Genomic DNA, 72,089 nt, shown 5'->3' on the forward strand with positions numbered 1-72,089 from the left:
CACTTAACTCCTTGCTAAGAACAGTCGGCCCAGGAATAGTCAGGGTTTTGTGCTTGGCTGAGAATGTGTACAAGTTTAGGGTCAGAACTGACGGTGCAGGACAAGGCAGAGAGTCTGAGCACGGCTGCCTGCTGCCAGGGTCCTGTTCTGACCTTCCCCCAGGAAGATCTCAACCTCTCCTCCAAATAACGTGAACAAATGATCCAAGGATACGAGTTTGAAGGGGCGAGTGTATTAGCAGGCTCGGCGTGTTAAATTATTAGCCTGCACCAGGAGCCTATACATCTTTGTCAGCGGCTGCTCAGATTGAGTGCATTTTAATAGCACTGGGTCCCCAACGTAATTCAAAAAGAGAAAGAAAAGAAAGACGGGCAGGAGGCTCAGAGCAAAAGTGATGCAGCCTGGTGTTCTGTGATATGATGGGACCCATCTCCCAGCGCTGCTGTTGTATTGTCTTACGCCACCAGGGTTGTTGCTGGTACCATGGAATCTTTTTCCTCTTCAGTAAAATATCAGTTCTTCCCGTCAAGATTCTCACAGAAGTTTGGATACTTGTAGCTAAGCCATCATTAGGCAAGAGAACACAGACATGGAATTTTCTATTAGGAAGAAAGCCTGCCTTGCCTGTACCGAGGAACTTGACTCATGGAGAGTCTATCAACAGAATTTTATAGATGCACCAATAGAAATGTGCTATATTAGGTTGTCTGCCATCAACAACTGCTCTTTCCAATCTATCCTGCTTTTTGCATAAAGAACTGTTTCTTAAAGCTCTGTTTCTGTTTCGGAAATGATCACGAATACCAGTTGACTCCTTACTATATTCTATGGTACATATTTCCAAGCTTCCATCAAATGCACTACACTTTTCCCTTCATTCCCAACAAGCTTAACTTTGAACCCTAACCAGACAAATGTTTCTTGATCCTACTGGGGCCAACTTATTCATAGACGAGGTTATCAATTAGGTAGCATGACTACAAGTAGGTCAGGTGAGGGGTATATTCCCCAGATATTTCTCTCATCCACTTGGATGCAGCCTGCTACTTCATTATTAGCATTTCTTCCTTCAGTTTCACATTTGGTGATTGTTAAAGGGTTGCCCCCTTCCTAAGAGATGTGCATTTCAAACGGTTACCAATTGACAATCCAGTGTTTCAGTGTGAAGGATTTTTCCAAGAGCAGGTGTTATAGATCAAGATCTAGAGAACATGAGGGGCTTGAAGTCAATGAAGAAGCCACCACAACATGCAGGGTGGGGGCTGTGTGTGTGTGTGTGTGTATTCAGATATATTAAAAAAAAAAAAAACTAACAAAAAACCCAACCTATTTTCCAATTTACACAAAAATTCAAGGGTAATTTCAGTAACACATTCAGGTAAACCAAGGATCCAGGGGACAGTCTATAAACCAGACAGCTCTCTTATTTATGTTTATTTGGCCAAGAACTGTGACCTTTTATCTGCATGGGTCTAGTAATCAGACAGCCTGGATTTCCAAGGATTATACTGAATTTCAAATTTTCTGCCACATCTTAGTGCATCAATAGATGCACTCCTATCTGTAGAACTACATGTCTAGATCATTGGTCTAGACTGTCTGGAAAATGCCAACCCTATATTTAGGACAATGTTTTTGGTAAGGTTATCTACTCAGGAAGGCACCCCATCTACTGAGGTTTGTTTGGTGATCCTGGAGTCAGAGTGAGAGAGACAGCATCTGCTATAGGATATGGTCCAACTGACCCCTCCATCATTTGTTTCTTCTATTCTTTCCCTCCTAGAGAAGAGTACTATGAACCTTGTATCATGCTGTTTCTTAAAATAAAATTCCTTTGACCTGGACCTTTATCTGGGATCATGATTCAGAAAGCTCTGAGAGTCACTCCTATGCTATGATTAACCTTATTTCGATCAAAAACAGTCTCTCTTTCCTGATAGTTTCTCTCTACCTGTAATTTGCAGTGGCTATAACATTTCACATTCACATATGCGAGATGTGATTTAAAAAAAAAAAAAAAAACGAACTTAATGTAGCTTGGAAGTACCCGTTTCCACCAGGCAGGCAAAAACTTAATCATGTCAATTCAATCATTAATTTTCTTCTGGATAAAAACTGTATCTTTCTGTGTCTACTGAATCAATCCAGAAGTTTCTCTACTTCGCTGCCTTTCTTCCTGGAGGTTATATACATTCCAAGGCAGCTGAGTTACTGTGAATTATGGTTCTGGGATCGATGAGGGCTGTCTGGCCCACCTGCTACACTGTGTTCTCTTTGACTATCACTTATCTCACCTGGTCTTGGGTGTCTGGCCCTGCTGAATCTACTGTGGTTGTCAAGACCCCTGCCTGGACCCCAGACTACATTCTGCTAAACAGGAAAGTAGTCCTCCTTGGGGGCTGGGGAATCCTCACCTGCATTTTCCACACCACATTGGGGCGCTCACATCCATGCCGTGCCTCTCAGATACCTGCCTCAGCTTCCGTTGACTTGGCACTCTTCTGTGATGCCTGGACTTCCCCAGGCTACATCCTGGCAGTCCAGGAAATGTGCTTTCTCTTCCAGGACCCAGAGTTTCTATCAATGCTTATGTAATCCATCCTCAACTGTGGATTCATTCTAAGGTATCAACCTGGGGATTGAATCAATCAGAGGATTATTCCTGATCCCCTGATTCTTCTTACTTTGGATGAACCTTTGTGTCTTAGGGCAGGAAACTGCTCTTGGATCATTACTTATGATTTCCTACTCTGTGTTTCACAACATAAAGGCTCTGCTATGAGTCCTCCATGGCTACCAGCCCTTTGGAGCTTAGTAAATACTTCCTCAGTGAAAAATTCCAGCTCATACTGTGGAAGAACCTGCATTAAAGGCTATTATTTCAGATATTTTAAAAATGTCTCATTAGGTGTTGGAACTTCAGTAGTAATTTCTTTGTTTCTGGCTCTTTTTGACCTTCCCTAGGAGCGGTCCATATGGAAGATAATCTTGGCTTTCTCGGGGGCTACCAGTGGGCTAAGCTTCCTCACCTTCTTGTCTTTTTCTGAGGTTCATTTTTATAGTCACCACAAAATATACCATTTTGTCATCTTTTTTTACATGCATTGCTTGCTACATTTATTAATTTGTCGTGGTCACTTAATTTAAGGTTTGTAACCCTGGATGATTCAGATGATTTTATTCACATTACTGCAAAAGGGGGACCATTCATTAATAAAGGTTCTCAAAGAAGAGGGAGAAAACCTGGGATTTACAGAGGCAGGTAAACAAGAGTCATGAGGAACGATGGGCAGTGAGTTTTATGGGATTGGAGAAGAGGCTGGAGGCCTTTCTGTTTTTGGAATATAAGTGGGCAGGGTGGTCCTTTGTGCTTAGCCATTCCCTAGAACATAAAGGGGTGTAGGATTAAAGTTCAATATTATCAGCCCCTTTTTTGTGTTCAAGAAGAATATCATTCTTCTTCATTCTATCAGATTACCCAGAATGGTAAAGAAAAAAAGAAATATTTTACAATCTCTTGATAAAACAAATGTAAACACAAGCTCTTTTTGATATAAATAAACCATCAAACCTTAGCTTTATTACCCATGGTAAATAAAATTCCTTTTCTATGAACTTTCTACAGCCATTCAGATTTTGTCCTGCAAGACTTCCCCTACTAGTCATTTTACTTTAGGACAAAACCACTCTCTTCTTCTTTAACAGAAACACATCCTGCACACCTTAAACACAAAGTGGTACCTCCTACCACTATTGCTCCTGGTAGAGTCTCACACACACATATTATTTAACTACAGTGACTTCTGTTTCACAGAGAAAACTAGGAGGCAGATAACCATGAACTGCTTGTCACACACCAATACTTTTCAGCAGACAAGCTGAGCTCATGGATACACATCTATAGTCTTACATACACCCATTAGCACAACTTCTCAAAGTGGTAAAAACGAACATATTCACTGACAGACTCAAATATATAGTTTCGCTATAACATATAAAACAAGAGGAGAAAAGTATATAAACTTAAAATTATGCTTATATATTAATGTTTCAGTATTCCATCTTACTTTGAAATGATCTAGGTATTCAATTAATATGTATCCACTCAATTGAGTGTAAATCTAAAGTTTCAAGTTTCCTAAAGATCTTGGAAATTATCTTCCTGTCCACATATTATAAAACATAATTACTGTTGAAATACAGCTTGTCATTATAATGACTTTATTTGGTTAAACACAAATTTATGTTTTTCATAATTATAAACATTCACAATCTTAAGCATTAGTAATGCTAGTTTAATCAATCAGTAAATCTGTATAAGTTTGCACAGAACATTCCCAAGTAGAATAAAAATCTATGTATATATTACGATTAACCCTAATAAATCAGAGAAGATGGGGCTGTTTTTACTAAACCTAAAATATTAAATTAGTCTTGTTTGCCAAAACTGTATCCAAATTATGTAAACTTGAATTCCTAAAACATATCCAAGTTGGTTTCTGTAAAGATATTTTTAAGTCAAGTACATTGAAAGTATTTGAGATTCAATTTCCTTAACTTCTGGGAATTTTAGGAATATTCAGTTTATATAATGCTGATTTATCATTAAGCCATCAGAATAGAGCTCCTTTAAGAAATCTTATAGCCTAATTTAGTAATACCATCTTTTTTTTTTTTTTTTTTTAGTAATACCATCTTGAGGTAGAGAAATATTACACACACAATGAGAGGTAAAAGACTTTCTGAATTACAAATGCATAATTGTACGGGCATAAAGATACCTAATAGCTTCAATTCTCAAATTTCAGCCATGAGACTTCCCTGGTGGCGCAGTGGTTAAGAATCCGCCTGCCAATGCAGGGGACACGGGTTCGAGCCCTGGTCCAGGAAGACCCCACATGCCGCAGAGCAACTAAGCCCATGCGCCACAACTACTGAGCCTGAGCTCTAGAGCCCACGAGCCACAACTACTGAGCCCACGTGCCACAACTACTGAAGCCCGCATGCCTAGAGCCTGTGCTCCGCAACAAGAGAAGCCCCCCACTCGCCGCACCTAGAGAAAGCCCGTGCACAGCAACGAAGACCCAATGCAGCCATAAATCAATAAATTTATAAAACAAATAATAATAAAATAAAAAAATAAAAAGTAAAATTTCACCCATGAGTCAAGCGTAAACACATAATTTCAAAACTCACTGGTCCATATCAAAGAGCTGTTCTCTTCACAGTGGATATGAATTTTTAATTTATTTGAGCTCAATATGGACAGGGACACAAACAGAAAAGACTAACAAACCGGATTATCTGTTGTCTCTTACCCAAGAGAAAGGTCTCTATAAATCATTCATTCATATACAGAGATCACCAGATGGTCAGACCACGAAACCCAAAGAAGCCAGGACCGGAAATCAAGTGACTACTCAGAAGGAAGCAAAGTCAAATTCTTGCCGTGCTAACACTGGACAAGCATGTGGCATGAGGAGCCAGACACTGCTGGGGGCACCAGTCAGGAATGGAGCCCAAAGGTCTCCAAGAAGCCTCTTGGCCTGGGTGGAATAAATGGGCATCTGAAAGCAGGGTGCAAGCCTGTTCAAGTTAGGGCGCCACAACTGTGAAAGACAAATGTACTGTAAAATGAAGGAGATGATTTTACTCAGGCTGTTGTAATAGGGTGAATTTTCATGAAAGAGGAACATTTCAAAGAAGATGGAGGAAACCTGAAGTTTTATAGAGACAAGTAAAGGAGGGAGTCGTGAGGAAGGAAGGAGAGTAAGTCTCATGGGATTCACGAGGGAGGACACTCTTATCTTGCCTATGTGAGGGCACTGTCCTTCACGGTTAGCCATTCCCCAAAATATAAAGGACTGGGCAGACTTCTTGACTGTCAAACCCCAGGGCTCAGATAAAGTTCAGCAATGTCATCCCCTATCTTCTAGCAGATCTCACCTGGTGTGAGGGCTTAGGCTTTGGGGTAGGTATGAAAAAGCAGAGCTGTTTAATTTGGAAAAGTTATTCAAGTGATTCTGATTGTACTACCTCTCAAATGAAAATCTCTTATTCTGTAAGTTCCTTAAAGTCAGCAATAATATAGTCATGTCCCTTTTTGATAGATGACATTTGGTATTTACTTTCTCTCAGCATCTCTCTCCTAGCCAGCAAAAGTAAGAGGTTGTAGACAGGTACAACGACGTTCATTGCATGTCTATCCATAAAAGGCAAAAGATTGGAAACAACCTAAATGCATATCAGTGGGGGAATGAATATATCAAATTCTTTATATTCACACAATAAGATACAATATGGCAGTTTAAATATATCGATCTGACTTATACACATGATCACAAATAGATCTTAAAGTAAAGTAGAAAATAATACCAACAGTGTATCACCACTTATGTAAATTTAACTCACAATACAGAAACAGTACTGTATATAGTAAATGCATATATATGTGTATGTGTATATATATATGTGCATATATATATATATATACATATATATATGTATATATATATATATATGAAGCCACTTTAAAAATGGATGAGAGCTGGGCTAGTCAATTCCTATCCACTAGCCACATGTGGCTATTGAGCAGCTAATTCTAACGAGGATTTGCTGTAAGTGTAAACTACACACTGGTTTTGAAGACTTAGTATAAAAAATGAAGAAAAATAGTTCATTAATACTTTTTTAATGTCGATTACCTGCTGAATGATAGCTTGAGTATATTGGGTAATTTAAAATATATTACTAAAATTAATTCCACTGTTTCTTTTTACTTTTTAAAATGTGGCTACTAAACATTTAAAATTACATATATGGCTCCTATTATACTTCTCATGCACAGTGCTGGGCTAGAGGTTTACCTCTTAAACCCAGCCCACTGGTTTATCCTTAGGGAAAGAGGGAGGAAGTAGCACTTGGAATGGTATTTAACAAATTCTTTATTTTAGTAAGGTTTAGTTGTATTAAAGAAAATAGACTAGAAGCAAATACAAAGAAAAATGTTGACAGTTGCCAATTCTGAAGTATGAGAGTAGCGATGATTGTTATATTATGTCATATCTCTTTAATTTCTCAAAAGAGCAAAAATAAGTTTTTGGAGTAAACTGTCTCAAAAACTTATATAGCTCCCACTCCCATATTTGAGTAGATAAAATGAACAGTGCCCTGGAGTTGTTTGTTAAAAACTAGCTATACAGCCTTAGAAAAGTTGCCTAATTTTTCTGGACCTCATTTTTTTTCTATAAAATGAGTGGCTGAGGAGAATCTTCAAGATCTCTCCAGCTCTCAAAGAAACCTGAATTATTTCCTTTTGTATCATTTCAGGGGTCTAGTATGGCATATGTGTAATAAATTATTGTGAAAAGCTTGTATTTATCAAAACAATTGCTTCTAGCCATGGCCATGACATTGATGTACCAAACTGCAGGTAAGTAGACTGATGTGTTTGTTTTAGAAATTTGCTATAACTTTAAGTCACCATGAAAATACTGAGTTCTTTTAAATTTATTTTTCTTTTTCTATAAAGAAATCTGCCTTTAACTTGCATCAGGAAAACTCAGCAAAACAACAGACTGTTATGTGAATTTGATGCTCTACATTGTTGCTCTATATAATGTTGGTGATAGGACTTGGGAGTAATTATGTGTGCTGTCCCCCAGAACACTGCCAAGGGCCTTCTCTTGGCTCTTCATAAAGTATTACTGCATAGATAAATGTTTGAAATAAATGTTCCACTCACATGCATACTGACTAGGAAATAAACAACTAAATAGTATTATTGTCTACTATTGTTTTTAAATTCTCTTTCAAAATGCAAGTAGGCTCTCTTCATACGTAATAATTATTTTTCTTTACTATATGTCTTTCCCGAAGCTACCAGTTATAGCTTCATACCTAAATGGGAGCGAGAAGAAATGACTCCTCCTATTTCTGTTGCTTTTTTGGCCTTATATTTCCTAATTCATCATTTTCTCTTGTTTTTATTTCTTCCTTTTTATTTAATGAGTGTTTGGATTAGTGGTACTGGGTCACTATTCAAAGACAGGCAAATATAAAAGCTTAACAAGAGTAGAAAACTTAGATAAAGCTCATCTTCTAATAATGTTTTTATCACAATATGTTCAAAGGAGATTATACAATAAGTTATGGAATCTATACTGTCTGGCCAGATCACACAGAAAGTAAAGAATAACCTCTTGTTAAGAGCTCTAAAACTAATTTATCATTGTAACAGGCAGAAAATCAGGTTCTAGTTTTTCATAAACATAACATTTGGCAGCAAAGAATACACAGAAAATTTTTCTTACGGATAAACCCATTAAAACTGAGCCAGCTTTGATAAAAATTTTAGCACATTTTATTGCTTCTTTTCAGACTCAAGCACAATATTATAAACTAAGGGAAATAAAGGTATCTTTCCTTTCTGCAAACCTTCTACACCTTTCTGTATCCATGCAGGGTTTGCCTTTCACTATCCTCCTCAGGTTTTGCATTCTAGAACAACCAGACATTTTAAGATGAAACTCTTTTAATATTGGCAAACAAAAACACATCCCATTACTTTGCCTACGTATTCATCCCTCTCTGCCACCGCTGTTTTCAGTATAGCCTCAAAACTCATAGCAATGATGACTTCATCAAAGTAACTAACTTCTATTTCACAGAGAAAAGTGGGAGGCAGATAATTGAGAACTATCTGCTCTATACAAGCATTTTAGCAGACTAGCAAAGCTCGTGAAAACACACAACATAACTTTCTACAGTCACATTCTTACAATGGAAAAACTAGCCACATTTGTTAATGTGACACGAAGATACAGATATTCCACAGCATTGTAAGTAGAGAAGTAAAGGTATATGCATTTGAAATTATGCTTAGTCATCTATGTTTTAAAAGGTAGTTATACTTAAAAATTATCTGGGTGTCCAATGATTATTCATTATTAACTCAATTTCATATAAGTCTAAAGTTTTAAGTCACCTAAGTGTCTTGGAAATTATGTTCAAGCTGATACACTATAAAATATGATTACTGATGATATTAAAAGTTTTCCAGAATGAAGACTCAAAGTAATTAAACACAAATTAACATTTTCACAGGGAACTATATTCAATATCCGGTAATAAACTATAATGGAAAAGAATCTGAATCATTTTGTTGTACACCAGAAATTAACACAACATTGTAAATCAATTATACTTCAATAAAAACAAAACAAGAAAATAAATTAGCATTTTCACAGTCTTAAGTATTATGCAGGAGTAACATTTTTTGATAAATAATCCAATGTAAAATATTTAGAAAGTTCAGATTAATTAGTTTTTTCATGAGAAAATAAACTAATTTTATAATAGCAGTGTACTCTTGTATTCCATGTTGATAAAACTTGGGAAAAGAAACACAGCTGATTTCTTTTTCTTTCTTAAACCCGAATTATTAAACCAAGGGTTCGAGCTTCCCTGGTGGTACAGTGGTTGAGAGTCTGCCTGCCAATGCAGGGGACACGGGTTCGAGCCCTGGTCTGGGAAGATCCCACATGCCGCGGAGCAGCTGGGCCCGTGAGCCACAACTACTGAGCCTGCGCGTCTGGAGCCTGTGCTCCGCAACAAGAGAGGCCGCGACAGTGAGAGGCCCGCGCAGCGCGATGAAGAGTGGCCCCCGCTCGCCGCAACTAGAGAAAGCCCTCGCACAGAAACGAAGATCCAACACAGCCATAAATAAATAAATAAATAAATTTATATATATTTTTAAAAAACCAAGGATTCATCTTAATTGTGTGAACTTGTATTCTTACATAAAAATATTGTTGAGCTGGTGGTGTCCGTAAGAATTTTTTTTTTCTTAAAGATCCAGCACATTCAAAATTTTACAAGTTCAATTTCCTCATTTTTTGTGTATTTTGGAAATACTATCTCTACGAATCAATACAAACGGAACTCCTTTAACTTAAGATACATTATAATCATTTATTAAACCCTTTGGAGGTAGGAAAACGTTTCATAATCAACAATAAGCATTAAGGATCTTCCTGAATTACAGACATACACACATACAGAGAGCTTATCATTTTAGCCATAGGTCAAAGTAAACACAGAAACACAAAAATCAATGTCCAGATCTCAGAGTTGTTCTCTTCCTCAGTGGACCTAAAATTCTTCATTGATTTGAGCTCACAGATAGATAAACAAAAAAACAACTAACAGATCGAACTCTCTGTTGTTTCTCATCTAACAGCGACAAAATCTATGTCATCCTTCCAACAGACATCACCAAATGGCCAGACCATAAAACCAAATTCTCAGTCATTGCTGCCACCAAATAGTGAATAACTTATGAGTTGTGTGATCGAGAAAAAAAGACCCAAATTAATAGAAAGTCAGCAAATTTAAAAATCTATTGCCACCTGGAAGGAGAATTAAAAAAAAAAAAAAAAATCCAGTTCCTGCACTTAAACAGCCCACTTCTCAAGCAATGCATTTTATTGGGCTCTGTGCAGTGGTTATCTTGGTATGACAAAATCTGTGTGCTAAATTTCTTTGTCAATAGACTTTTTAAAAAGCTTTTTATTGTGGAATATTTCGAACATATATAATTTAGAAAAGATAGTGTCATGAAATCCATGCACCCATCACTGAGCTTTAACAATTGTTGCTCATGCCAATTTTCTTTCATCTAAATCCACATCCACTTCCCTTTTCCCTTGATTATTTTGAAGCAAATTTGTATATAATATTTCATTTTTCTTAATATGTCATACCTCAGTGTGTATCTGTGAAAAGTAAGAATTCTTTCCCAGAAAGCTATAATAATGTCACTGAATCCTGCCTCTGCCCCTGTAATTTACCAGAATCCCTTCATGTCATCAAGTATCATCCAGGTGGGCTTTAAATATCACTAACTGGCCCGTAACTATATTCTATCGATAGTTTTTTTGCATCAGAATTTATGCTGGATCCACACATTGCATTTGGTTGATACATCTTGGAAGTCTCATTGAATCTATGAATTCATCTTCTATTTCTTATTCTTTTCACTTGCCTGTTATTTGTTGAAGAAACTGGGTCCTCGACTGCTTAAATTTTTCCATGTTCTGGATTTTACTGATTCCACCACCAGGGTTTAGTTTAACACAGTTCTCTGTCCCTATATTTTCTGTAAACTAGTAGTTATATCTAGGTATTTGATTAGATTCAGTTTTGATTCATTGGCAAGAATTCTTCATAAGTGAAATTGTATACTTTTGTCAGTATGTACTGTTTGTCTCTCTTTTTACTGATGTTAAAATTGGTCAGTGGGTTCCAATGTTGTCAGCCTGAAACTTTCATTATTAAGCTCCCTTCCAGCTCTCCATCTAATGATTTTAGGTTGATGATCAATGCCTAGAGACATTACTTCATTAAGGATTGCAAAGTGGTAATACTCTATTATATCTTCATGATTCATTAGCCAGAATGCTTCTTTTAAGAAAAGTGTTTTTTGAACAAGAAGGTGACATAATCAAAGTTGTACTTTAGGAGAATAAATCTGATAGTGATATGAAAAATGGGTAGGAAGGTGAGATACTGGGGACAAAGACAGAATTCGGGATTCCTATTAGCTGTCTCTGTGAGAGGGAATGGGCGACCTGAAAAAAGGTAATGATGGAAAGAAGGAAACTGAACAAAAAATGCGGTATGCAAACTGGAGCTGGCAGCTGGCTGACCTGAGGCAAGGACATAAAAGTACCTGGTGTCTGGGGAAATGTTGGTGGCACTAACAGTAACAGAGAAGACCAGGGGTTTTGAGGAGGGGAGAGGTGATGGATATTATTGTGTCTGTTTCATCTCTGTGTTAATACAGTCATTCTCTCCCTGCTGGATTTTCTATTGCTTTGGGGAGCCCAAATTTTAAGAGCTTCACAGTGATGTCTGTCAATTCCCTCAGGGACCACCTTCATGATCTAATATTTCTTGCCATCTGGAAGTGGAAAGATTTTCCCGACGTCTAACCAGAATTTTTCTTCTCTACATTTTTTCCTCTCTGAGCAGCAAACACAATCATTTCAAGGGTTTATGGTTAGGTATTCTGATCTTTTGAAGTTTGAGGGACCACTGTGATGACTCAGCTAATTTGGAATTCAGAAGGTTGTCTCTGAGGGTCTTTTAAATACATAAACAAGGGCATTTTATTCCATTCCATTGCCCCTACTTAACCTTTTTTTCCTACCTCCTTCAAAGATTCTTCTCCCTCCTGCATTCTTCAATTACTGAGCTGTCACTTCTACGCCTGGCCTCCTGCTTGAGTAACCTATATGGACAGTATTTAGTTCTGTGGGTCTTTGCCCATAAGTCACTCTCCCACTTTCTAATCATATATGTTCCTGTTTTTTTAACTCCCTTGAGTTAATCTATATTGTTCCGGCATCAGTATACCCAGACTTGTTTTAGGATTCCAGAGTAAACTTATCAATGACAATTAAAAAGAGATTTGTCTCTTTTTGCTTCATTTGGTCACCATTCCATTGGCCTCTGTTGCATTGCCTGCCAATCCATTAATTTCTTAATGTTTATCAATGTTCTTCCCTGATACTGGGAAAATCACACTTAACCTAAGAGCATAGAATTCAGAAATGAGGAAATACATTACTTCTGCTTTATTCTGGTTGTACTATTGCTTGATTGAGCCACTGAGTTCAAATTCTGGTTAGATCACAACATAAATAATAGACGTTCTTAAACACTTTATAGAAATTGAATTTTTAAAGTGGAATTTAAAAAAATTAAACCAAAGTTGCTGGATACATAAAATAATCTTATTAGAGACTTTCTTGAAAAGTAAAGAAACCCTTTTTAACAATGATGTAACAACTCCCAAACTAACCCATTGAATTTTTGCATATTGAATTTTCTTTAAATGGAAGTCTAGGGGACACCCCAACTATCATATCTAATATAAGTTAAAAAAAAAAAAAAAGAAAGTCCAAACACAGAGTAGAGTATCAAGTTATCCCAACCAGTGGGATTTTTAAGAATACAGGATGGAGCGTAAGATGAATTGGTCACTTACCTTCCATGGGGCATGCCTGCTTCTGAGAAGAAAAAGTATCCATAGAATGGTAGATGTGGCTTAAGTTTTAGTACAGTTAGTGCAGGCACCCTAGCTGCAGAAAAAGACAGTCACTGAGAAAGAAAGCTTTTTTGTGTGTGTTTCAAGTTTTCAAATTTTTAAATATTTTTGTGTTGGTTTCCTTTTTTTAAATTGAAGTATACTTGATCTACAATGTTGTGTTAGTTTCAGGTGTACAGCAAAGTAATTCAATTTTACATACATATGTGTGTGTGTGTATGCATATATATATTCTTTTTCAGATTCTTTTCCATTATAGGTTATTACAAGATACTGAATATAGTTCTGTGTGCTATACAGTTGGTCCTTGTTGATTATCTAGTTTACATATAGTAGTGTTTATCTGTTGATCCCAGACTTCTAATTTATCCCTCCCCTCCTTTCCCCTTTGGTAACCGTAAGTTTGTTTTCTATGTCTGTGAGTCTATTTCTGTTTTGTAAATAAGTTCATCTGTATCTTTTTTTTAGTCTCCACATATAAGTAATATCATATAATATTTGTCTTTCTCTATCTGACTTATTTCACTTAGTATGATAATCTCTGGGTCCATCCATGTTGCTGCAAATGGCATTATTTCATTCTTTTTTGTGGCTGAGTAACATTCCATTGCATATATACATATATCTATCTACCTACCTGTCTATCTATCTATCTATCTATCTATCTATCTATATATATATATACAGCATAACTTGAAAGAAGGTTTTTACATTTGGTACAGGGTTCAAACATGGCTGGGGCTTAGGTCACATATTTCATGGTTCTTCAAACTATGGGGAACCAATTGATATATTATAATATCCATCTTTTGGGGAGCCTGTAACACAGTCTGAGAGACCTTTGAAAAAACTGTGGTGAACCCCTTCCATCCCAGGCTCTCTAAAAGAAGCTAGAGCATCCACAGCAGTTTGCAGATAAAAGTTCAGCCCATGGAGCATCTAACATGGGAATTAGCCCCACCTGGCCTCTGGGATAGAGGTGGGATACTGTGTTCTCTAGGTTCTGTATGGGACAATATATATGTTAGAATGAGTCAGCCCATGGAATTAAAACTGAGTCAGGTATTTTGCATCCCAGGTCTCAGAAGGCCACCACAGAGGAGACAGGGCTGATTCGCAGGCCAACATGTTGTGCTGCATGCTGTGTGTTGTGCTGCAAAGCTGGCAGCCTTGCTGATGTGTGGCTAAGTCCATTATAATCGGTGAGTCATTAAAATTTCAGACATCATGCCTGAGAAAGTACTCCTTGCCAAATTCAAAAAGGAATGCATTCTTGAAGTTAGAATACACCCTGAACTATTCAGTTTCCACTCATTCAAAAAGATACTCGAGAATTTGGTAAAGTAGCAGGATACAAAATTAATGCACAGAAATCTCTTGCATTCCAATACACTAATGATGAAAAATCTGAAAGTGAAATTTAGAAAACACTCTCATTTACCATTGCAACAAAAAGAATAAAATATCTAGGAATAAACCTACCTAAGGAGACAAAAGACCTGTATGCAGAAAATTATAAGACACTGATGAAAGAAATTAAAGATGATACAAATAGATGGAGAGATATACCATGTTCTTGGACTGGAAGAATCAACATTGTGAAAATGACTCTACTACCCAAAGCAATCTACGGATTCAATGCAATCCCTATCAAACTACCACTGGCATTTTTCACAGAACTAGAACAAAAAATTTCACAATTTGTATGGAAACACAAAAGACCCTGAATTGCCAAAGCAATCTTGAGAAAGAAAAACGGAGCTGGAGGAATCAGGCTCCCAGACTTCAGACTATACTACAAAGCTACAGTAATCAAGACAATATGGTACTGGCACAAAAACAGAAATATAGATCAATGGAACAGGATAGGAAGCCCAGAGATAAACCAACGCACATATGGTCACCTTATCTTTGATAAAGGAGGCAAGAATATACAGTGGAGAAAACACAGCCTCTTCAATAAGTGGTGCTGGGAAAACTGGACAGCTACATGTAAAAGAATGAAACTAGAACACCCCCTAACACCATACACAAAAATAAACTCAAAATGGATTTAAGACCTAAATGTAAGGCCAGACACTCTAAAACTCTTAGAGGAAAACATAGGCAGAGCACTCTATGACACAAATCACAGCAAGATCCTTTTTGACTCACCTCCTAGAGAAATGGAAATAAAAACAAAAATAAACAAATGGGACCTAATGAAACTTCAAAGCTTTTGCACAGCAAAGGAAACCACAAACAAGACCAAAAGACAACCCTCAGAATGGGAGAAAATATTTGCAAATGAAGCAACTGACAAAGGATTAATCTCCAAAATTTACAAGCAGCTCATGCAGCTCAATATCAAAAAAACAAACAACCCAATCCAAAAATGGGCAGAAGACCTAAATAGACATTTCTCCAAAGAAGATATACAGATTGCCAACAAACACATGAAAGAATGTTCAACATCATTAATCATTAGAGAAATGCAAATCAAAACTACAATGAGATATCATCTCACACCGGTCAGAATGGCCATCATCAAAGAATCTACAAACAATAAATGCTGGAGAGGGTGTGGAGAAAAGGGAACCCTCTTGCACTGTTGCTGGGAATGTAAATTGATACAGTCACTATGCAGAACAGTATGGAGGTTCCTTAAAAAACTAAAAATAGAGCTACCATACGACCCAGCAATCCCACTACTGGGCATATACCCTGAGAAAACCATAATTCAAAAAGAGTCATGTACAATGAACATGTACAATGTTCATTGCAGCTCTATTTACAATAGTCAGGACATGGAAGCAACCTAAGTGTCCATCAACAGATGAATGGATAAAGAAGATGTGGCACATATATACAATGGAATATTACTCAGCCATAAAAAGAAATGAAATTGAGTTATTTGTAGCGAGGTGAATGGACCTAGAGTCTGTCATACAGAGTGAAGTAAGTCAGAAAGAGAAAAACAAATACCGTATGCTAACACATATATATGGAATCTAAAAAACAAAAACAAAAAAAGGTCATGAAGAACCTAGGGGCAAGATGGGAATAAAGACGCAGACCTACTAGAGAATGGACTTGAGGATACGGGGAGGGGGAAGGGTAAGCTGGGACAAAGTCAGAGAGTGGCATGGACATATATACACTACCAAATGTAAAATAGATAGCTAGTGGGAAGCAGCCGCATAGCACAGGGAGATCAGCTCGGTGCTTTGTGACCACCTAGAGGTGTGGGATAGGGAGGGTGGGAGGGAGGGAGACACAAGAGGGAAGAAATATGGGGATATATGTATATGTATAGCTGATTCACTTTGTTATAAAGCAGAAACTAACACACCATTGTAAAGCAATTATACTCCAATAAAGATGTTAAAAAAATAAAAAGATACTTGAGTGTTATTAAATTAGATCTCAGAACTTCCACCTGATTGCGTATATTATTTGTAGTGTCCAGTTAGCTAAGCCCACCAGAGTTAAGGAGTGACCCAGTTAATGAAAAGCAGTTACTTGGTTGGTAGAGGATTCATTTTTCTGCCTGGCATGTGTTAGTGAGTTATGAACATAAAGAACAAGGTCATCTTTCTGCAATGTGTGCTGGGTGGCTCATTTTTTCCTCACCAAATCCAAAGTCAAACAGGGTCATATCTGGTATGAGGCGCTCCAAGCAAATCACATGGAGTAATACGTCCCACCACGTATTAAAAACCCAGTAAAATCTGGTTAAAATGAGCATCCCAGGCAGCTGACAATGGGAAATACATGTCTTGAGGGATGTAAATGGAAGAGGAGGTAGTATGTTGTGAACAGGCAGCAATGGATAGTCCTCGTTCCATCTTGATGCTGGGCATTGGAGAGGTAGGGAAACAGAGTATGTGGTGGGGCCGTTTTCCTCCCATCTTCTGCCATGCACGCCACTTCAAATCTCCACCTGATAATCCCACAGAATCCAGGGTTATTTCCCCAATTTGCCACCGAAAACCCATACTAAAAGTGTAGCTAAACCCCAGTTCTATGGGTGAGAAAGCTCGAATAGCCCCAAATTTCTCTATCAGCTCAATCACTGACTGAGAATTCTTGATTTCACCTTTTATCCTACTTGCTTTTCCTGAGATGATAAGCCCTGGGAGGCTGAGTATGAAACTCTCCCAGAATCCTCTCTTTCTTACTCTTCAAAAGCCTAAGTTAATTAGAGAAATGAGACTGATCAGGTGCGTAGAGCAGACTATGATTTTGTGATGAAGCTGGAACAGTGGTGTGGGATATATTTCCCAACCCTAAAAAGAAGATTGGATTAGTGACTCAGCCGGTAACTTTGCTTTTCAGAGTGTAGCTGGACAAAAAGCCCCATGATGAGATGGGAGGCCACCTACGACTTGTCATGACCTGCTTGGCAAAAGAGTCTGAAAATATAGTCTAGCCCCAGCAGGTACCTGTTAAAAAGATACCCTTGAGTCTGAAAATGCCAGAAAGATGCTAAAATTTGTGACTCATCAGTAATGAACTGTACAGACAATTAGCTAAACTCATCTAATTTGTTGAAATTCACAGCTAGGATTTCAATTTGCAAGTAGAGTGGCTGTAGCCGTTCTGCCTTTCAGCATGTACCAAACCTGTAGCATGATATCTTCTCTGTAATAATTTTAATAGCCTTGAGTTGAAGCAAAATTCCTGCAATTTCAGTGGGGCTAAGTGTTCCATGTTCTACACCATACTGGTAGAATAGTGAGAGATCCAGGCAAACAAAAGGACCCTCTGGATCACGGGAAATAGCTTCAATCCATCTAGAGTGATCAAGTCAAGCCATGTTGGATTAGAATGTAATAAGTGATGCTATTGCATTAGAAAATAAATTGCCCAGGGTATAAAGTGACAATTTCTCCAAGGTTCAGCCAATGAAATCTAATAAGAAGCATTCTTTTTTGAAAATTCATTCACTTCTTTTGGTGCTTGTTTTTGCCTTTCTCTGTAATTCCTGTGGAAGTTACAGAAATCAAGCAGATAATCACTGTTTAAGGAAAGGAGCAAAGCAAATTGTATCTTTTCATTACATTAAATAGAAGAAGGAGATCCTTTGTGTTATGAGAAATCAAGTTGTAATCATCGCTATTTATTTTGAGTCATTTTGAACAACTTTCAAAACCTTGTTTGGATGGATCTGTGAAGTTTTCCTTCCTTTGCAAATTTCTATAATATAAAGAGTTAAGGTTTTGATAGTTGTAACCACAAAATCATAAGATAATGTATGGTAGGGTAAGTGTTTGTGAGTCATCTGCTTATACTCTTTATTTATGGAGGATTTTCTTGCATTTGTCTTTGTTGGTGTTTGTGTTTGAGTGTGCAGGTTTGTATTCGTATAATTGTATAGGTACACAAATATCCAGGGCAGTATGACATTAAAACATGTGTTTCCCACCCCTCTCCACGTGTTGTACAGGGACCTCAATCAATTTGGCCAAAAAACCATCAGGTTTTTAAAAATAGATACTGGTTGCAGCAACAGTTAGGAATAGGTGAGCACCGTTAGGTTTTTCCACAACAAACTCATGAACAGAAAATCTGTAAAATTAGAACAAGTGTCAGACCAAATCATGACATATAGATCATCATTTATTAGCAAGCAGGCACATAACAATTCACAGATAACGCAGTAAGGAGGGTGACCAGTTGTCCCAGTTTGCTCAGAGCTGTCCCAATTTTAACATTGAAGTTCCAAGTCCAGGAAACCGCGCAGTCCTGAGCAAACCAGGACATTTGGTCACCCCAGGTATGCTCTCTTTTTTTAGATGCCTTAGCCACACTCTGAAGGAAAGATATACATGAGGCTGATGAAAGAATTCTGAAGCAAGATACAGTCAAGCATATAGTTGACACATTGTGGGCACAACCTTCTGGACTATTGCTGAACACAGAATGACACAGGAACGCAGCATCATTATTAAGGGTAAATTTGAAGAATCTGCTGGATTCCTGTACCCTTTACATGTCTCTAAAATATTTTAGCCTATTCATAAATTGTGAAGAGGCTCCGCTCATTTCACTACGGAGAACTCATTTCTGGTATCTTTATGCTAGTTGACTAGCCTTTCCTTTAAACGAAGAAACCCCATTTCTAATACTCATTGTTCTATTTTGAAAAACCTCAATGGTTGACTAACAGAGCAGCTGTAGTAGCCTCTGGGCTTCTGGTTACATGTTTGCTGACCCCCAAGAGTGTGGATTAAACTAACACTGTGCATTCATATGATCAAATATTTTAGAATAAAGAACAGTTACCAAAATACCCCGTGCCTCAAGAAAACTGAAAGACACCCATAGACTGAGAAACTTGGGAAAGAGTGCTTTCTAAGGACAGAATATCTGAAGAACTATTTGCTAATGACTTTTTCAGAACATTGTAACCATATCAAGCTTCAACAGAAAGGAAGTGAAGACACTTCTTCCCTGGAAAATTATAAGATTAAAGTAAATCCACACCATTCTAGCAAGAAGTCAACCTACTGGAGAAAACTGGGGGAATAGGGCTTGAATTCTAGTCCTTTCCATACCTCTTGGCAAGCTCTTTAACTTGCTGAGGTCACTATGTTTTTTGAATTTTTGTCTCTTTTGTCGTAGAGTGGTTGAAGACTCTTTTAGCCTTAAAAGTGTCTAAAGTCTGGATTATAATTCTAAGTATTTGAACTTCTCACTTGAAGTTTGAAGGAGATAATTAGCTTTTCTTGGGTTTTGCCAGTGTTAAGTAGAAATCTGGCAGACTGCCACGCTCCTAGTTCTTCAACCGCTGTCTTTGACTCCATTGGAAATGGTAGATGATTTCTCTGAGGCAGAGCATATAGCAAAACACAGTGGTGTTTTGGCGACGCCATGGTCCGCATCCTCAAGGCGTCTGAGTCCTTTTGACTCCAGGGATAGTGAGACTATTTTGGCCACTGAAAGAGCTCCATACAAACACATTCTGAGTGTGTGTTTACTTCATGTTCAAAGACAATGCCCTAAATAGTCATTCTCTAGGAATGCAGATCTTACAGCTTTGGCATTAAATTTCTCTAGATGGAATTTGCTGTACAGATAAAGCACAAAACCCAGCAAGCTTGGACTCTGAGGACATTTCCTTTGATAAAACACACAGAAAGTCTATGGGAATAATAATATTTAGCCCCTTGTTTATGTGAGAGCAATGATTTTTACAATTCAAGGTGAAGAAATCCAGACCAGTTCTCCAGAATGTTTCAGTTGATTTCTCAAACTGATGGGCTGCCTTATTCTGACATCTAAATCAAGTGAGGCTGTACACTTCAGGGCACAAATTAGAAGACTGGCACTAGACTACAGCAGTTAGACTCCTGGAGAATCGATACAGGCCATTTGAGCATCAGGACTGACTATGTTTCATTTTTGACACTCTAGTTTACACTTCTTGAGTGGGGGAGCTTTAACTCCATAGCAGCCATCAACTCATTAGGAAGTGTCAGCTGGGATTATGGTGCACGTTAAATAAATATCAGCAGCGCTGAGACACAGTCGTCATTAACTCTTTAAGCATCTGGATGTGAAAGAAATCTAAGCAGTTTTAAGTGTTGGTGGACCGTGAGAGCAATTTCTCTCTCCCATAGACTCGTCACAGTGCTTGGATAACAATAGTAGGAAAGAATGTCTGAGCCTAGAAGACTTTTCTTTTCTCTGGAAACTTCTAATAAAATGATGTGCCAATGACCACCTTTAAGAGGATTTTCTCAATGTGCTCTGAAAGTTAAGACTTGGAATGAAAGTCGAATGAAGCATCTGGGAAACCTGCACTGGACAGACAGACAGACATGCAAGGAGGTTGTTTTAAAGAAGTAGGATCTCAAAACAACCTAAATGCCCATCGACAGATGAATGGATAAAGATGTGGTACATATATACAATGGAATAGTACTCAGCCATAAAAAGAATGAAATAATGCCATTTGGAGCAACATGGATGGAACTAGAGAGTCTCATACTAAGTGAAGTAAGTCAGACAGAGAAAGACAAATATCATATGATATCACTTGTATGTGGAATCTAAAATATGACACAAATGAACTTATCTACGAAACAGAAACAGACTCACAGACATAGAGAACAGGCTTGTGGTTGCCAAGGGGGAGGAGGGGTGGGGGAGGGATGGATTGAGAGTCTGGGGCTAGCAGATGCTAACTACTACACTCAGAATGGATTAACAACAAGGTCCTACTGTATAGCACAAGGAACTATGTTCAATATCCTGAGATAAACCATAATGGAAAAGAATATAAAAAATGTATACATATGTATAACTGAATCACTTTGCTGTACAGCAGAAATTAACACAACATTGTAAATCAGCATACTTCAATTGAAAAAAAAGTAGTATGCTCTCCCTGAGAGCACATTCTGCAAAAGCTATGCTTAATAGCAAATTTTAAAGGCAACAGGTAGATAGAAGCCCTGGTAGAGCACTGGTGAATGGAGTCAGAGGAAGTGAAGTGCTAGAGAGCAGGACCCGGGGAAACGCCTTTATTAACCGTACTCGTGCTCCTCTGATCAATCGCTCAGCGCTGCCCCCATCCCGAGGGCCCAGTCCCAGCTCTCACCTTCCCTGGTTATATCTTTTTGATCCATAAGTGGAACGGGATCACTGCAGAGGAAAGCAGTTGGTGCCAGAGACAAGCCTTGCCTGATACATTACCTGCTCTAATGTTGCTTATTTTCCCATTCGTTATGTTCCGACAGAGTCAGCCCAGAATCCAATAAAGCTTTGATTTCAACTCCTCTTCCTGGGTCAAAATAAGTAAGACTCCCCCTTCTGAGTTGAAAAGCTTTTAAAAGGTTATTGGTTAACTTTTTACCAACAGTTTTATTTTTTTAAAAAAAATTTATTGATGTAAAGTTGATTTACAATATTACAGCAGTCTCAAATATACAACATAGTGATTCAATATTTTAAAATATTTAAAATATTTAACCTTACTTCATTTAAGGTTATTATAACCTAATGGTTATATTTCCCTGTGTTGTATAATATATCCTTGTTATTTATTTTATAAATAGTAGTTTGTATCGCTTAATCCAATGTCTTTAAAATGTGACCTAGATTATCTCTTGTGTTGTCTTTACTGACTGGGACTCTTCATCTGCCCTTCCAGCCAGCTATCCTCTCCTGCCTGTTTTCCCAGACTGTTGTTCATTCTGTCAAAATACATCTTTCAACAGAAAACCAAAAAATTTAGAGTTGATCTTGTAGGCTTCTTCATTTAGCTTATGTAATGGGTCTTGGAATTCTGGCAGGATCTACAACTGGGGGGGGGGGGGGTCACTGTATCTGTTTCCTAAGACGAATTGGGAAGCTGGGTCATTAGGATGAACGCAAGTTGTTTCATCACCCAGACGGTTACCCCTATACAACCAGCTGATTATCCAGAATCCACTAGGTGTACCCAGCTGGTCTGGAGAATGTGTATGCTGGGCTTTGGGGTGCTAGAAGCACTCTTCTGGTGATGGTGCATCTGAAACCTTTGAAATATTTAACTGTCTCCAGTAATTAATTGACCTGGAACATATCCTTGTTCAATAAAAAAAGTACTGGATTTTAATGAAAAAGAATGAAGCCATTTACTGAAATGTTAATACATGTAAAGCACTTGGAAGAGAGCCTGGCCCACAGTAAGTGCTTGTGCTGATTATTCTTCATTTGACCCTCGGCGACCCTCTCTCCTCCCACTATTCATTCTCCCATCTTTTCTCTCCTGCCCGCTCCCCAGGAAAGGGGACCTCTGTGGAGGACTACATCACCCAGGTTCCCTCGCCAGCCAGCTTAAGTTTGGGGTCAGCCAATGGGAGGAAGCGGAACCAGAAGGCAGGAGGAGAGAGGGGATAGAGAATGTCCTTCCTGCCCCCTCTGCTTTCTTCTCTGGCAGCAATCCAGTCCCTGCACTACTAAACTCCACCGGGTGGCCCTTGCTCTGCTGCTGCAGTGACACTGTTTGTTCCCTTTGTTCCCACAGCCCAGGAAGGTTAATGCCTTCCCTCTGCTGCTGGCCCCTGAGTGCTTCAACATCTCATTTTTGTTTCCTTAACTCTTCCCAAATCTCTGTAAGTAGTCCCTTCCTTAAAAAATCTGTTCACTTAAATAAGTGACTCTCAACTCTTCCTGCACTTCATCATCACCAGGGGAGCTTTTGAAAACCACCAGTGCCTGGGCCTCCATCCCCAGAGATTGATGTAACAGGCCTGGGGTGGGGTCTAGGCACTCGTCTTGTTTATGAGCTTGGCAGGTAATGAAGCCAGAGTTGAGAACCACTTATTGAAAACATCTGAGTGGATTCTGTCTCCTGCCAAGAGGCTGACTAATATAGTACTCGGTGAATGTTACCTATTGTTAATACAACTACTAGACCACCAGGACCTTTAGTTCTACTATGTGAATATTAGTTTAATCTGGATTAATATAATAGTTCTCCCCAATTTTCAGATGAGAAAACTTTTGCATGGAGGTTAAGTAATGTCCTGAAAAGCATGTGATTTCTAAATGGTGGAGCCGGAATTCAATTTATTTGGCTCAAAAGCTCATGTTCTTTATGCTCTTTCCACTAGGATGTGCTGCCCAGATCAGAGTTTCTTAAACTTTAACGTGCATGTGAAGCCCTTGGGGAATTCCGTTAAAATGCACTTTGGGGTTAAAATGTAGTTCTGAGGCCTGAGATTCCGCATTTCTGACAACCTCCCAGCCAATGCTGCTGGTCTGAGGACCTCTCTTTGAGTTTCAAGGACATAAGCAACTATTTCCTACCCTCTCCTTTCTTCACCCTAAAATTCCTCCTCTAGCCTCATCATTTTCACTCGATGACCTTGCTTCTTACTTCATGGAGAAAACAGAAGCATTCAAAAGACTCCCATTGTCACATCTACCCACTTACCCACATCTGCCTCCACCTACTAAGTCTTCCCACCTATAACCACAGATGGAATGTCGATGCTCCCATTCAAAACCAGTCCAACCAACGCACCACATCCCACCTGCTCTTGTTCACCTAAGGGTGTTGCTTCAGGAATACTCTTTTCTGCATCATTATTTTTTTCCTCTCTGTCCTGTCCTGACAGGTCCTAGCATGTCATACAAACATCATTATTTCCCTTATCTTAAAAGGCAAAAAACCCCTTATTTTGGTTCCATTTCCCCCACCAGCTTCCACTCCAATTTTTATACGTATTTGTAAAGACATTACACAAGTTTTCCGCATCTGTGGTCACCAACTGTTTTCTTCTCATTCTTAGTTTTTATCGAGGTCACCAATGAGAATTACGTCGTGAAATCCAGGGGTCAATTCCAGCCCCCACCTTACTTTTCATTGGCTTTCTGTACATTTATTAACTCCTTCCTCCTTGTTGCAAGCTAGAACACCACACACTGTTTTGTCTTCTTTGCTGCTTCCTCTTACTGTCTCTGGTCTCTTAACTTCGGCGTGCTCCAGGGCTCAATCTTTAGCTCTCTATCTACATTTACTCCTTTGGTTATGTCTCCCAGAAGTATGACTTTAAATACCATAGACATTCAAAATTTATACCAAATTTATACTTCCACTTGATTTTTCATCTGAAATCCACACATCGAGATGCCTAGGTAACATCTCCATTAAGATACCTAATAATTTCAAACATAACATGTTCAAGACTGAAGTTACAATATTCTTCCCCAATCTTATTTCATCCACAGTTTTTCCCATCTCAGTTAATGCATTTCCATCCTTCCAGCTGCTGAGACCAAAAATCTCGAGGTCATCCTTTACTCTTGACATAACGTGAAATCCTATGGACTCTTCAAAATATATTGAGTCCCTCACTTCTCACCGCCTCTACTGCTACCATCCTTGTCTGAGCCTCTTGCTTGGACTATTGCAGTAGGCTCCTGAAACAACTCCTTGATTCTACACTTGCTACCCGACAACCACAGTCTCTTTTAACACAGCAGATAGAGTGATCCTTTTAAAATGTGAGTCAGATCACAGGCTTCGTTGCTCGATACCCTGGAAAAGGCTTCATTTCACTCCGAGTACGAGCCAAAGATCTCACTAGAGTCAAAAGTGTTCTTCATAATCCATCCTCCTTCCGGTCCTTCCAACCTTACTTCTTTGACATTATCCTGCTAGACTTCCCTGCTCGATCACTCCTCTCCGGGCATATTGGCTTCCTCGATGCTGCTTGAATTTCCCAAGTATACTCTTGCTTTCTAGCCCTTGCATGGGCTTTTCCTTCTTTCTAGAATGTTCTTCCTTGAGTATCTGTATGAAGAGCTCTCTCATCTCCATCAAGCCTTTGCTCAAATGTTACCTTCTCAATGAGCCTCAATCCTGCTCACTCTTTTTAAAATTACAACCGGTGTCTACTCACTACCTCTCTCTGGGTTCCATCACTTTGTTCACTTCCCCCAACCCCACAATATGGAATCTCCTTATTCACTATGTTTATTATTTATTGCCTGGAATGTAAGTTCCCAGGAGGAGAAGGGTTATTATCTTTTGTTTCCTAGTCTTTTTTTAAGTGCCTAAAAGAGTGTCTGGCATATAAAGATACCCAAAATGTTTTGCTGAATAAGTGAGTGAATGAAAGAATCAGGGTTTTTTAATAGTTTTAAAATGGTATATAATAGAATAAACTTTTGTTAATCAAGAACCAAGAGTCTGAGCGTTCTAAGTATGATAATAAGACTCAGACATAACACACATACACACACACACACACACACACACACAAGACAAAAGCCCCATCTCTTTCTAGACCTATTTGCTTATCTAAGTCCAAAGAAATTACTTCTGGCTACTTAGAAGTGGAACTCATTGATACGTGAGAAAGACTATCTTCCCTAAACTCTGAGGTCCTCCACTATCTCAATCAAAGTGAACAGCCATTACCTACTTTCCGTGCTCCACAGATTTGCCAACATTTTCTAGTATGAAAAAAATGTCTCAGAGCATGGAATTTGGACTAATGACAGACTGTGTAAGGGAATCTAGAGGGTTTGGGGTAATGTTCAATGTTTCACTGCACAGAGCCCTTGGGGTAATGTTCTCAAGAAGAATCAATAATTGGAAGCCAACTAAATAGCCTTGTTCCCCTCAAATATGAACCTGGTTACTTTATCAAGAAAACAGATGTTTATTGCTTTCAGGCAGAAGATAAGTCGGGCAGGTTTACAAGCTCCCTTTCCATCTTGAAAGCACTTCTTGTCAGCTTCTTCATCCTCGGAGAAAATTACCCAGTCAAGCCCTGAAAGGTAGATGATAAGTGGGAGTCACACTTGCCAGCTTACTTCTTCTTCCCGGTCAGGGATATGGAGATGCTACTGACCTCGGTCAGGGATATGGAGATGCTACTGACCTCCCACTTAGGGAAAAACATATTTTGACAGCTAAGTTGTCGCAGGGCTTTTGGCCTGGGGCAAAGAAACCATGTAACTATATGCTAATGTAGAAAACCAAGGGACCCTGGTATGAAGCTCTCAGAACAGCTCTAATCATGGTTTAGAAACAATGATTCAACAGCTGGCGTTTATTATAAGGGAGAGAAGACTCTCATGTCTTCCTCTAACAGGTAATTTAGAACAGGCTGAAGGAGTTACACAGAAAAACTGCTCATTCGTTTCAATAATCTAAATGGTAAAGGACCTATTCCTACATCTTTCAGGAAAACTCAGCAAAGAACAATGATGGTTATAAGAAATGGTCAAGACGTGTGTCCAAACGTCTAAACCCCAAGTTCAGAGAGCACTCAATACAGTTCTCCAAACACAGGGGGGTGGGTTCCTTTGAATGTTCTAACTTTCAAGCATTTTAATAGTGATTTTAAAAATACATGAGATGACTGCATAAGAAAGAGAAGGTTGCAGGTTTTGCTCATCTTTTGAGGTGGAGGACAGCCAGGACCAAAGGAGCCTGAAGAATCATCACTGGCACTGGGGTAGCTATGTTGGCAACGGGTGGAATGGAAATCCAAGCAATGCTTGCAGATTGAATCCATACGTGTTTGACAGACATATGTAACAGTATTTTTCATATGGGTGTATCATTATATAAGGTTCACAAGAACCCTTCAGGCTAATCTCAGAGCCGCTTCAGAGTCAGTTACTAAGAGTCAGACATACCAGAGGACCTACCAGCTTCACTTGACAGTGGAGTGAGGATATTCACCCAGTGTTCCCTTCATGTGCTCTGCTTAATTCTCTGTTATTTCATATGGGTGGGTCATACCTCCCCAAACACTGGTAACTGCTGAAGGCAGGGAAAGCATGGGATTTGGAGCTAGGCCACCAGGGTTTGGGTCCCACCTCTGTGCTTAGTAGTGATAAAGCAAAGGACCAGTCCCTTAGGATCGCTGAGTCTTAGTGTGTTTACTGCACTTGAAAAGTGGAAAATAATCAAAATATTACTTCCAGCATAGGAAGAAGGCAAGGATCCAGTGTTCAAGGTGATCTGTAAATTAAATACTATACAAATATTAGGTTTCCAAGTGACATGTAACTCTGTGTGGCTCACAGAATGAATTACAGTTGTCAATGAATTACAGTTGTTCACCTGATGTTCTTGGTCTTTGCTGAACCATCTCAGTCATTTTATCTTAAGAAATGGGGTTAGCCAGTGGGGAAGAAGGAGGATATGAGAAAATTAGATTTGCATCTCTGTCACACAGCCATGATTGTGCTTCTGTTGCCTCTGCTTATCTAAATATTTTACATTCATCAGATGGTCCTCCTTGTCATATACACTCTCCCAGATAAACTCATAAAATTCATGAAGTTTATTTTTAAGGTAATGTCCCCATTTGGGGTTATCTGATATGCAGATTAATTTACAAAGTTCTCCAGGACAACCAGCACTTCCCCTTCTACACTCTCTCTGGGCAAATTGATGCCTACAGATGGCGTGGAGAATAGACATTTTATTTGGTTATTTCCCTCTAGAGAAATACACTTCTCTGGATGCTTTAATGAGCTGCAGAATGATAAGGTGGGCTTAACACCTCAGGCTTCCGTTAAATACATCGTTGTTGTTTTTTTTCCTCTTGGTCCTCAGTTCATGCTCTTTATAACCAAAACACTATTTGCCACCTGCAGAAGTGACTGTATCAGCAAGAGGAAGTTAGGGACATTTGTGGAATAGCTAAAATGATGGCTTTCAGGAAATTTAAACTCTTTTTATCAGCAGGACATTGCCCCTGGTCACAAAACAATAGACGAAATGCAAAACAATAGGGAAATGATGTTAAAAATAAGAAAGAAATCAGATAACTTTTCCAACTGTCATTACCATAGCATCAACCACAAATTGCCCATGTCTTCGGTGGGGTATTAGATAGAAGGGTAGATGGAGAGAGAGGTTCATGAACAGAAGATAAGTAGTTGGGCTACAGGCCAACATCTTTCTCTCTTTTGAACAAGCTTTGTGTCAAGGTAGCACGTTTTAAATATCTGTTCCTCTTTTCACACTAACTACTGATTCTTTTAAGGAGGGTAGTCATAGTTCCAAAGTTATAATTATTTGCTGGAGTTTTCTTTAAAAATTGGTCTAGAAGACCGTATTGGTGGTTACAACTCTTACCAGTAATAATGAATATATTAACTAATCTTACAAGGCCTTTTTTATCTTGGATAGTCCTGTGGTCAGCCAGAACCTGCCATCAATCAGTAACTTGTACATTGGTCATCTGCCTCAACACAAAATAAAGGGCATAATTTAAAAATGGAAACTTGCTACAGAATGAGTCAGAATTGACCATATTAAATTTATAAAATAATGCTACTAGTTTATGTAGAATTGTATTTCAGAGAACTATAGAATATTTTACCTAATCTTCATACCAAAAGGTGGATATAGTTGATATAAATCATTTTTTAAAATAATTTTTAAAAATCATTTATTTTTGGCTGCCTTGGGTCTTCGTTGCTGCGCGCGAGCTTTCTCTAGTTGCAGCGAGTGGGGGCTACTCTTCGTTGCAGTGCGCGGGTTTCTCATTGCAGTGGCTTCTCTTGTTGCAGAGCACGGGCTCTAGGCGCACGGGCTTTAGTAGTTGTGGCACACAGACTCAGTAGTTGTGGCTCGCGGGCTCTAGAGCGCAGGCTCAGTAGTTGTGGCGCACGGGCTTAGTGGCTCCGCGGCATGTGGGATCTTCCCGGACCAGGGCTGGGACCCGTGTCCCCTGCATCGGCAGGTGGATTCTTAACCACTGCGCCACCAGAAAAGCCCTAAATCATTTTTTAATAGCTGAAGAAACTTGAGAGTGGCCTGCCTAAACCTTTGAAGCCCATTCTTCAACTTGTTTTTCTGCCTTCACCTTTCTCATGTAATAAGTCCTCTTTTACAAAAAAGAGGACTGTAGAAAGGAGTAATAAAGCAGCTTTTTATATTCTATTTCCCTCAACGGCTCTCTTTCAATCCACCTTTGCTTTTACTTCTATCACAGTTTTTTTCTTCTTCTTTCTCTCTTCTTCCTTCTCAACATGGGACAAGGGTTAGAGAGAAAGTGGTATAGGGTACATTTTATTCTAGCCATGAATTACAGGTGTTTCTTAGATTTTTCTACATCTGGAAAATGATGCTTTTAAGGAAAATTAACATTACCGATACTGATTAAAGAGAATATAGAAAGCCTAAGTATAGCAATAAACATGACTTAAAATTGGAAAAAATAATTTTAATTTATCCAAAATTACTGCAGTGTAGATTTATAGGTGAAGTATTTAAATCTTTGGAGGATAAATAATTAACAAAATATATAAAATGTCTTAAAACACAGGGAAAAAAATGGATGTATGATGTCCAAACTTGACCAAGTAACAAACAAAAGAGAACTTTAAGCAAATTTCACTGAAGAACATAAATGGCAGCTAATCAAAACAAACAGCAACGTAGAATTTGTAAACATTCTCACATTAACTTCTATATGGACACCCAAGTTATGAAAGATAAAAAGTAATTTTATTTTTATTAATGTGTTTTGTAAGTTTGACTCTATAAAGGTTCTTATGTAGTCATTTCTTTACGGACAACAGGTTGCTTTGATGAACCAGACAATCTGAAGTAGATCACGGATTGTAAATGCAGTCACGTCACAGAGAATTGAAAACATCGTGGTTCAAATAGGAAAATGAGTTGTCAATGGATCTGTTTTATCCATTGTGCTCTGCATTTTTTATATTAATCCAGAAGTCTACAAAAGGAAATGTAGGTATCTTTTGTCTCAGTAGTCAACAAAACTTGGTGCTCAACAATCTCTAGCAGAGTATAATTATTCACATTCTTTACATGGAAATTGCTCACTTTGGAAAGCTTTTTCTTATGGCTTCATGTCAGCAGTTAGAGGGCTTGGTGTCCATTCCATAGTGACCACTGGAGACATCGTGGCAGGGGTTTTCCTTCACACCACTTGCTCTCACAATGAATGATGACTAGCTCCCAGCTCACTTAAGGATAATTAAACCATAGAAGATTAAACCATAGCTGTGCTCAGCACACTTAATAAACAGGTGAACATGCTGTTTGACTCTCTAAGATGGGAACAGGGCATGGCAGACTTCTAAAGTTTAATTTATCATAGAATCTTTTCTTCAAGGAGAGCACCTGTTCTATAAAGTACACTTTGAGGGACCCTAGAAATATTCCGGTTAAAGTTAAGAACGATAGAAGCATGTCAGGTATCTCTATTTTTAACAGTATTTCTGAAGTGCCAATACAATACAACAAAATACGGAGCTTAATGATTCAAATGTCAAAAAGGAGGAGGTGAGATTTCATTTGGAGATTATGTGATCTCCTCCTACAAAATGCAGAAGAAAAGGAATGTGATAGAACGCTACCATAACACAGACCCTCTCCTACAAAATGCTACAAAGTAACATGGAACATTAAAAACAGGTCCTTTTTGAATTACGGTTTTCTCAGGGTATATGCCCAGTAGTGGGATTGCTGGGTCGTATGGTAGTTCTATTTTTAGTTTTTTAAGGAACCTCCATTAAAAAAAAAAAGAAAAAAAGGAATCTCCAACATAAAGTGAAAGATGTATTTAAAAAAAAAAAAAAAGCTCCTTTTCTGACCCTCAGATTAGCCATATTTTTAAAAGTAAAAATGCAAAAATAAATTAATAAAATTTCGATTTCATAAGGACTGTGGCTAAAATAATTTCATGAAGTGATTTTTCTGGTTTTCATATACCCGTTTGGTGGATTTGATTGTATCATGGATTTAAATCTGCCAAGTTCAACGTTTCACTCTTTAATTTATTAAAAACCTCTCTTTTCTGGCTAAGAATAGGCACTTCTTAGACTTTTTCAGTTTCATCACCATCACTAGCAATGGTTTATTTCTCCCAGAAGAGCAATTTTACACAAATATACTAAGGTTTTATCACTTAAGAACAGCTACTACATCTGAGAGAGGAGAAAAGCAGGGCAAGGTGAACCAGATAGGAAATCCAGCTCACTTTCCTTTCTGCTACTGTGACCGGCCCCATATTTCAGGCTTAGTGAATACAATTCAAATTCGTGCCACCACAAAACTGCAGATTGCTCTGTGACATGAACCTCTGAAGTTGGTTACGAAGAATACAAAGTGTGATATTAAATCCCTGAATGCCAAGGGTCTACTGAACTATAAATAAATACAGCAATATTTATCATCCACCATGAAGGTTAGGTTCATTGTTTTTATAGATCCTTACAGCATCTCACTCTGGGTCACCTAGGATGAACTCCTTTAGCTAAAAATAGCCCACAGCATGTGACTTACTGCCACCTATTAAAAAGTGTGTGTAATAATCTGAAATTTGTGAGAGACTGCATACTCTAATAATGTAAGATAAGTGCATTCAGCAATGAATAATAGATGAACATCTTCAAAATAATATTGTGTGGCAGATTATAGATCATCTAACGTTAAATAATTCATCTGCTTGGTGCCCTTACATCATCAGGGTTATGAGTCCCATTTAACACATAAGGAAACACAGACACTAAGAGGTTAACTGGCCTTTACAGAGCCTCTTGGGAAATTGCTGGTAGACAGAGAACAAAGGATCAAAAATCCTTAGTGTTAAGCCATTTTCTCTGCTCCTTGGATTTTGTTTTTCTATGATTAAAAAATTTTCTTATTTTCTAAGAAGACTCTTGACCTACTGTGAAACACCAAAATGTATCTGTAAGCTTAAGCATATAGCATAAGGAACATACAGACATACATCCAAGAAATAAATGTAGAAAATCATTAGAGCCAGTCTAAGCAACTTGAAGTTATGTGTAATTTTTACATATGAAAAGAGAATCCACCTTAGCCTTGGAAATCTTAACTGAGACCCAAAATACGAAAGTGGTTCTCAAGTTCCAGGGTGTTTAAAACCCATCTGCCCAGGAATCTTCGTTTTTTAACAGTTATCGCCACATAATCCTAAGGCAATTATTCCATACGCCATATTTTATAAGACTTTGCAGGATAGCATAGTGCTTATGAGTTCACGCTTTGGTTTCAGGTAGACCTGAGTTAAAAATCTCATTTTAAATTGAGTTCCCATAGAAGCAGACCATGAATTGGTTTAGTGCTAGTTTACTTGGGAGGCCATTCCAAAGTGAAAGGAATGAAGGCAATAGAAAGTAAGAATTAGCCAAGCACTGGGAGCAGTTGGGTCTCAGGCCCACTGATGACCTCTGGATGGTGACCATGTCTCAAAGCTGCCCCAGACAAAAGCAAGAAAGCTGAGGTATGTATCAACGAATTCCTGATTGTCACTTGTTGAAGCTGTTCACAGAGCTTCAACCCGCTGGTCCTGCCAGCCTGTCCTACTTAGGAGTACCATGTTCTGATGGCCAGAAATAGCTCTCAGTCAGAGTAACTTGTGAATAAGAAGCGGAGCTTGATGTACAAACCTACAGGTGTGTATGGGAACAGTGAGCACTGAAACAGTATGAGTCGGGCAGCAAAGGTATCAGCTCCAATTCACCCTTTGTACTTCTTGGATCCACTCATGTCCATGATGAATTCACTTTGTCCTGTTAGGAATGCTTGCAAGTTGTGGCCAGACAAAATTTATTTGGGAAAAAAAGACACAACAAAATGTAGTGGGACCAGCTACAGTCCCTAGTGCCTTAGCTGGTCTGCAGATCATTATTAATTTTTTATCATTTTCCTCTGTCATGCTTTCTAGATTCCTCTCAGCTCTAGATTGCCAGCATTATGACCCAGAATCTCATTTCTGAGATTTCTAATCCTCCCATTTTAGACTGTTGTCAGGCTCAGTTACTGAAACTACATGGTTATCACTGGGCATTGATTACCAACAGGTATCCCCAGTGAATCGCTGGAGTTTCAGACAAATTTTCCTCATTATATAGCAGCAACAATATCCCCTTATGGTAGTCAAATACTTCAGTTATTATAGTAATTCCTTTCTTCACCTTCTGGTCTACTAGCATGAGTAGATTCAAATGACTAGATGGTAAGAGTAACTTTAGGTTTAGTGAAACCCTCACTCTGTCCTGTGGTGTAAGCCTTCCATTCCAGGAATAGAACATATAATCCAGCCGAACCTGGTGTAGAGACAGAAAGCATATATTTTCCAAGTGGGTCACTAAAAGTATTGTAAGAATAGTCACTCCTACCTCAATCCTTTTGTTCCCAATCCCATGGTTTCTATCTATAATGAATATAGACCATATAATGGCTTTTCATAAGTGGTCTTTATTACATTAAGGTCATTTCCTTATTGCTAGTTTGCTATTTTTATCATGAAAGAGTGCTGAATTTTGTCATAGTTTTTATGCATCGAATGAAATGATCGTGTGATTTTTTTCCCCCTTCATTCTGTTAATGTGGTGTACTACAATGCTTGATTTTTCCATATTGAACCATCCTTGCATCCCAGGATTAAATCCTACTTGGTCATGATGTATATCCTTTTAGCATGCTGTTGAATTCTGTTTGCTAGTATTTTGTTGTGGATTTTTGTTCAATATTCAGTAAGTATATTGGTCTGCAGGATTTTTTTTTCTTGTAGAGTTTTTCTTGTAGTGTCTAATTTTGGTGTTAGAAAAGTGCTGGCCTCATAAAATGAGTTTGGAAGTGTTTTCTCCTCTTCAATTTTTTGGAAGAGTTTGAGAGGGATTGGTGTTAATTTTTGTTTAAATTTTTGGTAGAATTTGCCAGTGAAGCCATCTGGTCCTCAGCTTTTCTTTGTTGCGAAGTTTTTAAACACTGATTTGATCTTCTTACTATTTATAGCTCTGTTTGTATTTCTTATTTCTGCATGATTCAGTCTTGGTTGTTCAAGAGTGTGTTAATTTCCACATATATGTGAATTTCCCAGTTTTGCTTTTGCTACTGATTTCTAGTTACATTTCATTTCAGAAAGGATACTTTGAACGATTTTGATTTTCTTGAATTTGTTAAGACTTTTTGTATCCTAATATGCGATCTATCCTAGACAATGTTCTATGTGCACTTGAGAAGAATATGTAATCTGCTGCTGGTGAATGTGGTTTTCTGTTTATATCTGTTACATCCAATTGGTCTATAATGTTATTAAAATCCTGTTTCCTTATTGATCTTCTGTCTGGTCATTCTGTCTGTTATTGAAAGTGGGGTACTGTAAATCCCTCACTATTATTGTTGCTATTTCTTTCTTCAATTCTGTCAATGTTTGCTTCATGTATTTGCATACGCTGCTGTTAGGTGTAAATAAATTTATAATTGTTATGTATTCCTGTTGAATTGACCCTTTTATCATTTTTATAATGTCCTTCTTTGGCTCTTATCACAGTTTTGGACTTCAAGTCTATTTTTTCTGATATAGATATGGCCACCTCCGCTCCTTTTGGGTTATCATTTACATGCAATATCTTTCCCCTCCTTTCACTTTCAGCCTATGTGTGTCCTTAGATCTAATGTGGGTCTTTTGTAGATAGTATATAGTTGTCTCTAGTTTTTAAAAATCTATTCAGCCATTCTATATCTTTTAAAAATAATTTTTATTGGGGAATAGTTGATTTACAATGTTGTGTTAGTTTCAGGTGTACAGCAAAATGAATCTGCTATACATATATATATATATATATATATATATATATATATATATATATATATCTCCACTCTCTTTTATGTTCTTTTCCATATAGGCCATTACAGAATATTGAGTAGAGTTCCCTGTGCTATATAGTAGGTCCTTATTAGTTATCTATTATATACAGTGTGTATGTGTCAATCCCAATCTTCCAATTTATCCCTTCCCCCCACTCACACCCCAGTAACCATAAGTTTATTTTCTACATCTGTAACTCTATTTCTGTTTTGTGAATAAGTTCATTTGTAGCCTTTTTTTAAAGTTTCCACATATAAGTGATATCATATGATATTTGTCTTTCTCTGTCTGACTTACCTTACTTAGTATGACAGTCTCTAGGTCCATCCATGTTGCTGCAAATGGCATGATTTCATCCCTTTTTATGGCAGAGTAATATTCCATTGTATATATGTACCACATCTTTTTTATCCATTCCTCTGTTGATGGACATTTAGATTGCTTCCATGTCCTGGTTATTGTAAATAGTGCAGCAATGAACATTAGGGTGCATGTATCTTTTCAAATTATGGTTTTCTCCAGATATATGCCCAGGAGTGGGATTGTTGGATCATATGGTAGCTCTATTTTAGTTTTTTGAGGAATCTCCATACTGTTCTCCATAGCAGCCACTCTATATCTTTTGACTGAGGAGTTAATCCATTTACATTTAAAGTAATTCCTGATAGGGAAAACTTACTATTCTATTACCATTTGTTAATTGTTTTCTGTATGTCTTAGTTATTTTTCCCTCTTTCCTCTCTTGCAGCCTTTGTGTTTTGTTGATTTTTTTCCAGTTACATGTTTTGATTCCTTTCTCATTTTCTTTGGTGTATCTTCTACAGGTATTTTCTTTGTGGTTATCATGGGCATTGTATAACACTTCTTATATTTATAATAATCTATTTTAAAATAACATAATTCAAATCATATACAAAAACGTTGTTTTATGTTTAAACCATAAAACCATACTTAATGTTATTGATGTCACAAATTACATCTTTTATATTTTGTATCTATTAACATAATTTATAGTTATAGTTATTTTATGCTTTTATCTTTTAAAGTTTGTTCCAGAATTAAAAGTGATATATGTATCACTATTATAACATTACAGGATTCTGTATTTGTCTATATATTTATGTTTACCAGAGAGCTTTTGTTTTATAGGCTTTTATGTTCTTAGCATCAATTCATTTAAACCTGAAGGACTCCCTTTAGCATCTGGCAAGGCAGGTCTACTGATGATGAACTCCCTCAGCTTTTTATTGTCTGGGAAGTTCTTTATTTCTCCTTTATTTTTGAAGGACAACTTTGTTGTATATAGAATTCTTGCTTGGTAGTTTTTTTCTTTCAGGCTTTGAATATATCATCCCCTTCCTTTCTTGCCTGTAAAGTTTCTGCTAAGATATCCATTGATAATGTTACAGGAGCTCTCTTGTATGTGATGAATCACTTTTCTTTTACTGCTTTCTAGATTCTCTCTTTGACTTTTGACAGGTTGATTATAACATGTCTTGTATAGCCATTGTGTGTAGCATTTTGCTAGCACATAAAAAATGTTCAACAGCTTTGTTGAATGAATGAAATGAATGAATGAGTGAATACATAAATGAGTTAACAGATAGATGGAGTTAATTACGAATAGGAAAACATCTAAATAAGAGCTCTAAAACATACATGACAAAAGTTCTTCCTTTCATAATGTTTGCTAGGATATTGTTAATACACATAGTTGAAATATGTAATACTAATTTGCATGTGTTATCTGATATATGATTGCGATATCTACCTTTTATTTCAAACACAGAATTCTCCTCATACTCCTCATCTTTTCACTTGAAAATTGTCATAGGGTTTTCTGCACGTAGTAAAAACTATTAGATAAGCTATAAAAGCACGCAGGCTCCATCCCACTGATGGTCTGTGTTTCATGTCAATGTATTTCTCATACCTGTCCTGGTGGTCTCTGTAACCCTGCAGTGTGAGATTGGCGGGCAATCAAGCTTTCATTTCATGTTGAGTTTGACTACATTCCAGGCAGCCACTGAGCACACATCAAAAGTCCCTTGAAACAACCCACTCTGAAAATACCCTGAACTGTGGTTTTAGCATTTCTTAAAAGCCAAGTAGAATCTGTTTTCTAATTAGCAAAAGTTTCCATAGAAATTCGAAGATGGAAAATGTTCAGAGTTAAACGTGGTTTCTATGCCAAGGAACGGCTTGCATCGGAGTTTCTCTGGGAAGAAAAGAGACTGAGAAATTCAAACACATTTGCAACTTTGGTCTCTAGTTTCTTAATATGTGAGAGGTTTGTGGGAAGACCTTACTCTTCCCAGCTCCATGGATAATTACTGAGTTCTGCTTAAAAGAGCATTAATTCAATTTGTTGTTGAAGTGAATTTATTCTAAAAATTTAACTTATTCAATTGTAGATCCCTAAATCGTGATGTAGTCTAATTTCATTTTTATAGTTTTTCCTTTAGATGTTTTTGGAGATGAGGAAAACAAATATCCAGACATGTTTGAAAATTGTCTACAATGTTTTTCAAAACCAAAAAGGAGTTAGAAATCTGTTTCAGGCAAATGGAGTCCTAAAGATTACTTGACCAGTTAAAAGAATAAATGCAGGTTTTGATGGCCTAAAATTTTCTTTCAAAAATTTTAAGAGAAGCTACATAACCATTTTGGCCCCTCCATGAACCACTGATCTTCTACATAATTTTTATCTTTCTTTAGCTCTTATTATACTCCACGTGTCATAATTATTTGTTTCCTACCTTTCTACTCATATACCCTAGGGTACAGGACAGTGATAGTCACATTCATTATTTATTCAAAAATTGGTGGGGGTACTTTTCTTTGTTCAAAACAAACTTTCAGACCTTCAAGGCTATTTTTTAATCCTATGATCTCTACCCTCCAGAAATTTATAATTTAGGTTATAGCCTAATTGGAAAAGCATAACGGTTAAATGATAAAATAAAATAATCCAGAGAAATCAAAAGCTGAATGTGGGCAGGTGTCGAGCAGTGGCATTGAAAAATAAAACAGGCATATGCTCTTTATGAATTTAAAGGAAACACCAATTTTGAGGACCAAATGAGTGAAGAAAAACATCAGAGAGGAGGCAAGAGGAGGGAAGATTGCTAGCTGGACCTTGGATTATGGGTAGACTTGGTTAGAAAGGGAAGAGAGGATATTTCCTGGAGGTGGAACAGACAGATGAGGCAACACCATGGAAGGGGATGCACTGGGAGGGTAGCCTACCTGCATGGAACATGTCAGACTAGAGAAGACAGGGGAAAACACATTTTCCTTATTTCTGAATGACCTGCTTTGGTCTCCGGTAAATATTTAACTTTATACCTTCCATTTCATGTTTCTGTTTTTTAAGTCTTGGAAAGCACTGTTCGTGGTCATCAAGGCAAGAGGACAAAATTACCCACCATGCTCACCAGCAGGATTAGATATACTGACACCTTGAGATTTTACAAATTGACTTGAAAGCACCATGATCTGAATTGGTGTCCTTAGTAACTGAAGTCTTTTCTAAATGACCAAATTTAATGCAAATATGGAGTGAACTTCCCTTTTTCCTCCTTACAGGGAGAGATTTTAAATAATTGTGTCCAAGATTAATTTACTGAAGGTTTTAGAAAATATTCTGGGATCTCAATTTTAAGGCTTGGTAGACACATTTTTCTGAGGGTTTTGTGTACCTGTGGTACTTACAGATCCAACTCTCCTAGTCTGATCTCAAAAAATAGTTTCTAAAGCACACATAAAGATTTCCACCATCAAGGTTGGGAAGCAGAATTTTTGGTAATATGCAATAGAGTGTTATGATTCCATCCACGTGAAAAGGAGTAAGTTAAAGGTGAGTCAGCGTTCTCCTCAACTCTACAGCATCACTTGGAAATACAGCAACACAAAGAAGCAGGAAGTACATGAATCACGTGGCTGTGACATCATTGTTTGGCCTTACTGATTCAGTACCCACTGACGAGCATCACCCCTAAGCCAGGCACAGTGCTGGGAGCTAAAGACACAGAAGTGACCGAGGCAGTTGCGGTCTCTGTCCTCACTTGCTGGAGAACGTGAGAGATACACAAGTGAAACTTTACTAAACAGTGCCTCCTGTTTAGGGACAGACAAAAATCATTTTTGGCTTATCCCCCAAACCCTGGGAAATGGCCAAATCAGAAGTAAATCTCTAATGCTCAACAGCAAAGCAGGTTCTCATTTTAAAGCACCGACAATGTCCCACGATGTTGTTTTGAAGATAACAAAAGCATTTTGCTGGTAATTTCATTGACTAGTTTTTATGGTTCTGGTTAACATTTTTAAAATTTCAATTATATATCAGAAAGTTTTACTTAGTTTTTTTTAATGAACTCAAGATGTCAACCCTTCCTTGAGAGAGTTGTAACGAATCACCAGAGGCACCAAGAAGAGGAAGAAGGGCAAGCTGAGTAGAAGGAAGACACGAGCGATGGCTTGGTTTGCCTCTGATGTCACTGCACGGTGTCCAGATTTTGATCAGTCGCAATTGCCAGGGAGAAAGACAGGAAGTAAAACTAGATAAGCACAGGCCAGGAAAAGGAGTCCTGAGTTGACACAGATGAAGAAAGTAAACATCTAGAGCTTCAAAAATAAGAATGAAGCAGAGTTTCTGAGGAAAAGCCCCTGGCAAGAAACCATCCCAAAGTGGGAGGATTAGAAGGTTTAAAATGATAAGTGATTTCAGGGTGACGATAAAAGATCACTAGATAAAATAGACTATAACTTATGCACCTAACTTCATAAGACTTCTACAATGGCAACAAAGATTTCTTTTCTTTTGGAAAAGGTAAATACTGACAATTTCTTTCAGTGCAAAACCTTACTATCACTATTCACCCAGTTCTCCTGGGCTGAGAGGACCCCGTCTTAGAGGCAGATGATGGCTAAAGCATCTGGTTATCAGACACCTTTTTGCCTCGTCTTCGCTGTTACATTAACCTCAACAGACTACGGATGCAAAGATGGCAACTGGGGACAGTGCCATCAGTGGGACAGTCACCCAGAGCAGGAATGTGAGACTCATGAAGGCGCCCTGCTCTCTGCCTTGGAGCCAGTTGAGCCAAGGCAGGCCATGGGGTCTAGCAGCTCTTTGGGTGTCCATCCTCTCCACTTACAGTGGGTTTATACCCTTCCTCCGCTCTTTTCCTTTTCTGGGGGAGGGGGACACTCGGGGATGGCATTATATACTTAATCATTACCGTTTACTTCTATTTCTTTTTTGCTGTTCATATCACAACCAGAACTAACTGCGTAATTTGCAGGGTCCAGTGCAAAATGAAAAATCTGAGTCCTCTTGTTCAAAAAGCAGGAAAAATTTGCTGTTAAAGGCACTACATTGTTTTCTCTCTCTTCCGTGTTCTCTCTCTTGGTGCATCATAGAGCTTTTAATTTGCTTTTCGTGTTCTAAGTAAAACATAATTAATACTTTAAGTTATGAACGTGGATGTTACCATTCATCTTTATATTGCACAAATACCAATTCTGAATGCAATCATAAGAGCATTTAACTCGTACGGGAAATCACCAAATTTACACAATTTGTATTTTGTAGCTTGTACACACCTATGTACTTTGTTGTTACCAGAACAGTGAAAATGCTTCAAAGAATTAACTCAAAATTTTAAATTTCACTTCTCTTTCTTTTCTTTTTTTTTTTTTTGTGGCCACACCATGCAGCTTGCAGGATCTTTGTTCCCCGACCAGAGGTTGAACCCGGGACCTCGGCAGTGAAAGTGCGGAGTCCTAACCACTGGACTGCCAGCGAAGTCCCTAAATTTCACTTCTTGATTCACACACTCTCTATATTTGGTTTACTAAGAGTAAGAAAAGGTGAAGGAACTCTACCGTTCCTTCTATGTCATCATTTTCAAAGTCGTTGGCTGACACAAAGTAGTTACACAAATAAGAATGGATATAAGAGGGTTCTTTGGTTGTCAGTGTTTCTTAGATGGAATTGCCTTCTTTCTGAGTTCAAAGCAAATTCCGGTTCTAATGGAAAGTGTTGCTTCTTGGGGCTGTTAGCACCCTAGCTTACCTAGTCACACACTTAAGAAGATTACTTTGCACTCATTTTGAGTTATCATTGACTTCCCATGCATTGTGGGTCCCCTAGAATTGTGTGCTCATGGTGAACAGTGTATACAAATAGGGAGAAAACAATGGTGTTGCGTATATCTTCTTCTCATGCTCATGCTTCATTGTCTTATCAAACTTCACTTACAAACCCCAAGCTCAAAGATAAAATTATTAAGAATTTCAAGAAGGCTAAGATAGAGCATTGCACCCAGCACAGGGCCCTTCTGAACATGGGGCCCTGTGAGACTGCAGAGATTGCCTGCCCGCGACGCTGTTCCCGACCACAACCTGACACAGTGTAGTTGTCAAGGGTGGTTACAGAACCAAGTTTAACGGGAGGTCATACAAAACTTTCCCTAAAACCTAACCCACCATGTTCCTAAAAACCATCGTGTTGCTAAAGAACATCTTTTAGTAAATTAGACAATTCTTTAGATACTTTTATGTGACTTTTTAAAAGTAATTGCTCTGATTTCAATTCAAATGGCATGAAAGTAATATATTAGTTCATTTTGTTTGTTTATAGATATTTTGTTTCCAGGAGTTTTACCAAACTTTTGGGCGGCAGCCAGATAAAAGCTATACTTGGGCAGACTTCCAGTTCTGAAGATTGTGGACCCAAGCCCAAATTTCAAGGTCAAGGACTAGAGACTGTTTGGCTGCTTGGAACATTAGAATTGAAAAGAGGGCCCCAGTGACCTCAACATTGAAGAGAGAAATTTTTAAGTCCATTGATTTGTAGCACCTCATTTCCTACCATTTTGAGCTTACACAAGAGGAATCCATTAGATTTTTAGGATGAAAAAAAAACATCCATTGCATGTAGAAGTTGATCTTTTTAAATCTCTGATTAAATATGAAGGCGATAAAGCCAGGAAGTCAAGGGTAAAGGGAAGATTAAATGATCTAGATCTACTAAGGAAATCTGGCCATAGAACTAAATAGTAGGTCATCATGAACTCGTATGTTTTGTAAATGACTATAGAGTTAATGCCAGTTCCATGACTATGAGAATCATACTGTCTTGTATTTCATGAGTGTTTGTCACAGCAGTAATACCTCTTGAGTTATTGAGTCATCTTCTCTCATTTGGCCTAAGACTTTAGAAAAATGACCATACTATTCCCAGTGTCTCTGAAAGACAAGAGAAAAATAGCACTCATCTATATGAAAGGTGAGACTAAAAATTCAAATGGATAAGAATGATTACACAGAAGGCACAGATGTGGGAAATGATAAAGCCAAAAGTAAATCCTGAGTTTCCTGCCCACCAAACCTATGCTCTCCATTCAAATACATTTTGGTGTACTTAGGTGGTTTTCTCTGTGGTCTTAAATGGATTTTTACAAGGTCTGCGGAGTTTCTACATGCTGTTACATATGTTTTAGTAATGCTGATGTTAAGTTTTGCATGTGTTTTATTTTATTCCCCTAGTAGTCTTAAAAGTAGGACAAGAATTATTTAAAGTGGAAAGAGATTATTATTTCAGTTTAAGAGTCCCAGTAGAATGGGGAAAACTTGGAAAGCGCAAAGAGTTCTAGATTCCTATTAAGTGTGACTCAAAAGCCTCGATTTTACACTATCTCTATCTACGATTTTACTTCTTCCTAGCATTTTTTTCAGACTTGCACAGCAGCTAATCCTCATAAAGGAAAAGCCACACATGAAATTTAAACTCCAACACTTTGGCTACAATTCTTATAGGAAAACACCTTCCCCCTCTCCATGACTCTAGTAAACTGACTACATGGAACAAAGTTCTCCCATCAATATTTACCTTTGGATAGAATCTAAGCATTAACTAAGAAATATATGGAAAATCAGGTGTGATCAGAAATAGATTATCTAGAATATGCTTTTGTGGTCCTTAGAAGCAACACTTCATGGAAGGAAACATATTATAGGAGGAGGAGGAATCCTAACAACAACACATCTAAATTTAGTTACTTACCTAATTCTAGTAAATATCAAGGTATGCACAACGTGTACATCTATTCTATGAACAGGACTAGATTTTACATTTCATTTTATGCAAAAAGGGGTCAGATATTCGAAGGGCTCCTCAAATTTTTCTCCCAAATAGAAATAAAAAATCAGAACTGTATGTATTTTATTTTCTTCCCAAATAAAAATAAAAAATAAGACTCTTCTTTTCTCCCTGAATAAGAAATAAAGTCAACATTTTCTCCCTAAATTCTAACTAAGAAGAGAAAGACAAAAACTTATAGACAAAAGGCCTACAGAACCCCTTTTTTGGTCTAAGTCATCAAACCCTAAAATGTTCAAGTCTGAAAAAGTCAAGATCAGTGGATTTCACATATTTTTTTTTTTTTTTGCTTAGAGCCCTAGGGTATCTCCAAGGCCATACTGTAGAACAAAGGAAAGGCCGGCATGCAGCTGCCAGCTCACTACTCCCATTTCAACTACGCAAGTTTCCGTTTTATCAGTGTTATCTGGGAATCTAAAAAATTATGAGAGAAGAAAGAATTTTGCCCCTAAGAAAACTGAAAACTGTTGATACAATAAACTCCCTCATTTTTTTAGGTAAATAAATTGAGACCAAGAGAGGCAAAAATGACTTTTCATTATCATTTTGCTAGTCAACATAGTACTACAGGTAAGTCTAGAAGCCTCAATGACCCACCAGCGATAGTATCTATACACATAAACTCGTGATATCTGAAAAGCTATTGTCCAATTTCATGCACTACTTCTTCCTTCCTAATGTTCCATTTGCTTATTTCTCCTTCTGGTTGCTAAAGCAGACTGTTAGTTGTCTACCCAGTGTCAAGTTTTCCCTCTTCTTTAATAACAGAACCCTAATTTTATTCCAGAACATAATACGCCCAGTTCAAGCACTACATTTCACAGCCTCCTTTGCTGTTAGAGGTGACTATGCTACTGAGTTCTGGCCAGGGAGATGAAAGCAGAATTATCGTGTGGACCAGCTGAGAAGTCTCTTTAAAGAGAGTCAGCTCAGCTTAGAGCTGGGCCTTTTTACCCTTCCTCCTCTCTTCCTTTGGGAGGTTTGAGGTACAGAGTCGATAGTTGAAGCCCGTAGTGGCAGGACAGGCACAAAAGGTGCTTTAATTTCAGATGATTTCTTGAGGCCTCTTCACCAGCACTCTCTTATTTAGGAAAGTAAACCTTTGCGTGTTGAAGCCACTTTTGATTTCCACACATGCCATATGCCTTATCTCTGCTTGTGTTTTCCAGAAAACAACTGATCTTTTTCTTTGCACTCATTATAAATACAAATGACTTCTCTATTTCATTCCTTCAGAGTCTCAGGCCTTGCAAGATAACCGAGTAATATTTTCAACAACTGACAATTAACATTTCCCCTCCCATATAGTATTTATCAAGGACACTCAGCATTTTGATGTAGAACCAGTCTCTTTAGTAGGGTTCAGAATTTTGAACAGAACGTAACTAACTGGACAGACTTTTTTATGGTGGTGGGGGGCATGTTTCTTTTCCCCTTGGACTTCACCTTGCAGACAGCTTTCTGCTGAAAGGTTCTCTGTTTGAAAGCACAGGCTCTGGGAAAACCCAATTGCTTCCCTTTGAAATTGTTAGAAACTTTGAAATTCTACCAAGTGTTCAAGGCGGTTAGTGAAAATGATTTCCTTTCGTGTTTTTAGCACCTACCTAAATTTAGAAAATAACTTGTGCTTTCAAAACTTGAAATATACATACAGAAACTCTTAAAGTCATTGGATCTATCAATAAATATACTGTGTACCAAAGATACCTCTGATTTCAGAATCCTGAGACACAGAGTGTTAGAGCTGACCATCCTTTGGGGAGCGGGGGGCACCTCTTCATCTCTCCTGTGTGTTAGTGGGCAGAACAAAAGTAGGACCTCAGTGCTATGCTGACTTCACTCTTCTTTCCGTCTCAGCGCAGAGCACCTGCTTTCAAGGGTAAGAAAGACATATTGGGTATGTGCCAATAGAAAATAAAGGAAAAGGAAAAACTAGGGTAAAGTCTACATCCCACACTGGCTTTTGACCTTTACGAACCTTCTGACTGCAATGAACTTTATTGCTTCACGTCATTCTGGGGGCATATTCATTCCATATAAGAAGGAAGAGAAGGAATGTTCTCAGCTACCAGTAGTTAGTCCTTTCTGAGTCTAATTTCTCAGTGAGTCTATCATCTTATGAAAGAAATAGCTGACCCTTGTAAAGGGAAGAATGACTTCCAGTTGCTATTTTGAAGGTCACATTTTCTGGTCATTGGTTGGTGTCTACGTAGCTCAGACACGGTAAGTTTTTCCACAGCAATGCTTGCAGAACACAAGAGGAGGAGCCTTTCTGTTCATTTCTCCCATCAGCTCTACCACCTTGAGGCATCTAGTTTTTCTCTTCATCCTCTCTCTCTCATCCTTAGTCTTGGATAAATAAACAGCCTGTGAGTAGATAGGCAAAAAAAAAAAAGGCAAAGGTAGATACAGATATTAAAGTATCTGCATCATTTGTTATAATGTACAATACATATATACAACCTATATGGTTATTATATATTAATTTTGTGTAAATGTAGAGGTAGATATAGATATTATAATATTTAATATTTGTTTTCCCTTTTTTATTCTAAGCCCCTTCAGGACAGAGAACTGATGAAATTTTTCTTTGTATCTGTTATACAGCACAGTGTCTGGCACCTACATGTAGCAAGTTTCCATCATGAACATTGAGATTTTTTTAATCCCTTAGTAGGTTTTGACACTCACTTTATCAATTTTGTACTAGAGCTGAGTTCTTGCTGACTTATGCTGCGTGTTAAATTTATGTCAGGAAACCAAGAAACACAATCTATTCATCCAAAAGCCAACAATACCTACCGTGTCCCAGGTATGAAAGATTAAGGCTTCACCCTTCAATATTCTTACAGGCTGGTAAAATCTGTGCAGCATTTTCCTCACGCATAAAATTCTGGAGGTTCTAAGGACAGCCTCCACAGTCACTAAGTTGTCTCATGAGGAGAAGAACAAGAGGACCACCTGGAACAGAGGACTCATGTTGGAGCCACAGCGAGACATAAGATGGAATCAACAAAGGGGCTTCATTGATGAAAGCCCACAACTATCTCCATGAGAACTCTGAACCTCTTCTGCTCAGCAACAGGGAAGCATGGAAGATTTTTAACATGGAAGTGACAGAATGCACGTGGCACTTCAGGAAAGTGAAACTAGCAATGGGGTACAGGATCAATACGCAACAGAAAGTCACTGTGGGCAGAGACCAGTTTGTTGATGATTTCCGGTGTCAGGACCTGTGGTGAATTTGGAGTTGAAAGAAATGCAAATTCATTTCTTCAGACAATATTTATTAAGCACCTTACTGAGGTCAGACTTGACGTTAAGAATTGAGAATACATCTACGCTTCTGCCTTCCAGAGCATACATAGCAGTGGAAAGTACGGCAGGGTGTGAGTGTGAGTGTGAGTGTGAGTGTGAGTGTGGGTGTGGGTGTGGGTGTGAGTGTGTGAGTGTGAGTGTGTGAGTGTGTGTGAGTGTGAGTGTGTGAGTGTGAGTGTGAGACAGAGAAAGAGCGAGAGACAGAGACAGAGACAGAGAGACATACATAGAGAGAGGGCAATATTTAGTGTAAGAAACGGAGAAGGAAATTGGGAAAGCAAATTTAGTATAAAAGATACAAACCTTACCAACAAGATGCTCGATCTCACTAGAAATCAGAGAAATGAGTATTAAAACCATAATGAGATACCATTAGACTGGCCAACATGTTAATGGGTTGACAATAGCAGATATTAGCAAGGATGTGAAAAATAGAAACTCTAATACATTGCCCGTCTGAGTATGTATTAGTGTAACCACTTTCAAGAACAATTTGACAATCTCTAACAAATTTAAAAGTGTACATTCTTTAACCAAAATGAAAACTGTGTATCTATCAACAGGAGAATGAAAAAACAAATAAAATTCTAAGCAGAAATGTAAATGAGTGCACTGGAACTATATTTATCAAGGTGGATGAATCTTTCAAACATAATGTTGGATGGAAAAAGCAAATTACAGAAAAAGATACACAGAATATGCTTTATATAAAGTTTATAAACATTGGAGTTGATACTGTGCATTAATTTCACAAAGAAATGCTTGAGAATAAGAATGTGATTTAGGATAGAGACTTCTTTCAGGGGCGTGGGGAGATGCTATTGGGGGTAGTATAGACAGGCTTCAAATTTATGGGTCATTTTTTATTTCTTATGCTGCATAATGGATCGTGAGAGTTCACTGTGTTACTTTTATATCTTTCTGTGTACCTTACATAACTTTAAATAAATTTTAACAACTTTACCCATAATATGACATGCACACCACAGACCTCCTGCAACAGTCTAATAGTGAGGAACTGGCTCAGAGAATTTCTGCCCTGCATGACAAATCTCCTTATTATTCAAGAAAAATGGCTTTTTACTGGATATTCTGAAATTTCCAGGGAATGACTAGAACTTCCAAGAACTGCCACTCGGAGAATAGAATGAGGCTTTTTGATGTAAGAATATATTTGGGAAGTGTCTAAGAAATGGTCTACTTCTTGACCACATCTATAATCAGGAGTACCTAGGCAAGATATTGACTTTGATGATGCATGCTGGTGTTCTGTCTATAAACTGGCAAAGATATCATTAAACCTATTTAGGAACTTAACATAGGTGCAAGTATTTTATTTCCTGACAAAATAATGATGACGGATGGATCTGAGGCTCCCCTAGAGTGCCTCAGAGTCTCTAGAGATGGGGCTTTCACCATCAAAGAATGCTCTTCGTTGCCCCACTGCAAGATCAATACAAAATCCAGCCTTGGATTTCACATTAGGTGGCCCCCGGTGGCCCCTTTCAGGCTCCCAGGCTCCCTTTTTTTTACAACATGGCTGTGTGGTCTTCTGGGTGGTATCTCCCTCCAAGGACAGAGTCGGGTTTCCTATTAATTTAGAAAATAGTCAAACTGTATTCTCAGCTGAAATTCCCAACCCTGGGTGAGTCACACTGAAGATCCTGTTGAAGCCAGTCTGAGCTGCTTTCTCATGTTTACGGCCACAGAAAAGTTAAGGGCTTAACATTTGGAATCTTACCCGCACTTTAGATGCATCCAATGGACCTATGGGTCCCTGATCAGCTGAGGGTTTATTGCAGTGCTCTCTTCTTTTAATTAGAAACTATTGAAATCCACCCAAGAATTACAACTGAAAACAAGTCTGGAGTTTAAAGAAAATCAGAATTTCTGTGTTTTTCAGTGAGGGAGGCAAGTCAGGGACATTAGAGCCACTCAGTAAGGACTAAATAAATCATGTTCCCTCCTCTGGTGCAGAGGGACCCAGCACTTCCTCTACTCGGCCCAGCTGATGGACGTCTATAAAAATCTTCACAGGCACTTAGGTCCCCGCAGGAACTGTGCTAGGATGAAATCATGGAGGGCCTGAGGACGGCAACCCCTCTCCCCATTCCCATGGCAACTGTCAATCTCACAGGAACAGAAGAGATGTCTAGGGTTTGAGATTTCTCTTAGAATGCCTCCTGGGATGGAAATGCCTTATTAAATTTCAAAGATTCAAGTACTGAGACTCAAGGGACAAGGTCTGCTCTTCGATTGTAGGGAAGTGTGCCATTTTCCCCTTATTGGGCGACAAACCTTGGCCAACTGGTGGAATTTATTGGTTGGCATGTTTTGCTCAAAATAATACAGAATTCTTCACATGAGTAGTGTTTCTCAGTAACGGAGTGGCCTATCTCGGAAATTCAAGCATTCTCTGACATTGTAGTAATTTAAGCAGAGGACAGATGTCTAATAAGCAACGATGATACAGGCTAACAAAACAAGACAAACAAACAAAAACCCCAAACCGACTGAAGTGAGTGAGGTCCCTGACAACCCTGAGATTATATCTAGATTCCCCATAAATCTTGAGTTGAATCTACTAGGATTCACGACTGATGTTAGTATCCATTCAGGCAGACCAATCCTAGAAGAAATAAACTGAATACATGGAAAGTTTGGAGAACTCAAGAAGTGACACAGGGTATGTAGAAAAGCAGGGGATATGGAACAGGGGTTGTGTGGAATCTGATTTTGTCTTTGTTAGTAGGTGTCTGAGCCACTTTGAACTAGTTATTTGAACACTCAAACCTCGGTTGCTTCATGTTGTGTAAAATGAGGAGACTTGACCAGATGTTTTCAAATACCCCTCCTTACTCTTGGAATCTAGGACTCACATCCTTGACAAGATTGACAGGAGAGAGCTACAGAGCCATGTCATGAAGAGAAGTTCAGCATTTCTAGTTTCTGAAGATTAGCCTCAACTAAAGAAGGTTTGGGGTAGAGGTAAATGATAACTGAAGTGACGAATTTTTCCTCAGAAAAGAAGAATATGGTGACAACTTCAAAACTTTAACTTTTTGGATTTGGACTTTTCCAAACAAAAAGAAATGGTTCAATGCCAGTCAGTTCTGTCTTCTTGTATTCTCCCTTTCCCTGTGTTCTTGATAGCAACTTAGGATTTTCCGGAGAGGGATGAGGTAAAGACACATAAGTGAATAACTGTCGGTTAGTAAAGTCTTCCCATCCTTATTTTAGCCCATATAACATAGAATAGATCAGAATATTCTCAGGAGCATAAACTGCCCATGTCCTCATGTCTTCATAATCCATCATCCAACACGATGGTAAAGAATTGCTGACAGCAGTTAAGTAGGGTCAGGAGACCTGGTGTTGTATGTAGGTGATCAAACCTTTCTTCTGAGGGTAAGTACCTTTCATATTTTCTCCAAAGACCAAACGACTGTTTCTGAGTCCATAGTTCTAGCAGGGGCACACTCATGGAGTTTAATTACCTCTCTAGAAAGAAGCTGTATTAAAAGAATAAAATGTTTCTGCCAATGTTACAATGTCACAAAATCCCAGAAGTCGTCCAAGTTCAGGAAGGGTCACATTCTGGTCACACACACAGGATAAATATGAAATTGGCTTCATTTTGTATCATTAAAACCTAAGATAAGAAACTCAAAGATGAAATGTATGAAGCATATTTGACAAATGAAAGTTTTATATTTCCAGTACCTTCAATATATTTTGTCATTATTGAACTTAACACCATATGTGATATCTGAAATGGGAAATTGAGCCAATTCGGTACTGTCATTTTTATTTTATAATTAGGAATGGCATATAATATATGGGCATTTGTGCCTTTTTTTTTAAAGAGCCTGTAATTTTGAGCCAAACATAACCCCCAATTAGTACAGATTTGAGTTAACTCAGCAGCTTGTGAATTAAGGAGGAAAAACTCAATGTCAAATGCCATTTCTTAATTTAACAAACATGAAATGTTTCTCCCCTCCGGTGGTGATCTCTGGGATTTCCTGGTACTTACATTTCACCTCAAAGAATTCCCACACCCCACACAAAAATCAGCATTACCTTTAATATTTCCAATATGATAAACCTTCTCTCTGGGAAATCTAGTCAGCTTTAGAAATCTAAATGTCTTCCAACACATTCATCTTTGAAGTAATGGGGAAAGACTTGTAAATCACTGAGCAACAAACACTATTTTTCACTTGCAATAAGTTTATGAGAGCAAATATTGTAGGCAAACTCTTCAAAATAACTCTTAAAAAAATAAGTTTGCTACCATACATTTTTTAAGTTTAGAAAAGACAATACCGTTCAAAATCCTTTCATTTTCCTTTATGTAGCTACATAGCCTCACTGTATATATTCATCTTTAAGATGCCTTTTGTTCTTTTTCTTCCCTTCCTTCTTAAACGCTTATCCTGGGCAGCAGTGGAGATGTTTCTATTTCCACCTACTCCTCCCACTGAGACTCTTACTCTCCTCGTCACAAGGAAATAAGAGAAATTTCATTCACTGGAGATTGACCTCCAGCAAGGAGGGAGATTAAACTGTGCGTTATTATTCAATAATGGAAGATTCCTTTTATAGGTCATCAGAAGACAAAATAAAACAATGCTGAGTGAGCCAATCTAAGCTCCACAAACTTAGAAAGTTTTTGTTTTGTTTTGTTTGTTTTTAAAAGTCCCAGCCTCTCGAGCCCTGGTCTGGGAAGATCCCACATGCGGCGGAGCAACTAGGCCCGTGAGCCACAATTACTGAGCCTGCGCGTCTGGAGCTTGTGCTCCGCAACAAGAGAGGCCACGATAGTGAGAGGCCCGCGCACCGCGATGAAGAGTGGCCCCCGCTCGCCGCAACTAGAGACAGCCCTCGCACAGAAACGAAGACCCAACACAGCCATAAATAAATAAATTAAAAAAAAAAAAAAAGCCCCAGCCTCTCCAATCCGCTCACTCTCCAAGCATCCCATTCTCTTCACTCTGAAAGCACCTACTGCCCTGTGCTCTTTCTTAAGCCTTGATAAAAACCTAAAATTGTATTTTGGATCCATCTTGGGATGTAAATGATAACAACACAACACATTTATTGTGTGAAAGGCCATTGGTACGTAATGGGTGGCGGGGGGAGCTTTGTGTTACAGAATATCTGAGAATATCTAGTACAGCCACAGGTGGGGTGATTTGCCAGAGAACTGAGCCTTTTCATGCCTCTCTCCTCCAACCATAAAAGCTACCTATGCATGAGGGCAGCCCAGAACTGGATTTCTTTTCACCACAGAGACAAGGTTCAAGGTCTGACCACTTATTTACTATAATGTATTGATCTCATCTGAGTAGGAGGGAGGGGGAAGTTGAGAAAAATGAGAGATTTGAGCAGACAGGGAGAAGGTCCCTTGGTACGGCAGCATTCAAAGACCCTTCCAGCCAGTACGATAAAGACACCTAGTTTAGGTTGCGAACTACCATTCTGTAGAGCATCTTCTGAACTCCTGGTGTGTGATCGTGTCACGGTCTGTAAAAGCTATCCCAAAGTTAATTTTGGGAGAAAGAGAACAACCTCTCTGTCATCTGCTTCTCACATTCTTGTTTCACTTAGAGCTGGAAGCCCGTGAGTGATCGATCAGTCCGGAATATGAGGATTCATATTCACGATGTCTTGGGGTTAGCAACTGTTACTTTCTGTCCTCTTTGCCATGTACAATCTCCTAATGGTTTTAGTGATTGAGGAACTTAATATGCATGGCCAAAAAGTGACAAAGAATGGAAACTTGTTGTGTCTTCTAGAAAGGTAGAGCAGGAAAATCCTTTGATTCTTTGATGGTTCCTGAAGGAAATTCTTTTCCGTACCTCAACCAGTTGTCAAGTTCCAAGCAAATGTAAAGATAAGGTCCTTTAGCCCTGTCCTGGTCTCAGCTAATTGGATGTGCTCTGTGGTTGCTGATATGTAACTGGTCTGAGGTTTAGAGGTAGAGATGCCCCTGAAACCCTGATCACAGAAGCAGATGACCAATATGCTGACCTTTGTGTCTTCATGTCAGGAGGAGACCTGTACTCCAGAAGTCAGGCCAAGGATGGTTGGTCACTTGGAGCAAATAAGTGGAAAGAAGGAATGCTCACCATTTTATCCCTCACGGAGAGGAAGCCAAGGACACATGCTTTCTATAACTAAGAGAACTAGGTCCAGTACAAGACCAGGTTGCTTCGGAGTTGTTAATCTCAGGGGGCAAGAAAATTCTGTAACAGTCCAAGAAAAGAAGATGAACGCAGTGCACCGGAGCTTCCTAACAGGACTGAGGTTTCTTTCAATTTCAGCGGCAGTCCTAAAATCCCCCGGCACTACTTCCTAATTTGACCTTTCATGATTTGAGGCCTTAGAGCCACAAAACTAAACTAAAATCCCTATAATACTTTGGCACAAGAGGATTTTTATCCTTAAGTCCATAGTTTTCTGGTTTTTGTTGGCTTAGCTTTATGCATAAAATATCCGGAACACATTTTTGATCATTCACAATTTACTCTAAAGGTCCAGGGCTAAAGCAACAGCAATTGCTCTTTGGGGGATCATTTTATGCATTGGAGCCTGGAAAATTAAGAATCTCTTTAAATTGAAGTTAGTAAAATAAAGTGTCCAAAAGCAGTGGCTTTGAGGATCTTCTATGGTCTTATCATTTACAGGCTGATACAAAATCCAAATTACTATTACATATATAAAGTGCAAGCATGAATTTATGAATAAATTTTATCCCAAATTTTCAAAGAATTATCAGAAGTCCATCTATGTTTTCTTCAAGCTGCAGCTTGGTCATCTGGTCCAGAAAAGTTTATAATTCTTGTCCTCACTGTTTGTTTTCCTCTGTGTACTCCTGCATCACTCACTGGTGTATGAATATTTGGGGCTAGGAATGGGAATCATGCCAGCTATTTTAAGTATTGTAGAAGGGGGTTTAACACAGAGTTTGGGGGTGCTCACGGAACTGTTATAAGGGTTCGCAGAATGGGCTTTAGGCTGAGGATCTAGGAGTCCCTCCAGCAAGAATTCCTAACTGGTCCATCAGAGGGAAAATCTACCACCACAACATTCACTGCACAGGACACCAGGGCAATTGCTGGGCGCCATACCTATCTGTAGAGCTGGCATTCAGATCTTTGGAAAGCATTACTAGCACCCCTTCAATGCCCTGTCCATACCCACAAAGTTGGTGAGCAGACACTGCCACGTGGCTGTAGAAAAACCCATTTTCACAACCTGGCTTGAAGCAAAAATAAGTGTAGCAGCAATAGGAAGGCTCCTATTCCACTTCTGCCTTCCAAATCTCATGGATTGCCTCAATCTGGAAAAATCTAACTTGCACCCAGAACTCTAGTTTCCGAAGAGGCTGGGAGATGGTGTTTTTCACCTTCTCCACGTTATAGCACAGAAAAGCACACTAGCAGTAATTTAGAAGAGATGATGAGGGTCCACTCACCACAGCAACCATAAACACATATGTTACTATTAACTGCTGTTTTGTTTCCTACTCTCACATTTGTTTAATTTTTCTTTTTTCTTTTTTTTTGCGGATAAGAGCATGTATCAAACTTCTAAACGCCTTATAATACATAGAGAAACTCATGCTCAATAAATATGTGTGAACTGATTGCTTCAGCAAATAATCTTTTTTCTTTTCTTAAAAACATGTCTTTGAATGTGTCTTTTAAGAAACTGGAATAAGTTTCCTCCCTTAATAAGTAGTATATTTTTAGCATAGTTTATTTAATTGGCTTTTTTTCTTGATGCCTGAAGATTTGCAGTAACTTGAAGGCATCATTCTGAACATTTATAATCATTGCGCAGAAAGAATGACAGAGGAAGCAGTTGAAGGAAGACTACAACCAGGCCAATGTGCACTGACTTCAAGCCGTGGCTCTTTCAAGAAAAGGGCATTGATCCAAATCGTCTTGCCATACTTTATCTTTCTACTAAAAGCTGAATGCTGAACAAATCTGGGTATTTTATACAAATGAGTATAATTCCGGCTAATTTAAACTTAAGTTTAACACCCTAGTACCAACATATTAAACTTCTATTCCAGTATCGATTGTCTGTCTAGCAAAAATTTTCCCCAAATCTTGTCTCACATAAGTGAGTAGGTTGTCTATGGTGGCCACTGGAAGAAGTCCATGAACCAAAAAGTCTGAGTGCTATAAAAAAAAAACCACACTATCAAAGATTTTTAAATTGGAAAGGATTCTTGGAGATTACTCTAACATGAATCCCAGAAAGATATTGTGACTTGCCCTGGGTCACACACCTGGTAAGTGAAAAAACCAGATCACAAACCCATGACTTCCAATTAGCTCAATGCTCTTTTTACCACACAATGGATTATGCATTTGTTCTTTTTTAATAGAATTGAGTTTTCACTCCTGGAAAAAGGAAATGGTTAAAGTCTACATTCATATACTAACCTTTGGAGGATTCAAGAATTGTCAAATCCATTAACATATATTTTTTCTTGGGATATTCCACAAAACACACACACACACACACACACACACACACACACACATATTTACACTATCATCTGGTTGAAGTGGTGATTTCAATACAGACATTAACAAAGGTGATAAAGTTGACAGGAGGAAAACTCTCAAACTCCCTTCAGCTATGAGTTTCTATGAATTATATAGTCTATTCATGTAATGATACACACAACGAACTAGTTCTCATATTCACATACTGTAGTGGATTTCTAACATTCACTCTGACTTAAAAATTGGGATCGTTTTGGTGAATTCAGCTCAGTGTACAGTGATATGAGCCCTCTGGAAAGGTTATCAGCACTGTGCACTCTGATGAGGGAATTGGGGAAATGAGCGTCTTAAACATCATGCATTGGTACTAAACATTGTGCTGGCACGGCAAATTGCTTCCAGGAATTGAAATATCATAGACTCAGGTCTTCTGGGAAGAAAGACCACACAGTAGCCTTGGGGAGGGGGATGGATGAAGAAGCCAAAATGTCAGTTCATGGGAAAATTCCCATGACCAGCAAAATGAGATCTTCTAGTATCATCTTTCTAGTTTTTGGTGGGGTTTTTAATCTTATTTTCATTGAATTTTGTAATTGTTCATAATCGCAAAGTTAGAATCCATACTGATCAATGAAACAGAAAACAGTAATCAGATGATCCAATGACCTATAGAAAAGCAATTCCCCCCAAATGCCTTCTTTGCTCTCTCTCAGCATAATGTCTAAAATAATGAATGTTAGCAGCAAAATGAGGTCCTTCCTTCTCTCTTAGGAGAAAATCTGATAGCAAATATGTATCCTAAGGCATTGTGCTTACTAAACAGCATAAGGAAAAGTCACTAAGAAAATGCCAATAACACCATACACAAAAATAAACTCAAAATGGATTAAAGACCTAAATGTAAGGCCAGACACTATAAATCTCTTAGAGGAAAACATAGGCAGAACAGTCTATGACATAAATCACAGCAAGATCCTTTTTGACTCACCTCCTAGAGAAATGGAAATAAAAACAAAAATAAACAAATGGGATCTAATGAAACTTAAAAGCTTTTGCACAGCAAAGGAAACCATAAACAAGACGAAAAGACAATCCTCTGAATGGGAGAAAATATTCGCAAATGAAGCAACTGACAAAGGATTAATCTCCAAAATTTACAAGTAGCTCATGCAGCTCAATACCAAAAAAACAAACAGCCCAATCCAAAAATGGGTAGAAGACCTAAATAGACATTTCTCCAAAGAAGATATACAGATTGCCAACAAACACATGAAAGGATGCTCAACATCACTAACCACTAGAGAAATGCAAATCAAAACTACAATGAGGGGCTTCCCTGGTGGCACAGTGGTTAGGAATCCGCCTGCCAATGCAGGGGACACGGGTTCGTGCCCCGGTCCGGGAAGATCCCACATGCCACGCAGCGGCTAGGCCCGTGAGCCACAGCTACTGAGCCTGCGCGTCTGGAGCCTGTGCTCCACAACGGGAGAGGCCGCGACAGTGAGAGACCCGCACACCGCGATGAAGAGTGGCCCCCGCTTGCCACAACTGGAGAAAGCCCTCGCACAGAAACGAAGACCCAACACAGTCAAAAAAATAAATAAATAAATAAATAAATAAATTTATTTAAAAAAAAAAAAAACTACAATGAGGTATCACCTCACACCAGTCAGAACGGCCATTATCAAAAAATCTACAAACAACAAATGCTGGAGAGGGTGTGGAGAAAAGGGAACCCTCTTGCACTGTTGGTGGGAATGTAAATTGATACAGCCACTATGGAGAACAGTATGGAGGTTCCTTAAAAGAATAAAAATAGAACTACCATACGACCCAGCAATCCCACTAGTGGGCATATACCCTGAGAAAACCGTAATTCAAAAAGAGTCATGTACCACAGTGTTCATTGCAGCTCTATTTACAATAGCCAAGACATGGAAGCAACCTAACTGTCCATCAACAGATGAATGGATACAGAAGATGTGGCACATATATACAATGGAATATTACTCAGCCATAGAAAGAAACAAAACTGAGTTATTTGTAGTGAGGTGGATGGACCTAGAGTCTGTCATACAGAGTGAAGTAAGTCAGAAAGAGAAAAACAAATACCATATGCTAACACATATATATGGAATCTAAGAAAAAAAAATGGTTCTGAAGAACCTAGGGGCAGGATAGGAATAAAGATGCAGATGTAGAGAATGGACTTGAGGACACAGGGAGGGGGAAGGGTAAGCTGGGATGAAGTGAGAGTGGCATGGACATATATACACTACCAAATGTAAAACAGATAGCTAGTGGGAAGCAGCCGCATAGCACAGGGAGATCAGCTCGGTGCTTTGTGACGACCTAGAAGGGTGGGATAGGGAGGGTGGGAGAGAGAGGCAAGAGGCAGGAGATATGGGGACATATGTATATGTATAGCTGATTCACTTTGTTATAAAGCAGAAACTAGCACAACATTGTAAAGCAATTATACTCCAATAAAGATTAAAAAAAAAAAGAAAGAAAGAAAATGCCAATTATTCTGCCTTTATCAGTTTGAGCTAATTTCCAGGATTCAAAAGACTGGTCCATAATGAAAGAATACTAATGATCTCTTTTTAAACATCTTGTTAAGTGCAAGGTCTCTGCTGGTCAGTGTTAACTTTTACAACTAAATGCGCACAACCCCTTCATTAAAGAAACAAAAGGTGACTTTGTTAGGAGAAAACTGATATTCATGGGATAGTCATAGGGAAAGAAGAAAACTGGCCAACGATGATTAACCAGGAAGATTCCTGGGAACAAGACCTTAGCTAAATCAATAAATAGTGTAGAGGTGAGGAGTATTATGGATTTTCATAAAGGAAAGGTTACTTTAAAAAGATATTGTACACTAAAATTGGAGTGCTATTTTCAGCAGCTTTGGGGGGAGAAGTGTCTTGGAAATACAGAAACTGTATCATCAGCTAACATCAATTGAGCATTTATTAAGTTAAGAACTTTATACAGATTATTGCAACCAATCCTTAACAAATCTATGAAATAGGCACAATTAGTAATAAAATGCACCACTTATTTAACGTTTATAATCTGCTGGGCATTACTCTAAATACTTTGTATAAATGCACTCTTTGAGCCCTCATAACAGCCCTATGAAGTAGGTAGTAGTTTATCCCCATTTTATAGAAGAGGAAATGAAGCACAGAGATGTTAAATAACATCCAAAGTATCACGACACCAGGTAGAAGAGGCAGGATTTGAGCCCTGATATACCTGTGGTGGTTGTTTTTTTCTTCCTTTTTCAAAACATCATGTTTTGAAACATGATGTGATAAACATGAAACATGTTTATCACACCTTCATGCACTCATTTATTTAACTGATATTTGTTGCTGGCCAGTTGGGCAAGCACGGCTCTATGAGCTGGGAAAACCTCAGTGACCAAGATTCTCTCTGCTTATGGAGCTTTCATTCTAGCTGGGTCTTATTAAACCAGCTTATTGGGGGAGTTGGGCACATAGAAATCCAGGGAAAGAGTGGGCAGATGAAGGCGAAGTTCATCAAAGTCCTAAGCTAGAAGCATGGCTTTAAGAAAGAAAATGCCAGGATGGAACAGGTTGAGCTAAGCCTCTAAGGGTAGGTGTGTGGGATGTTTTGAGTCAAAACAAGGAGGACAAACAGCTGGTGCAGAGAAGGAGAAGGTCAGTGTGGTCCCAGGGGGCTGGTTCACATGAAGCCTGTGAGGCCACATAAGCACGTTGGTTTTTACTCTGAGTAAAATGGGAAGCCACCGCAAGATTTTGAACTGAAAAATGACACTGTTGGGAGGAAGAAATTTTCCTCTGTCTTTCTAGGTTCTTCTGGCTGTTCTAAGAGCTCAATTGACATGAGATGGGTAAACAAGAGAAAATCAAACAAAAGTTTAATAACATGTATCCATGGGAGAGACCCAGGGGAACAGAGTAACTCACCAAAATGGCAGAAACCTTCACCTTAAATACCATCTTCAGCTAAAGACAGATGAGGATGTTGGGGGTCTTGTTTTGAGACTTCAAAGGGGATTAAAGCAATTGACTTGGAGATGGAAAAGCAAATGTTTGATAAACACATGTTTTCTGGGTCCTGCAAAGACAATGGGACACAGAGTGGAATTTCAACAAACAGACTTTGCTGGGTTCCTCCCTGTCTCCACACCTAGTTCATACTATAGTGATCTGTGGTGGTGCTCCCTTCCTAGAACACGCCCACTATCTACATTCTTTTAAGCAATTTGGGGAAGATCAACGTTTCTCCCTAAGCCTTCTGGGCCTTGATTATTTTCAGCTCAAAATAATCTGCATACCAAAGAGACATTTTGGGATTGGCAGATTTTGCTCCCCTATAGCCTGATGACATTTCTTCAAACAATCGGTCTGACTGCTGAATTGAGAATAGACTGTAGGGACACAAGGATAGAAGGATCAAGTTATTGATAAACTGATATGGGAAAGGCTGCGGCAGACCAGGAATGAGAGGGAAGATCGGGCACTCAGGTTTGGATATACTGAGTTTGGGATGCTTGTTAGACTTCTGCGGGGAAATGTCAAGTAGACAATTGATGGGACTTTGGGAGACACATCCAGGCTAAAGATATAAAATTTGGAGTTCTCAGCACACAGATGGAATTAAAACCCAAGTGGCCGGATGAAATTGATAAGCTACTGGATATAGGTAGAGAGAAGGGCGAAGGACCAGCTCTGGCCTCTCCAACTTTAAGAGAAGAAACCAGCAAAGGAAACAGAAGAAACAAAGTAAGGCTAGAAAAAATAAATGGGAGTTTGATATTCTGCAAGGACATATATCAAAGAGGATTGTTTCTCCTTTTTAACTAAACTCTTGGTAAACAGGACTTACTTTCACCATTCAAATGCTTTTCGTTTATAATCAATAGCTATTGTTGCCATTGTGGTTGAGCTCACTGGTGAACCGGCAGCCAGCTGGCGGGTCAGCTGGGGGCGGGCTGGTGTAGGATGACCTGGGCTTCAGCTCTGTGCCACATGGTCTCTCATAGTTCCTGGGGCTTAGCTGAGCTTGTTCTCATAGCCAGAGGCAGGGGTCCAAAAGAGAGCAAGAGTGAGAGAAATGGAGGGAGGAAATACACAGGTATCTTGAGGACCTGGAACTGGAACACTGTCACATAGCTACTTCACATTGTCCAAAACAAGTCACAAGGCTAAGCTATACTCAAGGTGTAGAAAGGAGAGTATATCTCTTGATGGACTGAACTGCAAATCACATTGCAAAGGGCATGGTTGTAGAGAGGGGTGGAAATTTAGGGATATTTTTGCACTCACTCTCTACTCTAGTCCTTACCACTCTGCAGCCCCAGGTCCTATCAGGAAGCTCCCCTCAAACTTCCAGGAACTGTACCTGCGATTGTGATGTCCTCCCTATCTAGGGACTTCTAAGCACTGTGAGATGCAGGGGATTTCTCTCTGTCTTTCCAGCTCAGCCCCCAGCCTCCTCTGATTCCCAATACTCATCAAAAGTCCTATAGGGGAAAACTGGCATGTGGTAAAAACTGGCTCTCTATTTAAGTCTTCTCCAGATTTCAATCTGTCACTTCCATTCTGCACAGCTTTTTTTTTTCTTGAATTATCAGATTTTTTTTAAATTAATTTTTATTGGAGTATAGTTGCTTTACAATGTTGTGTTAGTTTCTGCTGTACAGCAAAGTGAATCAGCTATACGTACACATATATCCCCTCTTTTTTGGATTTCCTTCCCATTTAGGTCACCACAGAGCACTGAGTAGAGTTCCCCGTGCTGTACAGTAGGTTCTCAGAGACACAGATGTAGAGAACAAACGTATGGATACCAAGGGGGGAGGGGAGGGCGGGATGAATTGGGAGATAGGGACTGACATATATACACTGCAAAGTTTTTAAAAGTTATGATGGTTTCTCTTTCCTCTCAAACAGTCCATCAACTTTGGCAAGCTAAATTTTCTACTCATACCCAGATATGGCAATCTCAAATCCCCTCCATTGGACACTGGAGAATAGCTGTCAATCTCTGCTCACCAAGGAAGAGCTTTTTCCCTCTGGAATTTAATTCTTTTGACATGTGTGCATCCACAACCCTCCAAATTATCCAGTTTTTTCTAGTTGTTTTCATGGGAGCAATGTTTTGTCAGAAACTTCTACATTCTAACTGGAAATGGAACTGCTTTTTTCTTTAATATGGGGAGCTTTCAGAAAGCAGTTGAAAAGTCAATGCCAGATAGTTCTGGAGTAGACACTAGGCTTTGAGTATGCTCCTGTCTGCAAATATTGGAAGAAACACATTCAAGACTGATAAACATGGCTGTGCTATCTCTGCTAACGTGTCCTTTAGACCTTGTGACATGTAACTACAGTGGCAGAAAACAAAGTGGTCTATTGTAACAGCTTCTAACAAAGGCTGAATTTTGTTATAATTGAAAAGTAGGTACAGCACAGATCATCCTGATATCTTCTAATGGTCTGTATGTCCTTATTTAAGTCTGCGTGAACTCAGCTGAAGCAAGTCTCAGGATATTATTATTATTTGTCTTTTGGTATCAAATTTTTTTTCTAAATATTGCACTTGAATAATAAAACCTGCAAGACTTTGCTTACTAATATTTTATAAATCTCCATGTAAAATGATCCCTAGATATATGTTTCACTCATTCAACTTAAACTTTTTCGTTAGGGTAGCGCTTCCAAAGAATGCTGCACAGAATGCTGATTCCCACTGACGACCTATGGAAAAAGGTTCCGTAGATAAGTGCGTCTAAGAAATACGACAGGGGCTTCCCTGGTGGCGCAGTGGTTAAGAATCTGCCTGCCAATGCATGAGACACGGGTTCGAGCCCTGGTCTGGGAAAATCTCACATGCCGCGGAGCAGCTAAGCCCGTGCGCCACAGCTACTGAGCCTGTGCTCTAGAGCCCGTGAGCCACAACTACTGAGCCTGCGTGCCACAACTACTGAAGCCCGCGCACTGCAATGAAGAGTAGCCCCCGCTCACCGCAACTAGAGAAAGCCCTCACGCAGCAACGGAGACCCAACGCAGCCAAAAATAAAAATAAATAAATTAAAAAAAAAAAAAAGAAATACTACATAGTGAATCCCCTTTTTTGATATTTTCAATGAACACTTGTATATTAAGGGATCTAAAGAGTTATGCAATAACCCTTTTTACTTTGTTTAATTTGGCATTTCCACACTCTATTACAAAATCTCTTTTTTTCAAGTAACATCTATTAATATTCTTTGAATCTGGTGTTCTATGGAATACGCTCTGGAAAATGTTTTTCTAAGACAGTAATGAAGTTAATAAAGATTATGTCTACAAATTCTTTAACTTAATTAAGGGACAGGCAGTTCCGTTGTTTTACATATAATACAGACTAGAAATCTCTATGACTTTTGCAGAGAGTTGAGATAAGGTCCACAGAATTTGGACTTTTCTTCTGTAAATATTGCAGTGTTTCTGAATGCTATGAAACTCGTTAACAAGGCGTAATTACCAGGCTTTATCAGAATAAGAAGTAAAACAAATATTTAATGTTATAGACTCCGAGCATTTTTTAAATAGATTTCAAATGGCAAAGTGGTCCTTTTAAGAAGCGTATCAGTCTGCATGTCTTCCCTTACATCTGAAATCATCTGTAGTTATTAATTCTGTATTTCCTGAGATTTTCTGATCCTCTTGGCAAGATCTTTATGTCTGACAATATAATCTTAAATAGAAGCTGGGGCTTTAATTTCTGTGAAATGAGGCGGACAAGTCTTACTAGCTAGAGTTTATTTTTAGCTATTATAAATGTCAAACCTTATCCAGTCAAGAGAATTACTGGAGTGTTTCATTGTGGATTCCATGTACAATGATGATCCAACTCCGTGATGTCATCCAGGAAATTTCCAGTTTTTAGAAACACGGTACAACAATTCTCTCACCTGATGGTTGATTCTGTTGGTGAAACTTGAACCTCTGAGCACTACTGGATGCTGCAGACGTTTCCTCTGCCTGGAACTTTTCCCTTGAATATTCCTCTTGGTTAAACCCTACTCATCCTTGAGGTTTCCATTTAAATGCTTCTTTCTCAGAAAGCACTTATATGACCTCCCTCCCTAAAGTGATTCAGATCAGAGACTACAGCTGCTCTCTCTCACAGCAACCTGTTCTTTTATAATTCTATATTTATTTGGGGTTTAAATATCTAATATCCTTCTTTCCCACTAGACTCTACGAGGACTCTATGAGGGCAGAGATTTTGTCTGCTTTTGTTTTTGTTTCTTTCACCACAGTATAAACAACGCTAAGAACAGTTCTGACACATGATAGTTACTCAGTAAGTATTTGTTGGTTGAAAGAATGAAGTGTGCATTCAAGCATCCTTCAGTTTCATCATATATTTTAATCCCCACAGAAACACATTTGAACTGCCAGACCTATTCAAGAATATAGCACAGTTCTGTTCAGAGTCATCCTTTGCTTTAAGATAAAATGCAAGCTATTGGACTGATGGTTTGTGATTCCCAACAAGCAAGTTTATTGCCATAAAAAATTTCCACAAAGTAGTAGTTTTAAATACAAAGATTGACCTTAATGGTAAGGTGGTCACATTCAACTGCATACCCCAAAGATTTAAGAAATTTTGGATTTCTCTTGTGCAAGTTTCTTTTAACCAGATCCTTCCTGTGTCATTGAAAAGTATGTTGGTTAACAAGAAAAAGGTCATGGTGAGAGAGACACAATTTGTGTTACCTCTGTGCCCTTAATTAGATTGATTGTCACAGGGTGGTCTTTATATATTTAGATAAAACCCTGAGAGCCTTTCCCCATAGGAAAGGATTATGCAGATTTTCAATCAAGGTCATCTTTCCATTTGCCTTCTAAGAGTCTGTAAATGATAGACTGAACGCTGGTGGCTGTTCAGGGCAGCATGGTTGCAGTGATACCAGATGCTAAAACTTGCCCGGAGTGCTGTAAAAAATAGCACTACTAAGCAGAAGAAATGGTAACACAGTTAATTTGTTCCAGCAAGGTAATGGAAAAACAAAGAAAGGGAATGACTGCTGAAGAAACGTTTTCCCTAATGTTTTTCCTCCTATTTCTTTCGGATGTCCAAGGTGGGAAGTTCGTTCTTTTCATTGATGCTGAAGATTGGGGAGGTATGCAGGACAAAGCCCGTATGCCACTGAAGAAAGGCTGAAAATAGCGCTAGAATGTTGGAAAAGAGATTCTCTACTTAATCTTCCTTCCTCCTCCCCTTAATAGAACATACTAGATGGAAATAGTCAGGACTGGGAAAAATTCAGCCCAAAGATAAGGGAAGGGGTCTGTTCTTGTCTACAAAAAGGGCTATCGTGAAAGGAGAAAAAGTTTTACGTCTGTCACTGCCGGCAGAAGGAAGGTGGTGCTAACTAATGGTGAAAGAAGATTCTGAGCCTTCTCCTGTTTTCTTCTTCTTCCCTCTCTCCACACTCCATAACCACCGTTCATATCGGGGAAGCTATCGACTGTTCTATAAATTTGAAAATTATCTTCAGGATAAGTTATCCTTATTAAATTATTATTATTATTATTATTATTTTGTAGTGCAGCAGGTGTAAAGGCAAGATAAAATGCAAAACAAATTTTTTTCTTCATGGCTTAGGTCCACCAGGCTTGAACTGACATAAACTGATTCGTGTGAGATAAATTTAAAGGGCAGACCTCTATAATGAATAATTAGCTAATCAGAATTTTTACAGCTGCAAGTTATCTAATCAAATGTCTTCGTTTTACAGATGAGGATCAAGTCCTTGGCTCTACTCAAAGAACAGCAATAAAAGTTCTTGGCTGCTTTAAGAGACAACTCAAATGGCCTCTCATTACCTCTTGCATTAAATGCAAGCCAATGTTAGTACTGGATAGAGATTTAATAGAAGCCAGAAGTGTTTCTAAAGTGACTTCTTGGACGCTGGCGTGCTTATCTCAGAGGCCGCAGTTCTTACCTCCTGAGTTGGCATTTTCTAAGGATTATTTTACCTGATATTGGCATTTGAGATCAAAGGTGGATAGTGATAAAATGCATTGAGAGCATCCTTATAAATAACACCTTACTCTGTAGCCCCTTTGAGTCCTAAGATAATCCTCATTAATTTTTCTTCATTTTGAATATTTTATTAGGAAGGTTCTTTTTGAAAAGCAGAGGGTAATAGAGAGAAAAAGGAATGCTGAATTGTAAAAAAGGAAATCCATCAACATTTATTTAACACAAATATTCTCTAAAACACTTTAGTGCACACTTTTGTATGTACTAAGTTAACTCATTTGGTTCTTTCAACAACTCCATGATAGGTGATAGGTAGGTGATATTCCATTTATAGATGAACTAAACTGAGACTGAGTGATGAAATAAGTGATGAAATAATAAGCAGTGACCAAGTGGTTGATAAATTCAGATCTTTTTTCAGTTCTCCTTTTACTACATCATCTCTGAAGCTTGGACTATACTGAGTAAAAAAAAGATGTGAAAATAGAAGATGTTACAGACAGAGACAAAAAGAAGCATCCTGAGTAACTGCCTGTGGAAGGGTAAAGACGGAACTTAGAGCAAAATAATAGGACCATGTTGCCTGAATGATGTGCATGTTTCTTTGTTTATATGCTCAGAAAATTCTCCATCCAGTTGGAGAAACAACTGTTTTTTACTGTGTGTGTGTGCGTGTGTGCGGCTAGAGTTCGAGAGTTAACATCGACATTTAAGTAGGAGCTCACTAAGTAAACCTATTAACTACTGAAGAGCCCAATTACAGCTCTGGGAGAGGAGCTGATCCTTTGTTAATTAGTCCTCAAATAAAATCTGTTTCCTCAGTGGCTGAATATTATATAACCTTATAACATCACAAGAAATGCACAATGGACTATTTTCCTCCACCCAGGAAAAATATATCCATCAAATATATTAATTCTTGAATGGTTATTTAGAACAATAGGCATCCAATTAAAATTTAGCAGGCATGTTTAGTTAGGATTATGTTAGTTAAGTATATTATTAGAATTAAGTATAATGTTAGAATTAAGTCAAGAGCAGCCGTACAAGAGAGAAATGTATTTCTCTCATTTAAAAAGAACTAAATAAAGTAACAGGGACCAGATTTACCTTCCCATCTGAAACAACTAAACAATTAGACATGTATTTGAAACAATAGTTTTCAGACATTGACATCGGGCAACACAGGACAGTAAGCCCTAAGGGAGGGGAAACAAGCAAGATGTCTCAGTTTACTGACTGGATAGAGTTTCCAGGCTGCAGCGCAGGAGGGAAAACCAGGTGGAGCCCAGAAGTCTGGCCAAATTAAGAAGACAGAGTTAGGCTAAACCAGTGAGAATTCATAGAGCCAAGTATCAGAGAGGAGAGAGGTACACGGAGGAAGAGTCCTGAAGATCTGCAGGGGATCCCCCTCAGATCTTCTGCCGAGCTTTGCTCACTGCATGTGTGTGAAGAAACTATAAGGAGGGGGAAGAAAGAACCACCTGAAAAGAGAAGAGGGAACAACCTCTGGAACTTACACAGGGCCAGGAATAGTTTGTGTTCCTTCCAGAAAAAAAGGAAAGGTTGCAAATTCATGGGGCACTGAGTAAAGTACTCAGAAGGGCATTATCTCGGCTAGACTATAGGCTGCTCTGGTCCCACTTCACAAATATTAAAAGCAAGCCTCGTGACTTCCCTGGCGGTCCAGCGGTTAAGACTCCGCGCTTCCACTGCAGGGGGCAAGGGTTCGATCCCTGGTGGGGGAACTAAGATGCTGCGTGCCGTGTAGCATGGCCAAAAAAAATAGTAATAATAATATAAATAAATAAATAAATAAATAAATAAATAAATAAATAAATGTCTCAAAAGGATCAAACTATTTCCAAGTAACTTATCTACACTTACGGGAAAAAAGCTCAAAAATATTTATAAGAATACAAAAAGTATCCAGCACAATGTAAAATTCACAATGTCTGGTATCAAATAAAAAATTACAAGGCATACAAAAAGCAGAACAATATAACCCGTAATAAGGAGAAACAGCAATAGACACAGATTTATAATTACATAGGTGATAAATTAGCAGATGAGAACATTAAAATGGATATTATAACTATATTCTATGTGTCAAGAAAGTAGTGTAATGCTTGAACATATTAAGTAGAGACATGGAAAATATAAAAATGACCTAAATAAAACTTCTAGAGGTGAAACATACAATATCTAGAATAAAAAAAAATACTCTGCATGGAATTAACAGTAGATTTTACACTGAAAAAGTAAAGATTAATGGGCAAAAAGACGTGCAATAAAAACCATTAAAAATGATAGAAAAAAAGACTGAGAAAATAGACAGCTCTTCAATGACCTGTGTTACAATTTCAAGCAGCCTAATATATATGTTATTCTGACTGAGTCTTCTCTGAATTAATTAAATTTTCCACTGCTGGGAAGAATGTGAATGCTAGACATAAATTAAATTATAGAAAAATAAATAATATGATATCCCTGGGGAGAAAAATTGTGGGCAGTCATCAGGGCTGATATGCTATTCCTTAGTGACAGGAATTCAGCCTCTTTTTATCATGTATCTCGGCCATGAATGACTTCTGGTCCCCAAGGTCACCTCAAGGTCCAAGATGGCTGCTGGAACTCTAACAATTACTTCCACATTCCAGAAATCGGAAAAGAGGATACCTCCTGGAACTTGCACAAACTTCTGTTTATTATAACCAACTGGTAAGAACCAAGCCAAACATCAGAATGTAGCTACAAGGGATGCTGGGAAATGCAACGTTTATTTTGGTTGGTCCCATACATAGTAAAAATCAAGGGTTCTGTTACTGTGGTTCAAGTGGACAATGGACTTTGGAGGCACAATAAACACTTTCTCCCATACACTGAAATAGAAAGAAAAATATCAAGCAAAAACTAGCAGGATGGAGATGGAGACGAATGGATAAGAAATATGAGAGGGAGGGTTTAGTAGAGAAATATATGGGAATAACATATACAGCTTATACAGCATAACAACTCAGGGATTAGATTCTTCACAAAAGCAAGCAATATTATTTTTACTGTAAATATCAGGAATACTTTATTAGTGTCTAAACTGATTCTAAAAACGACTGCTACGTGCTAAGGAAAAGTGAAACTATAAATAATTCCTTCCCATATAGAATTTTTAATTTGGTTTTCTTGTAATAGTCAAGGTAATGCTATTCTCTCCCAGTTATTTAGTCAATCATTCATGTCAGCATGGACTCATGGATATTTATTTTATACTTTGGATTATAATCCAATATTTTGTACTTTGGATTATAATCCAATTTATCTTGTTCAAATTGTTCCAGCTTTGGCCACTGGGAGCTCTTTCAATTAGTTCCCATGTCCTTTAGACATATTCCCATCATTGTGGCTTGTTTCTTCTTAAACACTTTATTAATTTTCCACACTACAGTCAACTACGTTTTAATACCAGATATAGGTTTTTGCACTTAACGCCTGTTAAATTCTGTCCTCTTGGCAATAGCCTACACTTCTCATATGCTGAAATAATTTGGCTTTTTCTTCTTTCAATTTTCATTTTAATTATCTCTCCACATATTGGTTCATCAGCAAATTTGATGTCTTTTCTGTGTTCATTTAAACACTCAAGGCAAGACAAAGGACAGAACCCTGTGGCCTCCTACTAAAGACTACTCTCTCTCTCTCTCTCTCTCTATATATACACACACACACACACACACACACACACACACATATATATATATATATTCTATTTTTTCCCTCCAGCCTTCCCCTGAAGCCTTAATTAGAACTCTTTTGGTGCCTCATTCATTCAGATAAAAATGGACTTTATAATATTATCTTCCGGCTCAATTTCATCCTCTTATTTACAAGAACAAATAAAAGAACAGGAAGTCTAAGGGGAGAGTTTCATGTGAAGAATAATAATTATGAGATGGTTCACAGGTCAGAAGGAAAAGGAGAGATTCAATAGGAGGAGAGACTCTGGAATTTTATCTTTCCTAGAAAGGAAATAGTTATCAAGTTTGGAGGACAAAAAGCAAGGAATGAAAGATAAATTGGAGTCACCTCCACTTCTTCACAGAGACGGTGTGACATCGAACCAGAAGAGAAATGGTACAAAAATGTTTCAAGGTCACATTCGTTTCTATGATGGTAAGGAGTAGAGAAGAAAGGGGTCATGCTAGGAATCAGCAGATAACAAGAAAAGCAACCACAGTAGAGATAAGCATGTATGTGTAGTTTAAAAATAAATGAATATTGCAAGGCTTTAGCATCAAAAAACCTCCAGTTACTTCAATTTCAGCTTCCACTACTATGTTGCCTGCTTTCTGATGCTTCTGAACTAGTTACTGCCTGAAGAGAAAACAGCACTTCTTAAAAGGAAAGCTGTACTCCTGGATTATAGAATCCAGTGAGAACACTATCAAGAGAAAAAAAAGGGCAGAGGAGAGGAAGATGAGGGGAAGAGAGAAGTAGGTGGGGGAGATTAAGAGGTACAAAATCTCCACTTACAAAATAAATGAGTCACAGGGATGAAATGTGCATTGCAGGGAATATAGTCAATAATTATGTAATATCTTTGTATGGTGACAAATGGTAACTGGTCTTATGGTGGTGATCATTTTGAAATGTATAGAAATACCGAATCACTGTGCTGTGTATCAGGAACTAACAAACACAGTGTTGAAGGTCAATCATACTTCAAAAACAAACAAACTCATAGAAAAAGAGATCTGATTTGTGGTTACCAGAGCCTGGGGGTGGGGAGAGGGGGAACTGGACAAAGGCAATCAAATGGTACAAACTTCCAGTTATAAGATAAATGAGTACTAGGGATGTAATGCACAATGTGATAAATATAATTAACACTGCTGTGTGTTTTATATGAAAGTTAAGTAAATCCAGAGTTCTCACCACAAGGAAAAAATACATTTTTTTATTTCTTTAATTTGTACCTTTACGACATGATGGATGTTCACTAAACTTATTGTGGTCATAATCTCATGGTGTACGTAAGTCAAATCACTATGCTGTACACCTTAAACTTATCCAGTGCTGTGTGTCAATTATATTTCAATAAAACTAGAAAAAACTGGGATTGCAAGGACTTCTGAGGTCTTAGAAATGCTTCTCAAAGTGAAGCCAGCAAATCCAATGTAGGACCTGAGACATTCCCCAGAATAAATGTTGAAGTTTAATCACTGTTCAAGTGTGTTCGTTCAGTGTGCTTAGAGGGTGATAGCTACTATCCACAGAACGCCTCCTACTACACGCAATCTCTTACGTTGTCCCTAATTCTCATAACAGCCCTCCAGGAGAGGTGTATTCTTTCCACTGACAGGTTTGGAACTGAGTGTCAGAATGTTTAAGGAGCTTGTGCATGACGGTAAGTGACAGCAGCAACAACAATACCCAGGTCAATCTGGAAGCAGAGCCCTGTCTGAATCCCCTACATTGCACAGTTTTAATCCCAACCCAGCAACTCTCCAGGGACCTCAAAGATACTGAACAACTGTTAACACAGGCTAGGAAACTTTGTGTCAGAAATTGAGGTGTTTACCCCTCTGAATGCCATGGGATATAAAAATGAGATTCTGAGCCTTATATCTCAGTGTCCAAATTCAGATACAGTAGGTTTTGACAACGTGGCTTTTTGCTCTTACTGCTATGTGTGAGCTTGACTTCATCATATGTGTTTATACAGCTCAGAACTTTTGGAGTCATAGCTGGATAAATATGTATTGAGAATCATAATCTTTTATCTGACCTCTCAAAAAAAAGTTTAGGTCAAAAGAAGTGACTTAAGAGAAGATTGATGCAAAGTCATAGAAGCTGAGACTTAAAATTAACTTTTTTGCCAACGGCAAGGAACATTTATTTAATTTTGCAGCAGGCCAGAAAACCCCAAGTTCATTCTCAGGGCGGCAATTTTTTTTCCATTTTGCCCATGGGTCCTCCGCAAGCTATACTTGTATCTTCAAAGGTCTAGGTGATATTTCAATCTTTCATCGATCCCAAGCTAATTTATCGTTATTAAAAAAATTAAGAGCCAGCATATAACATCAGATCTCACTCCTTCTAAATTTGCTCAAGGGGGATTTTGTGTGTTTCTCTTCCTTGCACCTGCTAGAGAATATTTACCTGGCCGGTAAGACTTTGAAATCCTGGCTGATTAACATTCTGGAAGAAACTTGACAAAACTGCTGTTCCTGAAAATTTTCACTAGCACACATTCTTCTTAGAAGATAGCATTCTTCAGTCTGCAGTCTGAGTTTTCTCCAGTCTCAGCAGTCTCCTGGCTTGGGGCCACTGTAAACTGGGAGGTCTTTTGTTTTCTCAACCTCAGTTAAAGTGGATGGGTTTAATTGTTATTGCTTCACTGAGAGCACAGCTTTATTACCATTTGATGCAAGCTGTGTTTCTTGCCACTCAGGGTTCCAAGGCAGTGATCTCAGGAAATTTCTTTGACTCTGTGCTGGACTGTTCGCTTCATGCTTTTGAATTCTAAGTGATGACATCTCAACTCACCTTGCAAAACAAGAGTAGGAAGGTATGCAAAGGAGACACTAGGGGACCTTGGAAATCCCTTGGTTCAAACTAGATTCTCAAAGTATGAGAACAGGTCTCCAGAGCCATTTCAGTTACATGTATGTCCCAGAATCTGAACTCCACTTAGAAATATAGAGAGAGAGAAGAGATGCAATCATTGAAGCATCAGACGGAGTCATGCCTGATCTGTAAAGCTGACCACTTGGAAATTCCTTTCCTAGTCCCTCGGCAGATGAAATCTCTTCTCCCTCACAGGCGGT

The sequence above is a fragment of the Balaenoptera ricei genome, chromosome 21 (assembly GCF_028023285.1).
Source record: "Balaenoptera ricei isolate mBalRic1 chromosome 21, mBalRic1.hap2, whole genome shotgun sequence".
Classification (NCBI taxonomy): Eukaryota; Metazoa; Chordata; class Mammalia; order Artiodactyla; family Balaenopteridae; genus Balaenoptera; species Balaenoptera ricei.